This window comes from Aegilops tauschii, chromosome 6, assembly GCF_002575655.3.
Source record: "Aegilops tauschii subsp. strangulata cultivar AL8/78 chromosome 6, Aet v6.0, whole genome shotgun sequence".
NCBI lineage: Eukaryota > Viridiplantae > Streptophyta > Magnoliopsida > Poales > Poaceae > Aegilops > Aegilops tauschii.
The window spans coordinates 494,513,649-494,585,737 of record NC_053040.3 but is presented as its reverse complement, the minus strand read 5'-3'; the positions used below and the strand labels follow the sequence as shown (position 1 = coordinate 494,585,737).

Below are 72,089 nucleotides of genomic sequence, written 5' to 3'. Positions count from 1 at the left end.
CTTCGACATGTGATCAGACTTATCATCCATGGATCCCTCGTCATCATTTGCTTATTACATAAAAATTACTCACTCCGACCCATAATTTAAAACATTTTTTAACACTACACTAGTGTCAAAAAGCGTCTTACATTATGGGACGGAGGGAGTAATATACAACTGTATTGGTGTATCACTACCAACTGTTTTTTTTTGAAACATTAAGACTTTATTCCTCAAATGATAGACAGATCGTTTACAATAGCATGAGAAATAAAGTCCGGGATAGTAGATTCCCAAAACGAGGAAACTCTATTGCTAAAAGAGTTGCTAGCTAAGATATGAGCAACCTCATTTGCTTCACGAAGGCAGTGTGAATATGTTGTATCTGCAAAATCGAGAGCAAGTTGACTGCACTCTGAAATTGTTGCTACATTTGGTCCCGTATATGAATCTGGGAACTGCAAGGATTGCACCACAAAGCTGTTATCAGACTCCACTTGTACTTTATTGCATCCGATCCTGCCAGCCAAATATAGACCATTGCGTATCGCCAAGGTTTCAGCTGTGTCAACACTAGTGATTTGAGGAAGGTATCATGTGGCTGCTGCTATGAAGTTCCCTCGGCTGTCCCGAGCAATAGCTCCTGTTGCCCCTGAAAGAGTGTCAGGAAGGAAAGCTGCGTCCACATTCATTTTTATTACATCACTTGTTGGCCGTTTCCACATATGGTCATGCTTCCTCTCCACAAGTTTGCTTGAGTACGCATGGAGGAAATTGGTAGCTAGGGCTCTGATCGATATGGCTGTTTTATCTGCTGCTTGGATCTCTTCTCCTCTCACATATTGGCGCCTCTGCCACCAGAGATACCAGGATGCCACGAGAATTAATTCGGCCATGGGCAGTTCCTCACAAACGCCCTGTACCCGAGTGAGAATCTGTATAGTAACTGATCCTGATCGGTCCTGCCCGATTGCCTCCAAAATGGTGTTATGAACCCCTGTCCAAACTTCTTGCACTCCGCTGCATGTAAACAGGCAGTGCTGGATGTCTTCCAGCCCCACTGAGCAGAACGGGCACCGTGGGATTAGCGGGATATGTCTGTTGGCCAGGATTCCATAACAGGGTAGCGATCCATTTAGTGCCTTCCAAGCAAAATGTTTAATCTTTCCAAGGAGTTAAAGATTCCACACTTCTTGCCATATTGTATCCTCCTGAGTATTCCCTTGCCCATCTGATCTTACAAGGCGATGCCCATACAGGTGTTCAAACTCTCTGTGATAAGCTGACCGGGCCGAAAAGGTCCCTAATCTCGTGTAATTCCATGCTATAAAGTCCTCCATGACCTGAACATTAAGAGGTATTTGTAGGATCCTATATGCATCAACGGGAGAGAATACATCTCTGATCAAGGCTTCGTCCCATTGCCCGTTATGTGGATCTATCAGTTCCTCCACGTTTCTTAGCATGATCGTTCCTCTGGGAGTAACACTAGTAGAAAAAGGGTCATCTGTCCCGGTTGGTAAGGACCTTTTGTCCCGGTTTTTGAACCGGGACTAAAGGGTCGTTACTAATGCCCTAACCCTTTAGTCCCGGTTCTTACACGAACCGGGACAGATGGGCCTCCACGTGGCCAGTGCGGCGAGCCCAGGCAGGAGGGCCTTTGGTCCCGGTTGGTGGCACTAACCGGGACCAATAGGCATCCACGCATCAGCATTTCAGGGGCTGGGGTTTTTGTTTTTTTTAAAGGTGGGGGGGGGTTGGGGGTTTTGGGGGGTTAATTGAGGTGTTTCATATATTGTGTTAGTTAGCTAATTAATAGAGAGAAGTGTCCTCTCTTATCTCCGTGCTTGGTCGACGCTACGTACTATATACGTATAGAGAGGACTAGACACGCTAACTAGTAAGCAAATGAAGGAAACAGAAGATCGTCATGAACATATGCATACAGAGAGAAGTGATATCGACCACCTCTCCTTCTCCGAGAGATTGGTCGAACAACAAGTTCTCGTATATCTATCCGACACTACCGGCTACATATATACAATAATTATCTCTTACAATATAATCTCCTAATTAAATTGTAAGAACACGGGGTCCACATAGTATTCTCCGTTTTCAGCGATCACGTGGTCAAGGAGGAATGCCGCCAATTCCTCTTGAATTGCTCGCATACGATCTGGTGCTAGGAGTTCATCCCGCATCCGAAAGATCTAATTTGAAGAAGGGGGTCAATACATATATATATGAATAAATGAAACTCAACACAAATGATGGTAATAAAATAAAATTGTGAATATTATTGCTTACGCACTTCATATTGTTCGTCAGAGTAGCCCCGCTCATAGGTTGTGTCGCGGATGGACTCGCAAACGTAGTATCCACAGAAATCATTCCCTTGTTCCTGCCACAACCACTTTATAAGAAATAGAGGTCAATCAAACTAATAAGCAAGCATGCTAAATGGTATTGATGAAACTAGCGCTTGAATCACTAGGAGATGCGCGGAACATGCTAGTATAGTACATACTTTCGGGTGTCTAAATTGCAGCTTCTTCGGCAGTCCCGGAGCTTTTTTGGTGAATTTTCTCCAAACCCTGTCAGACAAAGAAAACAATTACTTGATATCAGGAAATGAACAAAGTTGCTGATATGGTGGATAATGATCGATTTAACTTACTTCTCGAGCATTTGAGTCATGTCCGCATAGTCCTGGGGATCTTTTCGTCTCGAGTCTAAGACGGTTACTACTCCCTGCTCAAGCTTAATCTCTAGGAGAATATAGTGGAAGCTGCGCACGCATGCATAAGTCATCAATTACATTACTATAACCTGGACTAATAAGGGAAACCGAATATGCACAAGACAGTAACACTCACTTGAAGTTGTAAGGAAAGAGTATTATATCTTTGTTTTCATTTATTACCAACGATCGTAGCAAGTTGGCCTCGGTATTTTCGGCATGATATTTAAGCTCAGTTGCATCTATGAGATTTGTGTTAATGCACCCAATATCACCGATTTGTCTTTTCTTCAATTCGGCGATCTTCAATCTGCATAGTATAGTGAGGATAATTATAAATACATGCAATGAAAGAGCTGACCTATATAGAGAGACTTAATTACAGAAGTAGTACTACTTACAGACAGTAGCAAGTGACCGTTGATTTATCGAGGGCGTTTTGATTGAAAAACTGGAAGAACTCCTCAAATGGAACATTCAACAGTTCAATTCCAACGAGGTCATGCTCCTCTTTAACTCTCAGCGTCAAAGTATTCCTCCCCCAGACTCTCTGCAGGTTTTCATGTACCAATCATGTAATCTTCGCATCATCGTTGTTAGAGATCTTTCATCTTTGACGAGAGGCTTCCCGTAATGGTATTTGTGTTCGTCCACCTCCAAGAAATCATAATGTACATCGTCGGGCAGGTAATCTCCAAGATTGCTATAACCGGGCATGATCCTCGGATCATTAGCGACGATGTCGGTAGATACCTTGAGCGGGGGGCACGATTGGTTCGCTTGTTCACCGAGCTGGGCAATTTTTTTCCTAGCTCGTCGTTCTTTTAACCTTTGATCACTGACAGTACTTCCCGACCGCTCCGCTTCGACAAATGTCTTTGCAATGCGCTCATAGTTGCCTCTCGGCGGAGACTTTGGTGGTTTTGTCAGGGCAGCCAGAGTGCGCTTCGCTTTCACCGGATCTACCTTCTCCTCCAGAGGTGGATGTTTCTTTGCTTTCACCCCTTCAAAGAAGTTCGTCACTTCGGCTCACATGATCTTCATGGTTTCCTCCTCGGTCCTCTCGTATGGTAACTTCTCTGGAGTCTTCAGAGAAGGACCGAATCTGTATTGCCTCCCGCCTCTGGCTGTACTGCTAGACGCCAGCAGAGCAGACGGAGCGGCTGCGGCTGTCTTCTTTCCTTGCTTACGAGGCGGAGGAGAAGGACTACGACGCGCCGGAGCAGCCGGAGCGGCGGAGGGTCTCTTCCGCCCTTGCTGACGAGGCGGAGAAGGAGGAGGCTGGCTGCTCGGGCGCGCCGGCGCAGGCGGAGAAGGAGGCGGAGTGCCGCCACGCACCGGAGAAGGAGGCTGGGTGCCCTGATCACTCGCCGGAGGAGGAGGCGGAGTGCCGCCACGCGCCAGAGAAGGAGGCTGAGTGCCCTGATCACTCGCCGGAGGAGAAGGCGGAGGAGGAGGCGTCCAGTTCGGAAGGTTGATGAGCTCCTTCCACCATAGGCATGGAGTCTTCAGAGCAGAACCCAGCCGAGTCTCCCCTTCACCGGTAGGGTGGTCAAGCTCGAGGTCCTCAAATCCGTCCGTTATTTCATCCACCTTCACCCTAGCATATCCTTCTGGAATCGGCCGGCAGCGGCAGGTTGCGCCAGGTTCAGTAGGTAAAACAGAGCCAACAGCCGCCTTGACTTTGAATTTCATCCATTGCGTCATAAGGTGGCAATGTTGAGACTCCATGATAGCATCCACGGGGTAGCTAGCAGGAGCCGTCAAGACATGCTCCGGCTGAAGCAGCTCGGTGGAAGCCACGCTGCTTCTCCGCTGAGATGGTGGGGTAGCTTCGGGGGTAGTTTCGGCATGTCGATTGCTGTCTCGTTCCTCTAGCGCTTGAACCCTTGCATGCAGCTTCTGAATTTGGGTCTGCTCCACTTTTTTCCTCCTCTCCTGGCTTTTGTAACCGCCTGCGTCTGGAAAACCAGCCTTCCATGGAACGGAGCCTGGCGTGCCTCGTGTCCGTCCAGGGTGCTCAGGATTCCCGAGGGTCATTGTGAGCTCGTCGTTCTCTCTGTCTGGAACGAACGTCCCTTGCTGCGCTGCATCAATATAGTGCTGAAGCCTCTTGACTGGTATTCTCAAAAGCTCATCCATCCAAACGCACCTCCCTGATACAGGGTCCAATTTTCCGCCAGCCCCGAAGAACCAAGTCCGGCAACGGTCTGGCCAGTTCATTCTCTCTGGTTCGATCCCTTTATCAAGCAGATCATTCTCAGCCTTGGCCCACTTAGGCCGGGCTTTGAGGTAGCCACCTGACCCCGTGCGATGGTGAAGCTTCTTCTTCGCAGCATTCTTCTTGTTTGTCGCTGACATCTTCTTACTCTTTTTCGATGTCTTGTGGGCCAAAAATGCGGGCCAGTGATCTTTGATCTTCTCATACCGGCCGATGAATTCTGGTGTCTCTTCTTTGTCGACAAACGTTTTCAGCTCATTATTCCACCTCCTGAATAGGTCTGCCATCTTCTTAAGAGCATGAGACTTGATTAATTGCTCTTTAACTGGCTTCTCCGGATCCTCCTCTGGCGGTAGGGTGAAATTTGCCTTCAGCTCAGTCCAAAGATCATCTTTCTGCATATCATTGACATAAGACACCTCAGGGTCTTCCTTCTTAGGCTTATACCATTGGTGGATGCTGATCGGGATCTTGTCCCTAACAAGAACCCCGCACTGAGCAGCAAATGCTTCCTTTGTCCGGATGGGTTCAATCAGTTGGCCGTCGCGCGCGATTGCTGTGATCTCAAACCTTTAATCCGAGCGCAACTTTCTCTTCGGGCCTCGTCTCTTTACCAAAGTTGTGCTTGATCCGGAGGGCTAGAAAAAACAAGAAAGACGAGAGTTAATTAATATGTGTACATACCAAAACAATGAATGCATCAATTAGCTAGTCAGCACGGGCTTAACTAATATATTTACCTGGCCGGACTCTGTTCGGTCACCGGAGCCGTCACCACGGGCTCCTTCTTGCACCAACATTGGGTCACCGGAGCCATCATAATCATGTCTTTCCTCCTCCACTCTTCGATCACCGTAGCCTGCTTCTTCACCCTGTTCTTCCAGACCATCACTGTCGTTAAGATACGACAAGACATCACCTCCGGCTAAGATTATGTCCCCCAACACCTCTTCTGCTTCCTCGTCTCGTCCGTGCTCCATTGTTTCTGCAAATATTACAACATGGCAATTATTACACAAACATGACAGCAGGTGGATATATTAGTGCAAACGTAGACCTAGCTTATTCCGGGTTTGGGGTGGCCTCGGCAACGCTTCAAGGGTAGGGGCGCGGTGGGAGGGGGTAGGAGACCGACATCGTTTTTTCCTAGGGTTTGGGTGTCCTCGAGAGTTTTGGTCGAGCGAGAGGGCCAGGGGGTGCTCCCGTGGTATAAGTTATCACGGTCGAGAGGGGGTGCTCACTTTTCTAAAAATCTAACTTTTGCATATATGAACATATATACACAGAGAACATACATACATATATACACTTTCCTAAACATGAAGCAGGTGGATATATTAGTGGCAAACGTAGACCTAGCTTCTCCCGGGTTTGGGGTGGCCTCGGCAACGCTTCACGTTTGTCTAGCTAGTGTCAAAGGATTCAACAAAACCCCTCGGCGTTCCTCGACCCTCGACCCCTCGACGACCCTCGGACCTCGAACCCTCGACGACCCTCGACCCCTCGGTGACCCTCGACCCTCCGCCGTAGTTCCCGACCCTCGACCGCTCGGCGATCCTCGACACCCTCATTCCCGATAAAAAAGAAGAAGAAGAAAAAAAGAGGAGAAGAAGAAGGGATAGAGGAGTGGAAGATTTCTTTTTTTCTTCTTCTTCCTCTTCTTATTTTTTCCGATGTCCCCCCTCATGTCATGTCCGACGCCCCCCCCCCCCCTCATGTAATGTCCGACGTCCCCCCTCACTTTAACAAAGAACTACCTTAAAAAAGACTTGCTTCGCCGCGGGTGCTCGATCGGTGCGACGTGGACTCGGTGGAAACACTTTATGAAAATGCGGTGGTGGCCGGGCCGGGCGGTTTTCTTTTCCTTCTTCATTTTTCCTTTGTTTTTTCTTATATGTTTGTTTTCGTTTTCACTCTACATTTTCGTACATATGAAAAAAAAATAAAGTTTCTATACAAAAGTGCACAATTTTTATGAACAAATTACAACATCTAAATTAACTACACATCTAAATAAATATTACTACACATCTGAAATTTTCCTAATCTTAAAACTAAACTAAACATAAACTAAAATAATCTAAAAAACATGTAAAAACATCTAAGAATAGCATCTAAAAACATCTAAAAAAACATCTAAAAACATCAATAAAAACATCTACAAAACATCCGCCCCGTGCACCGCGCAGGGGCGGAGGGGTCGGCGCCGGCGCCGGCGGGGCGGGGCGCAGGGGCGCGGGACAGGGGAGGGGCGTGGGAGCAGGCTGGTTCTCACAGGGGGCGGCGGGGCACGGTGGAGCAGGGGCGACAGCGACGGCGACTCGGAGGAGCAGGAGCAGAGGGCAAAAGCGGCGGCGGCGGCGACGTTGAGCAGCCTGACGGCGTCGGTGGCGGCGGCAACAGCGACGTCGAGCAGCCTGACGGCGTCGGTGGCGGCGGCGACGGCAACGTGAAGCAGGGGCGTCGGGCGGCGACGGCGAGGAGGAGCAGGGGCGTCGGGGGTGAAGAAGTGATGGATTTGGTCGAAACTGCTAAGTGTTTACTTATATATCCAGGGCATTGGTACCGGTTCGTGGCACCAACCGGGACCAATGACCCCTTTAGTCCCGGTTTGTGCCACCAACCGGGACCAAAGGTCTCTTTTCAGCAGCCCAAAGGGCGGGAAGCGGCGGCCTTTGGTCCCGGTTGGTGGCACCAACCGGGACTAAAGGGAGGGCATTGGTCCCGGTTGGTGCCACCAACCGGGACCAAAGGCCCCCTTTAGTCCCGGTTGGTGTCACCAACCGGTACGGAAAGCCTTGCACAGCGGCGTGGTGGTGGGAGTTTAGTCACACCTCGCTAGCTGAGAGAGAGTCGCACCTGTTTATAAGGTGTGGTGCGCCTGAGCTGTCGAGCTCCTCTCTAAAGCAGGCTTACGGGCCTAACCTCTCTGTACATGGCTGTGGGCCTACTGGGCCTTCTGTGGACCTGAATCCTGGCCCATGGATGGGTTTCTAGTCGTATTAAGGCCGTGGTGGCCCAGTAGGTGGCATAATTTTTATTTTTTGCCTTTTTTTTATTTTCTTTTTTGCTTTATTTATTTTGTTTTGTTTCTACTTACAACAAAAAACTTATTTATTTTATTTTATCTTGTTTCTAATTACTTATTTATTTTACTTTATGATAATTCTTTTTGCTATTAAAGTTTCTAACAAAAAAAGTTCTTTATGAAAATTCTTTTTGCTTTCAATGATTTTGAATAGAAAATACTTCAATAAATTTAGTTGCATCAATTTTATATAATTTTAGTTTCAATAATACTAGAGGTTGCTTATAATGTTTTGAACAGAAAATACTTCGATAATTTTAGTTTCGTAAATTTTATTTATGTTATTAAAGTTTATTTTATTTTGTTTCTACTTATATATTTTATTAAAGTTTATATTATTTCGTTTCTAATTACTTATTTATTTTATTTGTTATTTTTCATGCACCATTTTTCATGCATTTACTAATTATTTTGAGCTATAAGACCCTAAAATTGAAAAGCATTTCAAATGAACTCTGAAAAGGTTGAAAGTTGGCATGGTATCATCATTTCATCCACATAGCATGTGCAAGAAAGTTGAGAGGGTTACGGCAAAAACTGGATGCATTTCGTGTACAAAACGGACAATCTCTTTTGAAGTATCAGGATTTCATACGGAAACTCGTTTGTTACAAAGGGATTCCATTTTTTAAAACTTATTTGAACTCCTGACTTTTTGTGTGTTCAAAATGCACCATTCAAAGCCACATCATCAATTTTCAACACTTTCTGACTTCATTTGTTATTATTCATGCATTTATTGATTATTTTGAGCTATAAGACCCTGAAATTGAAAAACATTTCAAATGAACTCTGAAAAGGTTGAAAGTTGGCATGGTATCATCATTTCATCCACATAGCATGTGCAAGAAAGTTGAGAGGGTTACGGCAAAAACTGGATGCACTTCGTGTACAAAACGGACAATGGTTGATGGTTACAAACAGCAACGCGTGCAGGTTAAATTCCTCCTGTTTGTGCTTATCCCACGTACGTACACCGTTTCCATTCCACGGCTGTAAATGTTCTTCAACTAATGGCCTTAGGTACACATCAATGTCGTTGCCGGGTTGCTTAGGGCCTTGGATGAAAACTGGCATCATAATGAACTTCCGCTTCATGCACATCCAACGAGGAAGGTTATACATACATAGAGTCACGGGCCAGGTGCTGTGATTGCTGCTCTGCTCCCCGAAAGGATTAATATCATCCGCGCTTAAACCAAACCATACGTTCCTTGGGTCAGCTGCAAACTCAGCCCAGTACTTTCTCTCGATTTTTCTCCACTGCGACCCGTCAGCGGGTGCTCTCAACTTCCCGTCTTTCTTACGGTCCTCACTGTGCCATCGCATCGACTTGGCATGCTCTTCGTTTCTGAACAGGCTTTTCAACCGTGGTATTATAGGAGCATACCACATCACCTTCGCAGGAACCCTCTTCCTGGGGGGCTCGCCGTCAACATCACCAGGGTCATCTCGTCTGATCTTATACCGCAATGCACCGCATACCGGGCATGCGTTCAGATCCTTGTACGCACCGCGGTAGAGGATGCAGTCATTAGGGCATGCATGTATCTTCTGCACCTCCAATCCTAGAGGGCATACGACCTTCTTTGCTGCGTATGTACTGTCGGGCAATTCGTTATCCTTTGGAAGCTTCTTCTTCAATATTTTCAATAGCTTCTCAAATCCTTTGTCAGGCACAGCATTCTCTGCCTTCCACTGCAGCAATTCCAGTACGGTACCGAGCTTTGTGTTGCCATCTTCGCAATTTGGGGTACAACCCTTTTTTGTGATCCTCTAACATGCGAACGAACTCCAGCTTCTCCTTTTGACTTTCGCATTGCGTCCTTGCATCGACAATGACCCGGCGGAGATCATCATCATTGGGCACTGGTTCCTCATGATCTTCAGCAGCTTCCCCCGTTGCAGCATCATTGGGCACATCGTCTGGTTCCTCTTGATCTTCAGCAGCTTCCCCCGTTGCAGTATCACCGTATTCAGGGGGCACATAGTTGTCATCGTCCTCTTCTTCTTCGCCGTCTTCCATCATAACCCCTATTTCTCCGGGCCTCGTCCAAACATTATAGTGTGGCATGAAACCCTTGTAAAGAAGGTGGGTTTGAAGGATTTTCCGGTCAGAGTAAGACTTCGTATTCCCACATTTAGGGCATGGACAACACATAAAACCATTCTGCTTGTTTGCCTCAGCCACTTCGAGAAAATCATGCACGCCCTTAATGTACTCGGAGGTGTGTCTGTCACCGTACATCCATTGCCGGCTCATCTGCGTGCATTATATATAATTAAGTGTGTCAAAAACCATTACAGAACATCATGAATAGATAATTAAGTGACCAAATTAATAGAAGTTCATCATCACATTAAAACCAAAGTACATACATAGTTCTCATCTAACAACATATAGCTCTCCAGAGCATCTAATTAATTAAACCATACATTGAAACTATGTAAAACATTTCAATGCGAAAACAAATGCGATCATAATCGCAACCAAGGTAACAATTGATCCAACGGCATAATGATACCAAGCCTCGGTATGAATGGCATATTTTCTAATCTTTCTAATCTTCAAGCGCATTGCATCCATCTTGATCTTGTGATCATCGACGACATCCGCAACATGCAACTCCAATATCATCTTCTCCTCCTCAATTTTTTTATTTTTTCCTTCAAGGAATTGTTTTCTTCTTCAACTAAATTTAACCTCTCGACAATAGGGTCGGTTGGAATTTCTGGTTCACATACCTCCTAGATAAATAAAATCTATGTCACGTTGGTCGGCATAATTTTCATAAACAATAAATGAACCAATATATACCACATCTGAATCATAGACAGGACGAGGGCCGACGGGGGCGGATACCAAAACCATCGCACTATATAATAACAAGCAATACAATAGTAAGAAAATTAGACAAGTATCTATCTAAAGTAAGAATTTTTTTCTTTCAGAAATAAGATAAGAAGAAGAGGCTCACCACGGTGGTGCCGGCGACGAGATCGGCGCGGGCGATCGACGGCGGCGAAGACAGGAATGGGACGTGACGGGCCGCTAAACCTAGACAAATCTCGAGGAAAATGGAGCTTTGAGGTCGAGCTTCGAGAGGAGAAAGCTTAACTAGTGTGGCTCGGGCATTTCATCGAACACTTCATGTGCATAGGAGGTGAGCTAGAGCACCACAAAGCCCGCCCCTCGCCGGCCAGAGAAAAACATAGCACCTCATTGGTCCCGGTTCGTGGCATGAACCGGGACTAAAGGGCAGCCTGTGGTCCCGGTTCAAGCCACCAACCGGGACCAATGGTGGTGGGCCAGGAGCGAGGCCCATTGGTCCTGGTTCGTCCCACCAACCGGGACCAAAGGGGCCAGACGAACCGGGACCAATGCCTCCATGAGGCCCAGCAGGCCCCTGGCCTCACGAACCGGGACCAGTGCCCCCATGGGTCCTGGTTCTGGACTGAACCGGGACTAATGGGCTGACCCGGCCTGAACCAAAGCCCTCTTTTCTACTAGTGTAATCACTTTCCTCGAGGGGCTCGATGGAATCCATGGATCCTGCCATATATCTATATGCGCTCCTGTGCCCACACGCCATATGCATCCCCTTTTGAAGGTTTGAATCCCAGCAACAATACTCTGCCAGGTGCACGACGAGCCTTTCTTTGGGCCTGCCTTCAAAATATTTCCCTCTAGATAATACTTTGCGCTTAGTACTCATGCACAGAGAGAGTCCGGGTTCTGGATTAGTCGCCAACACTGTTTTGCTAGTAAAGCAAGGTTAAAACTATGAAGGTCTCTAAATCCTAAGCCCCCTTTCTTCTTCGGTACACACATCGTCCACCACGCAAACCAATGCATTTTCTTCTTCTCTTCTCCATCTCCCCACCAAAAGCCAGCAATCTCATCAGTTATAGTTTTGCAAATTCCTTTAGGAAGTTTAAACACTGACATAGCATACGATGGAACTGCCTGGGCCACTGATTTCAATAAGATAGCCTTACCCTGTATAGATAGAAATTTCTCCTTCCACCCTTTTAGCCTCTGGAAAATTCTATCTATTATATGTTGAAAGCAGTCGCTCCTATCCACGCCCACCAAAGTGGGCAGCCCCAAATATTTATCTGAGAGAGCTTCAGTGACTATATTCATCTCTTCACATATTTCTTCTCTTACTCCAACAGGTGTATTCGGGCTGAAAAAAACACTCGATTTCGCATTACTCACCATTTGTCCTGAGTTTTCACAATAAGTATCAAGGACTCCTTTCAGAGTGTTTGCACTTTGAAGGTTAGCTTTCAAAAGAATTAGGGAATCATCCGCGAACATGAGGTGAGAGATCATATGGGCGTTCCTACTCACCTTTATCCCTTCCAAGTTCCCAATCTCTTCCTCATGGGCCAGCAAATTCGAGAGTCCCTGTGAACATAGCAAAAATAAGTATGGAGAGAGGGGGTACCCTTGCCGCAACCCCCTCGTTGGAATAATCTCTTCTGTTTCTGTGTCATTGAACCGTATCTTGTATCTGACAGAAGACACACACTCCATTATCATTTGCACCCATTGTTCCTGGAACCCCATTTTCAGCATCATTCCCTTCACAAAAAAACCATTCAACTCTATCATAAGCTTTGTTCATATCTAATTTTACAGCATAGAAACCAGAATTACCATGTGTCTTCTTCTTTATCGTGTGAAAGCATTCATAAGCTACCAGAACATTGTCTGTAATCTGCCTCCCGGGCACAAAGGCACTCTGCGTAGGGGAAATGATTTCTGGTAGTCTGCTCTTCAACCGATTAGCTATCATCTTCGAGATGATTTTATAAACAACATTTCATAGGCTAATTGGCCTATATTGAGCAATTACCTCTGGACAATCTACTTTTGGAATCAGTACCACATTCGTATCATTCCACCCAGGCGGAATATGCCTGTTATTTATTGCTTCCAAAACTTCCTTTGTCAACTCATCCCCCATGATATGTCAAAACCTCTTAAAAAAATATTGCATGCAGCCCGTCTGGCCCGGGCGCCTTCATATCACCAATCTGAAAGAGAGCATTGCGCACATCATCACTGGTATACGGGGCAATCAAAAATTCATTCATATTTTGTGTTACACGGTGTTTTACAGAAGATAATAGATCATTGCTAATCTCTCCACTTGCTGAGGTAAAAAGATTACTAAAGTATTCTCGGACCAGAGGCCTCAAATTATCGTTACCTTCAACCCAGTTCTGACTTTCATTCTTCCGTTTTTTTATTAGGTTCCGTCTCCTTCTAGCCGAGGCACATTGCTGGAAATATGAGGAGTTTCGGTCACCTTTCTTAAGCCATCGGACCCGCCCTCTCTGAGCCTAGTATATTTCATCCTGTTCTAACGGATTTTCATGAACACCGACAACTCTTTATGTTTCATTCTTGCTTCGTCTGAGTAGGGGCCCCTCATTATCCTCTCAAGCTCCCGGCGAGCTGCCTTCAGTCTAGCCTGCGGTTTTCTCAAAACCCTACGATCCCAATAATGCAAATCAAAGTGTACAGCCGTGAGTTTGTCGGTGATCGTAGGACACAAACCACGGTGTACGGCAATCTGCCATGCTGTGTTGACAATATCATTTACTGATTCTTCTGCCAAACACCTCATTTCAAACTTCTTCTCACTTATAGGGTTGCTGTCTGCCACTCCTGTCAGATACTCGGTATCCATAAGAATTGGCCGGTGATCTGATTTGCCCATGTCCAAATTACTAAGACCGGCGGACGGGTGCAGCAGAAGCCAAGCGGCATTAGAGACCGCTCGGTCAAGTCTCTCGCGTAAGCCCCCACGAAACCATGTGAATTTATCTCCATTATATCCAACATCCTCTAATAAGTAGTCAGCTAAGGCGTCTTGGAACGTCTGCAAATGGGACTGTTGACGAGGGGGCCCCCGTCCTTCTCTGACGAGTATAATATTTCATTGAAGTCCCCTATAACCATCCATGGCAAACTTTATTGGGCATGCAGATCCCTCAAGTTCTGGAAAGTCCTCTCCTTGTGATCCCATCTAGGGTCACCATATATTCCTGTCATCCTCCACATTCGTCCATCCGGTCCTCAACCGACACATCAATGAACTCAAGAGTTGTAGTCCGGGAGTAGATCCTCACCTCCTTCTTCCAGACCATCAAGAGTCCACCTTTTCTTGCATCCATGCTAGGTGCCACCAACACATGATCAAGTTTTAGTTTCCTCCTCAAAATCTCTGCCTTATCATTATCCAAATGTGTTTCAGACAGAAAGAACACATCCGGGTTAAAGTGCCTCTGGAAATCCAGAAGCGAACGAACTGTCGGGGCTCCGAGAAGGCCCCGACAGTTCCATCTAAAGATTTTCATTGCCCCCGGCGAGCCTCCGAATCGGAGGTTGCCGATATCATGTTGGTATCATTGCTTCACTTGGTTTGATTTGCCTGATCTGTATCATTTTTTCTCTCCCTCTTTGGGTCCTGCACCTTTTGAGGGGTGCTCATCGTCCCTTTGTCAATAGGCACAACCGGGCCACCTTCAATAATCATCACTTTTTCTGCCACCCCACCCGCGAGAGATGATGGTGTCGCAGTTTCCTTCAGAAACATTCCATCTGGGCCAACCAGTCTCTTGAGAGCCGAAGGCCCTACCTGATGACCAGCTGCACCAGAAGCACCCAGGTCCATATTTTGATTTTCCTCTTCATTTGCATCTCCAAGATTGCCTCTCCCTCGGCCATTAAATCCACCACGACCTGGCCCATTGCCACCTCTACCACCGCCTCTTCCCCCTCCTCTGCCCCCCTGACCAAAGGAGTTTGGGGCATCAAAGTTTACCGGGAGCCATTCTCCCCACTCGCAGTCTTCTGCCTTATGCAAGCCATCTCCGCATTCAGTGACAAGGTGACCAACAAGCCCACAAAAGTAACAGAAGTCCGGCAATGTTTCATACTCCACTGGATACTTAATACTCTCCTTTAAGGTTATTGGAACGAACCTGACAAGCGGCGTGTCTAGATCCAGAAACACACGAGCCCGCAGGTATTTCGTTTGAACAATTCTCCCATCTTCCACTGATACACGTACCGGTGGTTTTCCAACCTTCCTTGCTATGTTCTCTGCTATCTCCTTCTTTTTCATCAGACCATCCGGCACACCTATGATCCTTGCCCATACAGGTATACGATCTAGTTTGTAGTCCTTAACATTGGTAAAACCATCATATTCTTCCATAACAACAGCAAATCCTCGAAACTGCCACGGACCACCACCCATGACTCTATTCCAGTCTCCAACACACATGAATTGAGCGAGGAACAAGTTTTCCCCTACAGCCTTGAAGGTCACCCCCTGAGCTGACACCCAGGCATTACGCATAGATTTGTATAGAGCCACATAACTGAAAGGTTTGGTCGTATGGACCCTGAATATGGCCAGCCAACGAACCTCCTGAATCAATCCATCGATCTCACCTGAAAGATCGAGATCTTCCTCTTCTTCGCCATGCAGGTTCAGTCCCACAAACTTGTTCTCCAAGTTCGGCCTTGGATCGTCGCTCCCATCAGCATTGCTAGATCCGCTTGCCGCCGGCGGCGGCATCGCTCCTTTCCCTGCCATGCAACCAATCCCAGTGATCGCACCCCTAGCAGAACGCAGCCCGAATCGCAGCCACGGATTGATCGACGTCGAGGTTGAACGGGAACCCTAGGGTAGATGGGGAACTCTCGCGGTCGCCGCGGGAGGAAGTTGGAACCCTAGGCAACCCTAGGGGAAAGGTATGGTCGAGCTAGGTATCACTACCAACTGTTGCCATTGTTTTACTTACTATGATAAACTATATTCTAAGATCTTGCTTGTAAATGGTTTTCTTGCTTGCATCCGCGATAAACACAAGAAAAAATATATAGTAGGTGCAGGGAGGGACTGTCGCAGCAGGCTCTGGCGCTCACCCTCCTTTGCATCAGCTCCACCTGTAGGTATCCCAATAAATCCGTTGTATCTTGAATGCAGCATCACTAAGATGCGAGCAAATAAAGAAAGGGGCCACCAGGCATGGGTCATGCATATGATGGCTGCATTACGTAGGTGCATGCGTTTACACTCCCGGAAAACACAAAAAACTGAGGTTTGTGGTAGTAAGGGCATCTCCAACGCTGACCAGCAAAATGGACACCGCATCCGTCTGCGGATCGCTAGGGGGTGGGAGAAGTCCGCGGACACGGATGCAGGAGCATGTCATCCAATGCTATCCGCAGACATTTCAGACCGTATTCAATAGATTGGACAAAGTTCAGATAGAAAATAGCACAAATCATCCATACATAGCATGCAAATAAGTCTAATACAACAATAGTTCAAATTCAATGAGATTAACCGGATCTTCAACAAGTTTTTCATGAATGGATCATGTTGTCCCACACATACTACCCCTTGAACTTCATCCAACAATGTATGAGCTTGAATGGCTTGCTCTTTTCCCTGTGATACATGACGACAGCACGTGCAGACTACACAACGTTTAGAGCAACATTGAGTGAATGAACCAATCAATCAGACAGTTGAGCAAGAAGAAGCATAACTTATGATCTCAATGCTTGGCACGTGCAATGGCCACATTACCTCCTGCCGACAAACCGCTCTACAAAACTTGAGGACGGTGTTCAGGAAGGTGTACCATCGATACGCTACCGACTTCATATTGTGTTCATGGATAATGTGCATGTTGTAGGGCGCAATGTGATTCCGTGCATGAAACGTACCACACACGTAGGGCTGGAGGAAAAGCTCGAAGCCCGCGAGCATAATGAGCGCTCAATAGTTCTGCTCGTTTCAGCTCGTGCTCGTTAGTTAATGAACCAAGCCAAATAGTGTTTTTTGCTCGTTAAGATTAATGAGCTTAACGAGCGAGCAAATGAGTTTCACGAGCTAACCCATTTAGCTCGCTAATTTTCAAAAGTTTGACATGAGACCCCTATTTCAAATTAGCCTAGAAACAAAAGAGTTGCTAGTTAGACCAGCCTAGGGGCCTATCACCCAAGCCCACTTCGACACTTTTCCTGAACCTAGGAGCTAGCCATCAGGAGACCCTAGATTCAACTAGGAGCCAGCCGCCAAGAACCAAATATCCTTATTTAATTTATGCTGTTGTGAATTTTTCATGGGATCATGGGATCCTACTGTGTTGTTTATTACCTTAACGTCATTGTTTAATTTATTCTATTGTAAAAAAAGTTATGGGATCATGAGATTTTTCTGTGTTGTTTGTTACCTTAATGAACACTCGTGAACACTCGCGAGCATAACGAGCCCATAACGAACCGAGCTGAACAGAGGTTCTGGATCATTAATATTAACGAGCTTAATGATAACAAGCTTAACGATAATGAGTTTAATGATAACGAGCCGAATAGCTCGTTAATCCAGCCCTACACGCACGCGATGCCAAAAAGGCCCCGCCCCTTGCGCTCCGGCCTACGAAGTCCGCAGATACGACCAAACACGCATCGCACAACAACTCACCCTCCATGCTCGAGTATGCCGCCATCCTTTGAACTCTAAAAAATGACATGAACGTCAATGGCATTTGAGTGAACACCAGCTGGGCGTGATATCCACCATGGATGTTGTCAATTGGGGGTAGAGGGTACCTGGCTCCGAATGGATCCTGGGTGGATGCCGCCGTCGTGCAAGGCGAGCGGGTGCGTGGGTGATGGATCTAGACGTCTTACAATGCCTGGAAGGCGGTCGCAGAGGTACAACAACGACGTAAGACCAGGAGGGGTGTGAGTGGGCCGAGGGTGTCAGAGTCCTATGAGGTGACGGTCCGAACTCTCACAAAGTCCTTTGTTGAATAATTAATAAAGATGTTTGTGCGCATCGATTGATGGTAAGGCCCGGAGTTTTAACCTCCTTTTCCAAAAAAAAACCGTCGTGGTTTTCCCCTGGATTAGCCGGCCAGTTCATATTATATGCGAACATTTTTGCCGTGGTTATGGCCACGTCCTGGCATGCCGAGATTTCACACCTACAGACATACATGCATCCAAGCTAGCAGCATGATGATGATGTGCCATGCCAGCATATATATGTCGGTACAAAAAGGCTGGCTCAGAATCCAAACCGAACCGCAAAAAGTGTCCCAATTCAAAAGCCCAAGGGTACAACTAACTAATGTGTCATGCCTGAAGCCACATTTTTTCACGCATTCTAGTAATTCGTAGGCCTTGCACATCTAGATCGTGTCACTTGGATCTGCAATAACTAGGACACATCTAGATGTGTCAGAAACAGACTCTATTGGCATTTTAGAAATTTTCTACTCCCTCTGTTTCAAAATATAAGGTGCATTAGCTTTTTAAAAAATAATCATTTTTTAGCTTGAACAAATTTATAAAAAATATATCAATATCTATAATATCATATCATTATATTCATCATGAAATGTATTTAAATATATTTTTATTTACTATAGTGGATGTCAATATTTTTGGCTCTAAACTTGGTCAAAATTAAATAAATTTGACTTTTCAGAAAACAAATATACCTTCTATTCTGGAACTGGGGGAGTATTTTGTTTGACGAGTAAGCGAGATGATGGAGTGTGTTTTTCATTTTATTTTATAATACGATGTTTTGGTGGACCTTTCGTGGTATGATTATGTGTTATCTGTTAACAACCCATACTTATGTGGAGAAATTTTCTCCGCCGGTGTATGCATATACTATTTTGGTGCTACAATATCACAAGTTGACGCTTCTTTTTTCTAGGTCGTGAAAAAAGGTACGCAGGATTGATATGTTTCTATAGCTCGGTTGCTCCCGGTTGATTTATAAAATTGTTGACCTGGTCAAAATTAAGAACCAAAATTAAAATTGAATACCTCAGTCGAACGGAAAAGCTCCAAAATTGAATGTATAGTGAATGAAAGCAATTTAATATGTGAGCTTTTTGAGAAATTGTTGACCCGATTAAAATTGGATGACCCAATTCAAAATTGGCGACCTCAATTGATTGCCCACTGGGCATACGCATTGGAAGGGTCTTGCCGGGCTGTTTTGTTCATGCCAGTTGGCTATCGGGTTGTGCCGACAAAATAATTTATCACAAAAAGAGTCTCATGTCATCAGAAGAAAATCGCCAAAGAAAGCTATGGGCAATTATCATTGTCAAGGCAAATAAAAATGCAATATGAACATAATTGTTTAAAGATGGATGAGGAAAAAATCCTTCAAATAGTTCGCTTATCTTCTGGCACAATGCTAATGGCTTTTGGCGATTATTTATAGAACGAACATTTGTTAGACGTGCTGCCCGTAGGGTTGCTTAACTTCTTGGCTAAAAAACTTAGTCGGAGGACAACCAAGACGGCGATGGTGGTCAAATCCTGCTCAGTGGCAAACAATCGAGATGGCGGTGGTGCCTTAATGAAGGGACGAGAGGTGTTCTATATGAGCATACGGCGGTGGAGGGATCTAACGGGAGCCTTCGAGAGGGCACGATCAAAGGCGTCAAGGCGGTCACCGCATTCGGAAGTTAGAGCCGGAGAGAAAAGCGGTGGTGTAGGGTGAGCTACGGAGATTGAGACGTGCGCGGATTCTTCAAGAGAATCGGCCAAACAAACACACAGTCAACAGCAGGGCTAAGGCAGACCCATCAAAAATCGATAAACACACCCAGCCGCCTACCTCTCCATATCCCCAAGTAATTGCATGTGTCAACCATTGATTGACTGATTTAAGGATGCAAAATAATCCAAAAAACCACAAAAATCTAACGGGTTTAGAAATAAGAAATCTAGTATTAATACCGTTTGTGGAAAATCTTTTGGGTTCTTAATTTTGTTTCCAAAAGCAAAGAGTGTCAGGTTTTCTGTAATTTCTATCTAGTTAAATATCTTCTTTTTGCGTTGATATCTACTCCCTCTGTTCCTATATATAAGTTGTTGAAGGAGTTTAAATTGAACTCTCCCAATGGCTTATATTTAGGAACAGATGGGGTAGTTAAATATCTGATGCAAGGATGATCACGTTCAGACATGTCAAGATTCCAGCCACACGTCGGCCAATTCCAACCTTTAAGCCAAAGAAAAGAAAGAACAGATAATATTGACTCGCTGCTAAGGTCATGTACAATGGAATGTTCACCCGCAAAAAAAAATGTACAATGGAATGTATTTAGAAGGATGTTCATAAAAATAAATTGTTTCTTACTTAAGTACTAGTGCTTGTTGGTAGAATACGGGTGTTTTCAATATTTGTCAGTCCTGAGCTCTGATCCCAAGATTGTCTTGTACATATTTATGGCATTGCCCTTCTCGAGATTCCAATCTCCCGAATTGCGCATCACCTCATTTCATTGGCGCGAGGCCCTCCTCAAATAGTCCTAACCTAGGCGTATTGTAGTCGCGAAAGCTGCCGGCAACCACCTCGTTCTCGTCGGAGCTGAATAGGATCTCCGGTGCATCACCATTAGGTATGTCGAGAGCAAACAACTTGCAAGTACCCGTATCGAACACGATCCTCCTCTATCCGCTGTCTCCATCGTACATGACAAGTGGAGCTATCCAGGAGGACCGTAGCTGCTTCCGATCAGATTCTTGCCAAGCCATCGGATCAATGCGACAAAGCTGCTCCCACCGTCGTTGTTGTTTCGCGTAATCCCTTAGCACCCATATATGGTATGGGCCATGACGGTGACCAATATTTTCGTGGTAGACGCATAAGCACCCGTCTAGCTCAGTCATTCTGACCGAAGCATGCCATGTATTAGGTGGTGGCTCCACTACGCCGAAGGTCTCGCTTCTAACATCGAAAGAGATGATGCGACCACCACGGCAAAGGAAGTGCACACACTCGTCGAGGAAGATGCCCGGGTTCTCATCCAAGATGCACGCGGGAGGCCTTCCAGCAATAGGCCTCCAGTATGGTGCACCACCGAGGTCGAAGACCTCACAGAAGGTCAGGTTGTTGCCTTTGTAGGTGCTGCTGAATAGGCGCACCACCTTGTACTCGTCGGTAGTCGAATAGTAACCGAGACCGTATGCCACGCGCCGGTGGTAGAAGGGTAGACGGTTGTTCATCTTCGCTGGCAGGGCGGTGTCGGGGAGATCGAGGGTTTCACCGGTAGAAGGGTTGCAGACATGATAGCCGGTGCTAGGGCAGCAGATGAGGACGAGGCCATGGAGGGGCCTGGTAAGAGGAGCCGGCCGGTGGAACTTGTGTGGCATGCGCTTCGTGGGCGGTGAGCCGCCGGGCTGCCAGACGTAGAAGTACGATGATCCATCTTCCTCTAATATCATGTCGTTAGGGGTGTAGAAGACCTTGATTCTGGCCTGGCCTGTTGGCTCCGCGGCGGTGGAGGACTCGAAAGGAGGGTGACGAGAGCGCGGCGCACCATGAATGCGACAGGCTGCGGAGGCAGCCGATCGACTTGGTCGGCAGGTAGGAGAACACCTCCGTGAGGATTTCATCGGGCAAAGCCGCCGTTGCCGTCTCTCGCCGAGTTACGGACTTGGCGATGTCCATGATCGAGTCCGCAACGTGTTGTCCAGGTCCAGTTCCGACGCCAAGTACTTTTCGGCGACGATAACCATCGACGACGATGGATGAAGGAAGAAGCTGCATTGGTTGTGCTCCTTGCCGCAGCAATCCCGTCGAGGTACTTTACGCTGGGATGCACCGCGTCACACGTAGCTAGCATCGCCGTTGTACTGCATCACAAATCCACGGTATGTACACTAATTTACTAGCCAGGGTACAAGCACGCATATATATAGCACAAGTTGCTAGCTACCTACAGCAATACTACTCGATCGGTTGCTAGTTCTAATTCTCTATAGTACGGTAGGATATATACCAACCTGGGCACCACGTACGTACCGGCATCGGGAGGTTATGTCTTAGACGTGTTTAACTCCAACACACCCACCACACCCTCGCCAAACAGAATCAAGTAGGTTTCTGGTGTACCACGTGACATATGTGATAAGCAATCCAAATTATTCTAAAGGTAGGTTTCTCCTTATTTGGTGTACTAGATCTTGTAGTTACCAATGCAAGTTGTAACGTACGGTGCATATATGGCTACTATTATAGTGATCTGAATGCTCTTATATTTCCTTACAGATTAAGTAATAAATAACATATAATAAAACATTCTAGATATTCTGTGAGTCGTACATGGACGTGACATAACCTATCATGTTGCAATTTTGCAAGCCCAAATTGAAACCACAGATCGACAAACATCGTAAAATTCGACCAAGCCTACAAAGAAAATACCTACATCTACAATGTTACATAGAAAAATTTCACTGGTTTTATATACCTATATATATCTGCATGAATAATTTACCTGGTTTTCTGTTGATCTATTACTTGAATTTTCCCTGGTTTTATTTATCCTTTTCCCCCTCCTTTTGAGACATCGACTGTTAACCAAGATACGTGCACATCTTTCAAGAACTGCGATGTTGTTGCAGAATCCGGCCAACCGTGCGAGAGAGAGGGAGGGGGCAAGATGGGATCGAGAGGAGGAGGACGAACAAGTCTGACAGAGTCTTTTGCGCTGCTTAACTGACCACAGCTTTTCAGGTCTTTCTGTTATTTGTGCAGAGCTCAAACAAGTTGCCGAATACAAAGGAGACCACACCCACGCACATCTACCCTACTGATCGTGCCATCCCACGATGCTAAGCTTGCGCGAGCCACTACGCCGCCGTCAAACCCGCTGAGGTTCCACGCCATCCCATGGAAGCGGTCTTGCCGGCGTATCTACAGCTACCTGCTAAACTAAACTAACTGAAGAAAAAAGACTGAACCGGACGTGAACATGCACACGCTGCCGGCCAATTATTCAGCTAAGGTAACTTAGAGTAAAACTGAACCTAGCAACGAGGATTATATTTCAAATCACCCCCTAATCCTGTTGCTCTCACTTGACCTGAATGATCCCAAGTCTGCACCGGAGTTCTGTGAACTTTGCACGCCCAAGTGACTTTGTCAGTATATCAGCCAACCGATCTTCAGTTCGGACGTGCTCAACCTCCACTTTTCCTTCTTCAACACACTCTCTGATGTAGTGATACCTCAAATCAATGTGTTTGCTCCTCTCATGGTGCACTGGATTTTCGCTTAGCTCAATTGCTGACTTGTTGTCGATCTTGAGCTGCACTTTCTGCTTCTCTGTTCCAAGCATTTCTGAAACGAGTCCTCTGAGCCAAACAGCCTGTGTTGCTGCCGTTGCTGCTGCTATATACTCAGCCTCACAGGAAGACATAGCCACGATCTTTTGTTTTTGAGAGCACCAAGTGATGACACTAGGCCCCATGAAGAACACCAGACCTGTCGTGCTCTTTCTGTCTGTCAGATCGCCGGCATGGTCGCTATCGCTGAACCCTGTCAGAACAGTCCCCTCTCCTGCCTTGTAAGTGCACCCGTAGTTCAGTGTGCCTCGAACATACCTCAAGATCTGTCTGATGATCGCCCAGTGCTGCTTCCCGGGTGCTTCCATGAACCTGCTGGCCACACCTACAGCATATGCAATATCCGGGCGCGTATTCACTAAATACCTCAGAATCCCAATGATGCTACGGTACCTGGTTGCATCGACCGCTTCTCCAGTGTTCTTGACAACCTTCAGGCGATGCTCCATGGGTGTCAGGATCGGGTTGCAGTCGCTCATCCCAGCATCTTCCAAGATCTTGGCTGCGTATCCGGACTGACAAACAGTGTTCATGCCACGCTCTTGCTTCACTTCGATGCCAAGATAGTAACTGAGCAGCCCAAATCTGTCATCTGGAAAAGTTCTTGCATCTGGGTCTTGAACCCCTCAATGGCGTCAGCAGTGGTGCCCGTGATGATCAGGTCGTCGACGTACACCCCCACCAGCAGGAAATTTGAGTCGTCCCCGCGCCTATACAGAGCATGATCCAACTGACACCTCGCGAACCCAAGTGACTGCAGTGTGAGGTCCAACTTGGCGTTCCATGCCCGTGGTGCCTGCCGAAGCCCGTACAACGCTTTCCGCAGCTTGAGTACCTTCTGAGCATCATCGTTCACGACGCGCTCCACGACATGCACCCCCGACCCCTCCTCGGTGGCGAGACGGGCCAGGGACTTTCCAAGCGCCGACGCCTCCGCCGTGGCCTCTTCTTCCTCTTTCTTCTTCTTCGCCTTCTCGTCGTCGCTGCCGGCCATCTCTCCGACGGATCAAACACCGCTGGCACCCAGGATGGATCGAACACCACCGAGGCTCTGATACCACTTGTTGTTGCAGAATCCGGCCAACCGTGCGAGAGAGAGGGAGGGAGCAAGATGGGATCGAGAGGAGGAGGACGAACAAGTCTGACAGAGTCTTTTGCGTTGCTTAACTGACCACAGCTTTTCAGGTCTTTCTGTTATTTATGCAGAGCTCAAACGAGTTGTCGGATACAAAGGAGATCACACCCACGCACACCTAGCCTACTGATCGTGCCATCCCACGATGCTAAGCTTGCGCGAGCCACTATGCCGCCGTCAAACCCGCTGAGGTTCCACGCCATCCCATGGAAGCGGTCTTGCCGGCGTTTCTACAGCTACCTGCTAAACTGAACTAACTGAAGAAAAAAGACTGACCGGGCGTGAATATGCACACGCTGCCGGCCAATTATTCAGCTAAGGTAACTTAGAGTAAAACTGAACCTAGCAACGAGGATTATACTTCATGCGATACTGGAAGATGTTGTAGGTCGGTGCACTTTAGCTATATGTCAGTCAACTGAGTTTTATAATTTGGGTCAGTCAATTTCTTGACCATTGATTTTTCTCTGAGATTAGTGTTGTGTTTTTTTGTGTGTGTTTTGTGTCTTCTTTTGTAATGGGAATAATTGACTGACCACTAATTTGGGACAGTCAATTCCTTAATGGGCTGAGATCCATTACATGGGCGATCCGCTCCTTCTCTCTCTACCTTTGTTATTTCTTTTTTTTGCGGGGACCTTTGTTATTTCTTTGTTTCTCTATTTTTATGTGTTTTTCATTTTCTTTATTAGTCGGTTTTTTTCTTTCGTGAGTATTTTTGGATGTTGTGTGAGTATGCATGTATTCACACAATACTATACAATATGTGCGAAATTCCATGATTATAAGATTATTCCTTGCTTAGCACAAAAAAGTGCAAAGTTGTGTGCATATTCTCAAAAAAATTATTTCATTTGTTTTCTTCTTAAGAGTCAATACAAATGCAACTACTTCAATATTCCTCATAAAACATCATTATTTTCATTTATTTTAGCTATTATTTCACTTTCTTTCTTCTTTAATAGTAATACCAATGCCATTATTATATGCTTATTCACAAATATTTAAAAGAAGCACAATTTATTGTCTACTATGTGCAAATTTTGTCATTGTTTACAAATATTTTTTTCTTAAATAGAAATATCAATGTCGCTAATTAATTCTTCCTTCAAGAACTCCATTATTTTGATTTTCTTTTAGTTTTAATTTATTTTATTTTTTCTTAAAGGGTAATACCAAAGCCACTAAATCATTTTTTTCTTAGATTCATTATTTTGATTCAGTTTTATCTTCAGTTTTATTTATTTCATCTTAAAGAGTAATACAAATGCCACTAATTCATTCTTTCTTTGGAAATTCCTTTTTTCTGCAAAAAACTCACTATTATATGTTTATTCCTCTATATTATAAAAAAGTGTGATTTTAGTGTAAACTATGGGCAATTTTTGACATCGTTTATTTTAGATTAGTATTTATTTCTCTTCCTTCGTAAAGGTTAATACAAATGCCACTAATTCATTCTTTGTTAGAAGACTTCATATTTTGATTTTGTTTGAGTCTATATTTCATTTTTTGTTCTTCTTTCATTTCTTTCTTCGTAATAGGTAATACAAATTCCAGTAATTCATTATTCCTTACAAAATATTTTACTTTTGATTTTCTTTTAATTTATATTTCATTTTTTGTTCTTCTTTCATTTCTTTCTTCCTAAACGGTAATACAAATGACAGTAAGTCATACTTCCTTAGAAAGTATTCTTATTTTGATTTTATTTTAGTTTATATTTCATTTTACTTCTTTTTTCAGGATAATACCAATTCCACTAATTCACCCCTTCTTCGGAAACTTCTTTTTGTGTAAATTCCACTATTATTTGCTTATTCTTGCATATTATAAAAATGCGCAATTTTTGTGTAAATTGTGTGCAAATTTATACATTGTTTGTTTTAGATTATTATTTTTCTTCATAAAGGGTAATATAAATGCCACTAATTCAGTCTTCGTCGGAAAACATATATTTTGATTTAGTTTTGATGTTTATTTCTTTTTTTTCTTAAAAGGTAGTACCATTGTCACTTATTCATTCTTCTTTGTATTATTTTGATTTGTTTTAGTTTTTTCATTTTCTTTCTTCTTTAATGTTAATACTGCCACTAATTCCATACTGATGCTTATGCTTTTTTTAATTAAATGTTGATGCTTACGGCTTCTTGTCATTGCACACTACGACCGGCGTTAAAATAATAGTTGTAAAAAAATTGGTGAGTAGTTGGCTAATATTTGCACTGCGTGTGATGTGCTATTTTCTCACTTTTATATGAGCTATATCTATGGGGATGTGTTGCATTTTCCTTAGATATTTTTATTTTGATTTTGTTTTAATTCATCTTTCAATTTTTGTTTTTCTTTCATTTCTTTCTTCGTAAAGGGTAATACAAATGCCAGTAATTCATTCTTCCTTAGAAAAAATCTTATTTTGATTTTGTTTTAGTTTATATCTCATTTTCTTTCGCTTTCAAGGATAATACCAATTTCACTAATTCACCCCTTCTTTGGAAACTTTTTTGTGTGTAAATTCCACTATTATATGCTTATTCTTGCATATTAAAAAATGTGCAATTTTTGTGTCAATTGTGTGCAAATTTATATGTTTGTTTTAGATTATTATTTTCTGTGTGCAAATCTATTTTTGTGTGCAAATTTATTATTTTCTGTGTGCAAATTTATTTTCTGTGTGCAAATTGTGTCAATTGTGTGCAAATTTATTTTTGTGTCAAACGCGGTGGCCAACACGCAATCCCCCCGTTGGCACGTGGAGCAGCAGGACACACCATGGGCGTCGTCTGGTGCAAACATGGTACGGCGCGCCGGACGTGCGAGGCAGCGGGCGCGGGAGGCGGTAGCAGCCCTCGCGGCGGGGGACATCGGTGAGGCAGCGGGCGTGGAGGCGGCGGTGGACGTCGGCGAGGCCGAGTCGCACTCCGGCGCCCCTTATGGTGCACCAGTCCAGTTTCCGCAACCGCGTCATGGTGGATGTCGCCTGCCAATCTCAGAACGGATCCACCATCGATCTGACGTTCCCCAGTATTGTCTGAATTTCAGGCTTTGACATGAAAAAGTAGGGCATGGAAGACGGTGACGCCTTGAGTCTTGTACGCTCGGCGACGGTGAGTTCTGCATCGCCTGGACCATCGGGATCAGCGAGAACAACTCGAGCATACGGCAGCGGGCCATCTTCCTGATGGGCGTCAAGTTCGGCAGGACCTCCCCGTCGGCTCCCCTCCGCCTACTCCACCACAAGGCCTGTGTCTACAAGTTGCCACACCGTGCTCTCATGGCCTATGCTCTTCATGCTGATTGATTTACATGAAGATATTTTTGATACCAACAAATTTTCTATCATTTCCTCTTCACCGTGATTTGTAAAGTAGCCAACTGTGTGTACGTGAAGATACTTAATGAAGCAACTCTAGAATATTCCCAAAATATCACCTTAATTTTCAATATATTAATCTTCAATCATGGCGGTACAAAACAAAAAAGATAATAAAAATTACAACCATGTCTGTGGACCACCCAGCGACGACTACTAGCACTGGAGTGAGCCGAAGGCACGCCGCGCGCCGTCATCGCCCCTCCCTCACTGGAGCCGGGCAAACCTCGTTGCAGTAGACAGTCGAGAAGTCGTAATAAGGCCCCATAGAACAAGCACACCAGAGTAGGAACCATCACCGATGAAGAAAGTCATAAATCAGAGGGATCAAACCTGTAACCACTCAAACGAGGATGAACGAAGACCGGACCCAAATAGATCCACTCAAGACTAGCACTGACCGAATCCCGCGAGATCCGATGGAGACAAACCTCCATACACCCTCCGACGATGCTAGACGCACCATCCGGGCAGGGATAGAATGTGGGAGAAATTATTCCTACTAAGGGACATCGCCGTCACCACACAGCCTCAACCAAGACGCTGAATCTAACAAGAAAGAGAACGGGGTCCCTCCCGCCGGCGGGGGTGCTAGATCCTCCGCACCTGCATGCCCTAGAGGCCCTATTTTCTGGACTCTTTTTAAAGATCCAGTTGGTGATGATGGTTTTTCTATATCCGTCATTTCTTACCATCTGATCTACATCTAATCCATGCGAGGTAAGCTGGCATATTTTTGCAAAATGACCACCACTCTGATCTACATGTGCAGAAAATCTCTTAGTCTCTCCAGACAATGCCCATCTCTCCCCATCTGATCCAATCCAAACATATATGGGGCATAAATTTTGGGAAAACCCAACATAATTTTAGTGATATATTTACCAAAAATGAAGGGAAGCATTGGTGCAGCGGTAAAGCCGTTGTCTGTGACCGTGACGTCACTGGTTCGAGTGCTGGAAACAGTCTCTTGCAGAAATGTAAGAAAAGGCTGTGTACATAAGATCAAAAATGGTTGCACTCTTCCTCAAACCATGTGCAAGTGGGAACTATGTGCATCAGGCCGCCCTTTTTTTCATATACCAAAAAGTAGAGTGATCCTGTATTAGTCTATTTTGTATGGGTTGCAATGCACGGGCACTTTGCTAGCCTGTAGAAAAAATGTCACTTCAAATATTTTGGAGATCTGTGTCGCCCTGACGGCAATCGCCGCCCGCCGGTGACACGAATCACTGTCGGAATAGAGCAGCGGGCCGCCCCACGGCTGCCCGAAGGAGCCCGAGCAGCTCCACCACGCAAAGCCCGTGACGCCAGCACGAGCCTAGCCACCTTAGCAACCCCCACACGGAGTCGGCCGAACCGGAGCACTCCATTGATGGCCACCGGTCAGCAAGGACCATGGTTTTCACTTTCGGATTTCGAGTAATTAAGGAAGACATTGACGTATGAGCCACTTGTGTGGTGTGCGAGTGCGTATGCCCCAATGTCAGCCAATGATGACGGAGGGGGCGACAAACTTTTGCAGAAAACCCCTCCTTTGCGCAAAAAGCCCTCCCTTTAGCGCATATGTGGCTGGGGAAAATATAGGAACTAAAAAATGGTACCATCACGCGCAGATTAGCTCACACACTAACCAGTCGACCACGAAATAACTTTTGTTTCGTTAACAGACAAAAGGCTCTTTAACACGATGTTCAACATCAGCCAAACCAAGGAATAAACAGAATTTAAACATATTCACCAGCCGTCCAGCACCGACAGTATAATCTCAGCAATAAAAACGCTTAAATATCCACGTGTTACAAGTATTGTACTTACAAACAAAATAAATTACTTTAAAAAACTCATGTATAATTTAAAAATATTCATCTATTTAAAAAAAATATGAAGTATAAAAAATTGTATAATTTAAATAACAAAATATATTAAAAATTAAATTCATTAGTATTATTTTAATTATAAAAGCATTTCAATAATTACACGCACATTTATATCTCCCAATGTTTATATAATTTAAAATATTCATATTTTAAATTTAAACAGTGGAACATACAAACAACTAACTTACTTTGGAAAAATTTCATGTATTATTTTACAAATATTTCATGTAATTAAAATGGTATTTATGAATTAAAAAATGTATGTAAAATTTAAATACTACAAATATTTCCAAAACTATAATTCAAAAATATTATTTTATTGATAAAGGCATTTCGGTAATTTAATTACACGCACATTTGTATAGCTCAAGCTTCAAATTTAAATGTTTTTCATTTATTAACCATCGTCTGTATGTGTAATGTTTTTTACACACAAAACTTTGAACACAAATTTATTGCTTACATTTTATAAATATCTTAAATCTTTTTGTTACCTACAATGTACTAAAACATTACATAATAAATATGTTTATATTTTTTATTTACTAATCATCGCATGTATGGATAACATTATTACCACATAAATAAATTACTTTTTTAAATCATGTATTATTTTAGAAATATTCATCTATTTAAAATATTTTCTATTAAATATTAAAAATTGTATAATTTAAAGAATAAAAATATTTTAAAAACTAAAATTCAGTAGTATTATTTTAATTATAAAAGCATTTCAATAATTACACGCACATTTGTATAGCCCGATGTTTATATAATTGAAAATATTCTTATTTTAAATTTAAACAGTCGAACATACAAACAAATAACTCTTTTGAAATTGTTCATGTATTATTTTACAAATATTTCATGTAATTGAAATGATATTTATGAATTGAAAAATATATGTATAATTTAAATACAAAAAATATTTTCAAATGTTCAATTCAAAAATATTATTTAATTTATAAAATCATTTTGGTAATTTAATTACACTCACATTTGTATAGCTCAAGCTTTAAATTTGAATGTTTTTCATTGACTAACCATCGTCTGTATGTGTAATATTTTTTAAAACAAAACTTGAACACAAATTTATTACTTACATTTTACATAAATCTTAAATCTTTTTTTACCTACAATTTACTAAAAATTTACATAATAAATAGGTTTATATTTTTTACTTACTAATCATCGCATGTATGGATAACATTATTACCACATAAATAATTGAACTTTATTACTTACGTTTTAAAACAAATTAAAAATAGTGTGTGCACCATGGGCTGCAGTATCTGGAGCCCATTTAAGCTCCACATGCGTCTTCGTTAAATACATACATATAGATGATTTGTTATCCACCTAAAAAAATTGATTTCTTAAAGGCCCTTCGCCCTTTGGAAGGCTGTGGGCGAGGAGGGCCATTGTTGTTGCAGTGGCTAGGCTTATTTGTCTGGTCATAGTAGGTCGAGGGACAGAGATCACATCCATCTCTATCTAGCAAGGATTTGATCAATAACTGGGTTTGTAGGTCGCTAGCTTTGAGCTGCACTATCATCACGCCCCACACGCATTATCTTTAGCTTTATCCTACTCCTACCCCATCCATCAGTCATTTCTTGCTAGTGGAGCCGGCGGGTGACTGACGGGCGGTGTGGGGCGAAGTGGCAGAGCAGGAGGAGGCATGGAGTCGGTACGTCCATGCGTGTGCTTGGACCGGAGGGGTAGGATGGCGCCGCGCGACCAGTACTTCTTAGCTTTCCTTGGCTCAACCTGGATTTAGGGTGCAGCCGACAAGGAAACACTGGACTGGACTAATGGACTAGTAGTACAGTAGAAACCACTCTTTTGCTGCTGCAGATGATCGCTAGGCAAGCCAACGGTATAGGATAAGTTGCTTAAGAGTAATGATGGTTCAGACACTTGAACCATAGGGTAGAGAAGAATAATGAGGTATACAAGCAAGAAAGTCAGCAGCAGCAGATGCCATCAATCACATTTTTTTAAGGAGCATGATATTCAGTCTCCATTAATTAATTAAATCAACGCCGCTTTATATTATAAAGCAACCGCACCAACATCCATCCATAAGAGAGGTCTCAGGTTCAAAGTTCAACAACAAAGAAGGAAAGAAAAACAACAGGATCCAAATAAGTCTTGCTGGGGGCACAGCACAACATCCCCTGAATAAATCAACGCCGCACACTAGATGCAAGAAGCTTATTCATCCGGAGGATTACATCGCACAAGTAACCAAAACGGTTGTCTCCGGTCAAACTATGTAAACCAACAACAGCACTGGCCAGGGCGGGTGCAAAACGTGAAATGCTGCTGTCCCCGCGCCATCCTGCTGCACATGTCGTTGCAAGCGGAATAACTGCATGCTTGACCTCCTATCAAAAAGGAGCAATATCGGGTACCACCTGGAGGAGATGCAGCAAGATTATACTTATGCGCCGCATGGCAGGACGGTAAGGTACAAGCAGACACCATTACAAGGACCAGGACAGCAATAGCCGTGGTCCTCATCTTGTTGTTCGGGTTGACGAGGGCCATGAGGAGAAGAGGCGCGTGAAGATGGTGTTTGTTCTTCTTCCTTGCGTGCTCCTTCCCTGCCAAGAGTTCCTTTGGTTTATCGGTGTTTATATAGAGTTCTCATATGCTTTCTTGCATTAATTTAATAAATTAGTGTTGATATGATATCACCATATCTTGATACGTCAAAATCAATGTAACACATATCTTTATATTTTGTATTTGTTAAGTGAATATTTCTCAAACAATTTGAAATAATTGTTTCTCGATGGATCCGCAATCATATCTTCCATTGATCCTGCATATCTTTTTTTGCTAAATAGAACATTAATATTGATATATCTTGCATATCTTTCTCTTTACACTGTATACTCTTATTAATACCAGGATATATTTTTACATCAAGATAATTACGAGACATATCTGTATTTTGTATTTACTCAGGGGCCATTTCTTAGACTTTTTCCTCAATCATATCTTGGATAAATGTTGCTCAATTATATTTTTTCTTGCATTTTAGGTATCTCTTAAATTAATGTTAGCATAGCATCTTGCTACATACTCTTCGCCTATATTCATCTCTTCCTGATGACTCTCCTGCCGCAGTGTCTCCAATTAGAATACCTGGTTTGTGCTGCCGCTCAACGGGGTCGTCACCATCTACAACCCACCCAATAGCACCATCTCCTTCGACATGTGATCAGATTTATCATCCATGGATCCCTCGTCATCATATGCTAATTACATAGAATGTACCACTGTACTCGTGTATCACCGCCAATGTACTGACCGACTAATCTCCTTATTTATTTATTATTTATTAAGTGAATATAATTCAATCAATTTGAAATAAGTGTTTCCCAAGCGATTCGCAATCATATCTTCCATATTGATGGTGCTCATATAGTTTCCTGCATATCTTTTACTGAATACAACATTAATGTTGATATATCATGAATTTCTTTCTCTTTACACTATCTTCTCTTCACGGATATAAATGTCGCTCAATTTTATTGTTTCTTGCATTTTACGTATCTCTTAACTTAATGTTGGCATATCCCTTAACTTAATTTTGGCATAATCATGATAAAATTTTTATCATATTCGTTCATTTTCACGCATCTTCAAAATGAACAAACTTGACCATTTTCTGAAACTTTAACACAAAATGAACCTAATCCAGAAAATTTTCATAAAATGGCCAATTTGCATGACGCCCGAGGTTAGGGTGTCATGCTAGGTAGCACAGCCCCCCGGGCGAGGGTGCGCCCCGGCCGAGGCGCCATGCTAGATGTCACTAGGGATAGGGCGTCATGCAAAAGTGGGTCATTTTGTGAAATGTTTTCAGATTGGTTCATTTTGTGTCAAAGTTTTGAAAAAGGGCCATAATCGTTCATTTTCACGCATCTTGCTATATACTCTTTGGCTCCGTCCATCTTTTCCCGACAACTCTGCTGTCGCGGCGCCTCCAATCAGAACGCCTGATTTGTGCAGTCGTTCAACGGGGCCGTCACCTTCTACAACCCACCTAATAGCACCATCTCCTTTGACATGTGACCAGATTTATCGTCCATGGATCCCTCGTCATCATACGCTTATTACATACCCCCTCCGTCCAGAATTACTTGTCACTCAAACAGGTATATTTACAAGTAGGATGTAGAAATTAATGTACTGTTGTATTCGTGTATCACCGCCAATGTACTGACCAACTAATCTCCTTCTTTTGCTTTCTCCCCATGTTATCATTGCTTTACTTACTATGATGAACTATTGTAAGATCTTGGTTGTAACTGGTTTTATTTTCTTGCTCGCATCTACGAGAAACACAAGAATAAATATATATGTATCTTTTTTTTGCGTAAATAAATCCTTTCCTTTGTAGTATCTTGAATGCAACGTCATCAGGATGCAAGCGAACCACTCAAGACAGGGGCCACCATGCATCGGTCATCCAGAAATAAGACGCGCAGGATAACTGAGGCTTCTCAGAGCTCAGCGACTCACGGCCGTCCGATCATTTTCCTGATGCGATTTGGACCGTCCGATCTTGCTCTAGATTGATATCAGCCGCCGGATCAAGCCGAGGCACTGTAGCAATGAATAGTTTCACTCCCGGCGTGCCACCGCGCGTAATTCTAGCGCTCCCCGGGGGTATTTTCGCCATCCGACCTTTGGGTATAAAATCCAGCCCGTGCAACCCATGGTAGAACCCTAGCCGCATTGCCATCCGAGCAGACACGCCGCTCGCGCTCGAGGTCGCCACCCCCGCCGGAGCTGCGGCCAGAGCTTCACATGGCGGCTGGAGGCAGAAGGCTCACAGGCGGCGAGAAATGTGAGGCAGGGAGTAGGGAATTGCGGCGAAACACGGAGTCGGGGGGATAGGGTTTCGACCCGTATCTGCCCCTCAAACCCGTAGATATACGGCTTCGGGGGGCGGTTTGCGGGCTGCGGTAAAAAAAAAATCGGGTGGAATGAGTATACGGGCTCTGTTTTGGCCAGAAAATTGGGCCGAGCCCGTATACTCGCCGGAATTATGCGGGTTCGCGAGATATACGGGGTCTGCTAGAGATGCTCTTACCTTTCCTTGGCCCGGCCCGGCCCGGATTTAGGGTGCAGCCATGTAGAAAAACACTGGACTAGATTAACTGGCTAGTGGTACAGTAGAAATCACTGCTCTGCTGTCGCAGATCGAAAAGCAAGCCAGCGCTAGGATTAGTTCACTTACTATAGGATTAATCCACGCATTTTGGAACCGTCACCATGAGTTACTTAAGACTGATGTGGGCATGAAACAAATGAAGTCCGCAGCAGATGCCACTAATCACATTCTGGAGGAACATCTTATTATGTTTGCGACTCATAGTCCGGCGCATTACATGCAAGGAGCTTATTCATCCGGACTACATCGCACAAGTAACCGAAACGCCTATGTCCGGTCATACGGTAGAGTCAGTGTAGCAACATCACTGGCCAACGTCGTTGCAAAACACGGCCTGCAAATGTCGCTCTATCCTGTTGCATTCGTCCAAGCAATCAGCGATAGAGCATCTTCGGGGCATATCCACACAATACGGAACAACAACTGCGAATGTAATAATATTGTACTTAGCATCAACAGTTCAATCAGACAAGATCTCAAGTAGGTTTGCTATTTTGGATATTGGTTGATGCATATATGTGCTTACCACGTGCATGACAAGATGGCAGTGTAAAACCAGAAAGCATTATAAGGACCAAGAAAGCGATAGCCATGGTGCTCCTTGTGTTGTTCTGGTTGATAGAGACCATGAAGAGAAGAGGCGCGTGACTTGTGTTTTGCCTTTTCCTTGCGTGGTTCTTGTGTGCTCCTTCGTTGCCAAGAGCTCCTTTAATTTGTCGGTGTGTATATAGAGGCATAATCATGTTCTGATGTTTCTCATCATATGTTTTCTTCCATTACTTTACTAAAGTAGTGTTGATATATCTTGCACTATATATATATTGGTATTGATATCATGGTATCTTGTTACATCAAAATCAATGTCACGCGTATCTTTATATTTTTTATATATGAAGTGAATATTTCTCAGTCGATTTGAAATAATTGCATCTCAAACGATCTGCGGTCGTATCTTCCATGTGTATTCTCCCTACACTATACCTACATATATGTTGGTATTGATATCATGGTATCTTATTATGTCAAACATATCTTTATTTTTTTTTATTTATTAACTGAATATTTCTCAATGAATTTGAAATAATTGTTTCTCAATCGATTGGCAATCATATCTTCGATTGATGGTGCTCATGTAGTTTCCAGCATATATTTTCTACTAAATACTACTTCCTCCGTCTCATAATATAAGAGCGTTTTTGACAATAGTATAGTACAAAAGACGCTCTTATATTATGGGACAGAGGGAATACAATAATGTTGATATATCTTGATTTTTCTTTTCTTTACACTATATACTGGTATTAATACCATGATATGTTTTTACATCAAAATCAATGCGAGACATATCTGATGGACCGTTTCTCAGTCTTTATTACTCAATTGAGGCATATCATATCTTGGGTAAATGTTGGTCAATTATATTGGTTCTTGCATTTAACGTATCTCCTAAATCAATATTGACATAGCATCTCGCTATATACTCTTCGGCTCCGTTCGTCTCTTCACGATGACTCTCCTGTCGTAGCGTCTCCAATCGGAACGCCTGGTTGGTGCAGCCGCTCGACGGAGCTGTCACCTTCTACAACTCACCCAATAGCACCATCTCCTTCGACAAGTGATAAATATTTATCATCCATGAATCCCTGTATTCGTGTATTTCCACCAACTACTGACCAACTAATCTCCTTTTTGCTTTCTCTCCATGTTGTCTTTGTTTTACTCCCTCCTTCCTAAAGTATAAGGCGTCGGTTGACGTTTCTGGTCTTCGTTTGCACAACCTTAACTATGATTTTTACATATTGTATGTCTATAAAATTAGTATATAGACATATAAAATAAAAAAAATTGCAAGACAAATATGACGATGCCATTTATACATGTTCAATCCATGTACTTTGATATATATTAAATCTCTCCGAAGACGTTTCGACCCGCCGCCACTGTGCCGTGTCAAGTTGTCCGACTCAGTTAACTGTTTCCTAAGGCAGGGCGCACGGCGTTGCCCGTCATGCCGCCGCGGCCGCATGGCTGGAGGGCCTCCTTCTTGTGTGCTGCTCCTCTGTTGCCACCGTGCAGTTCCGGGTCTGTCACTGTTGCCCCTGCCGCGACAGTATCTCGAGGCCATCCGGTGAAACGCTATTCGGCGCACGACGCACGACACAACGTTGTCGTCCGGCATGGCTGCCCGTGCTCGCACAGGAGAACACGGCCACGATGCCCTCTAGCGGCACGACTTCCATGGCCTTTGCCCGGCAGCGGCTCGCCCCTCGCTGTGTCCAGCACGGCGTGGTGTCCTTCTCAAAGTGACAGCGGGGGCAAAACTCAAGAAAACAACGGCGAGGTGCTGATGCACCAGGGAAAGGAGGGCCCTCGTGGAGTGTTATTGGGGTACAGGAGGAAGCAGATCATGGATCCTTTTTATAGGTCTGTACAACAATGGAGTTTTCTAGGGAGGATCGAGAAAGATCGAACTGAACCGACATGGCAGAAAATCCATAAAATACGCGCAAAGCGTCCAAAATTAACACACAAGACACACGTGTCAATCTCATGAAGGAGCATGCAGGGGGGGGTGGGGGGGTGCATCTTTTCTATTCCCTGGTGTTTCTGACCCAGAGGTTGCCGAGGTCTTGGCATGCCGGAAAGCAGTGCAAATGGCAATCCAAACGGGAGCGATAAAGATTCAGGTGCAAGTGGATAACAAGGGAGTTGCTGCTCAGCTGAACGACAAGGCAAAGAATCTCTCTGCTACGGGGCCGATCATAGAGGATATCAAGGTGTTGGCGCAATCACTACAAGGTTTTAAAGCGACCTGGATTAGGAGACAAGGGAATAAGGCAGCTCATTCTCTAGCTAGGTTGGGTGTTAGTAGCGAACTCTGTACTTTTTGGCCTTCTGTGTAGTTGCCGGAAGACGCCGAGAAGACGACCGGGAGAGAGAGAAGCGAAAACGAACGAGAGACAGTAGTTTGCGTCGCCTGAACCTACACGACTCTTTCTGTTATTCCTCTGAATGAGTAGCTCGATTACAATGGATCTTAGCTAACTAACCTCCGGTTAGACTGCCCCACGCAGCCGTGCCATCCCACGACTGCATTTCGTGTGCCTTGCTAACCGGAGGACTAAACCAGGAAATGAGAAAATAAACAACCTGGACGTGCCATAGCACTCCCGGCCGGTATACTAGCTACGTGCATGTGCATGCAGTGTCACATCACCCATGCACCACATTATTTTAAACAAGGAAACAGCGATGAGTTTATCCAACATTCTGTGCCACCAGACTGTATTCTTCATGTAATCTTGGACGAGATCCCAGTTATAGGGTCGGTAATAAAGGTGGTTGATTCTAAAAAAAAAACTCCTAAACGCAAAATCTATAAAAATAAGTGTGGACATGGGAAAACGCATGCTAAGGCCATCTCCAAAGCGGACCCTCGGACATCCACTTTATATCTGGATCACAGTGTCCGGGCCACTTTTGTCATCCAATAGGAACTGTATGTGTCAGTTTAGCAGTCCAGACATATGGATTCCGGTATCCCAGACAGTCTTGATCCCAGAGACAAACGTGGGGGGATTTGCCAAAGTCCGGACTTGCACTTGACCAAAATCGCATGCATTGTCCCCCTCTTCTCTCTGTCCTCCCAACCACACATGCATGGTCCCTCTCTCCTCTCTCCTCTCTCCTCTCAACGGGACATCAAATCACAGATATCCCAGTACATGCATGGTCTACATCTACTTTTTCTTCTTCCAGTAAATAAAGTGCAAGCACAAAACGCTGCTAACATCCATGGAATCGGCATAGGAAATGTATGCCCTGATGGAAAATTGGGTCACCAAATCCCCACTCTTAGCGAGTTCCTTTTTCGTCGGATTTCGAGCCATATATGTTTAAAAACACTTAATTCAAAGGTTTGGACTTACAAAATATCATGTATTAAAAAAAACATATGCATGCATACTGAAAGAAGTAAAAAAGGAACCCTATGATGATTCTACTGATCCTGGAAAGAAAAAAGAATCATGTGCTTTGAGGAGAACAAGCGAGTTGTGGCATCACAGACGGGGGCGAAGAAGCGGGTTGATACGGGTCAGAGGTGCGGGGGTCGCCGCCGTTGCTAAAATTCCGCGGTAGGGAGAGGGGTTTAGGGGAGGGGTAGGGGCGGCGAAGCGGTCCCGGGAGCTCCACCGACCGTCGGGGTGGAGGCTGGTGATTAGGGATGGGTTGGACGGCAGCGCTGGGAGGAAGAAGACAGTGCACAGTGCAGTTGGTTGTCGTTGGATATTGATCTGACGGTCTAGATTTTCCACTGGTGGCAAAAAACAAATTCAAGTACATGATGAATAGGCGTTCTCAAAGTTTCTCTGTCCAAATTTGACTGGATAGTAATAGAATGTAGATTCAAAAATTCCAGGATTTTTATAAAGTATTAAAAGTAGGCGATGTTGCAAGTGTGACGTGAGAAGATAACTTTGGTCATGTTTTTATTAGGGCATTTCTAAGAATAAAAAGTGCCATGTTTTTGTTCTTCTTCATTTCATTCATCGCGATTGCCTCATATTTCGCACTATGGGAATAATTTCCAGCAGGGGAAATCAAGTCGAGTCGGTCTCGATTAGTTGGCTAGTTCATATTATTTTTCTGATAAAAGACATTTTTATTAACTCAAAATGTAGCATCAAGCGAATACAAAGCATAATGAGCAACACCCGGCCTCTGCATAACTAAGATGCACACAACCAAATACGAGAAGTTTGACAAAAAATAGAACAAGAAACTGAAATATCGACAATAGTGGGTCATATAGGACCGACACTATGCTTATGTCGAAGGAGGTGGTGGACCGATCTAGAGATTATGCTGCCACTCATGTTGGGTAAAAACCTCTCTGGCCACATTCTGCAACCGCATACAACACCACCTTGAACGGCGATTGGTGCTCCGTTTGGTGTAGCATACACCATGTACGAAGCGAGTTCATACATCGGGAAATAACCTGCATAGGAGAAGATTTTTTGTCATTAAAAATCAAATCATTTCTACACAGCCAGGCGACCATAATAAGGCATACGCTCCCACCCTTATTCGTGTTTTAAACCTATTTGGAATATCGTCCAACTAGTGACCAAAAATATTGACAACACTTGTGGGAGGATACAAGCTGGACACTATTTGGATGGCTGACAACGTAGAACGCGCAAACATGCATTGGAAAAAGAGGTGCTTGATTGTCTCATCGTGAGTACAAAAGCCACACTTCTTACTTCCTTGCCAACTGCGACCGGCGAGGTTGTGTTCGGTAAATACAAACCCCCCCCCCCCAGATACCATATAAATATTTCGACTTTCAGTGGAATCTTAGACTTTCAAATTTTCTTGTTATTTTTCACTGGGACCTCTGAATGCATGAGCGCATGGTACATAGAGTCGCCTGTGAAGGGCCCAGATGTAGTGAGGTTCCAGCGAAACACATCTCATCTTTGTGTCAGGTTAATTGAATCTAAAACGGGATAGAAGATTTTTCCATGACATAAGACGGGAGCTAATTAAATATCACCTCAAAGAAATATCCCGCGCGAATGAACTGAGCACCTATGCAAGAGTATCATTCTTATTGCGAACAACGTGGTACAACGCGGGATATTGTTCTTGGAGGCTGGCATTACCTAGCCAGATGTCCTCCCAGAAACGAATTTCCAACCCGTCTTTAATAGCAAAAGATCCAAAGCAGAAAAGATGTTCTTCGCCGCCATTAGACCAGACCATAATTGTGATTCACTGGGTTTCCAATAGGCCCGAGACACAGTCTTTTTACCTAGATACTTCTTGTGCAGGAGGGTTTGCCAAATGCCATCCTCACTATGTAGTTTGAACAACAATTTACTAAGTAAGGCATCATTCTTGACATGCAGGTCATAAACGCCAATGCCACCTTGGTCTTTTTGCCTACAAACCACACTCCATTTGACCAGTTTGTACCTTTTCTTTTCACTATCTCCTTGCCAAAAGAATCTGGATCTGAAATAATCTAGCCTTTGCAAGACCCCTTTTGGGAGTTGGAAAAAAGGAAGCATATAGAGAACCATATTTGTGAGGACAGAATTGATCAAGACCAACTGTCGTCCAACAGAAAGCAACTTTCCTTTACAGCTGCTCAATCGTTCCTCTAAGTACTCCTCAACATGTTTCCACTCTGCAATAGTGAGACGCCGATAATGTATCAGAATTCCCAAATATTTAATCAGGAATTGGCCTTGTGCACAACCAAACAGGTCAGCATAATCAGTTGTTGTCTCATTGGCTTCTCCCAAGCCGAACAATTCACTTTTATGGAAGTTAATTTTAAGGCCCAACATTTGCTCAAACATTGAAAGCAAAAGCTTCAAGTTTCGAGCCTTATCCAGGTCATGTTTCATAAAAGGAATCATATCATTAGCATATTGCACAATAGAGAGTCCACCATCCACAAGGTATGGCACTACACCTACAATTTGCAACCTGGCTGTCCTACTTGGCGTGATCAATTAGGATAGCCACCAAGTTAGCAACAATGTTAAATAACATTGGAGACATGGGGTCGCCCTGACATAGACCTTTTTTTGTCTGAAACTAATGGCCTACGTCAGAAGTTTTGGATCCACCGACGCCATTTATCAGAGAACCCTTTCATTCTCAGAGCCTATTGAAGGAAAGACGAGTTGACCTTGTCATTGGCCTTTTCAAAGTCAATCTTAAAAATTACCCCACTCATGTTTTCCCGGTGCATCTCGTGAACAGTCTCATGTAGGATTACTACTCCGTCGAGTATATTTCTGCCTTGCACGAAAGCCGTTTGAGATGGTCGGACGACATGGTCAGCAACCGTGTTGAACCTATTAGTAGCCACTTTGGTGAAAATCTTGAGGCTGACATTAAGGAGGCATATGGATCTATACTAGGGGTTGGGGCGCCACCCGGTGGCACCTCCCGAGAAGAAGTTTGTGCGGTGCCAGATTGACAAGCGACCCTTCCACCTCTTTTTCTCTAATTGCTGACGATAATGCACATATAAGCAAGGAACTTGCAATAGAATTTACAACTAATATCAAAACAAACAATCTTTGAATAAACAAAAATTTGTAATTCTTCTTTCTTGATCCAGAATGTTTCATGGTGTCACCTAATTTATTGTACAGATTGGGTCCTCAAATAATGTAGCATCTGTAGACAAGAACTGAAGATCCTGATGTCTTTTCTCTTATCTCCTAAAGTATGACTACCACCAGCTCAGACCTAACATAATCAGATGAACTGTCCAAGCATGTGAGGTATTGAACAGGCGATTACCTTGAAGTAACTGTTATCTAACTTCATCCATTCGGATGTCCATACTGTCCACCAGGTGCACCAGGACCATTTTTCTGCCCAAGCAAATAATGAAAAAACATAGCTCACACAGGCAATGCACTTGAACATCTACATGAAGCAGTACACACGACATCAATGTTTTGAAGTGGGTATTATACATACTGTGTAGGCAAAAAATCATATTCCAACTGACACCATCAGATGTGAACAAAGGCTAATAAACAATTATACTCCAGCAAAATACACGACTGCTATTGAACCAGATTACATAGGTATATGTGACCTTTTCAGCTAGTAATAAAACCTCGCTTGAATATTGAATTATTTAGGATCCCAAAAATCATTTGAATCCCTGCAAGGAGGAATATGGGCATCTGAATAGTGGAACCTGGTCCATGTGGGATAGTATGGAACAAAAACAATCTCACTACATTTGAATGCAAGGAACTCCAATACGACAACTGGTCCATTTCTAATTCAAGTTCCCGCAAACTATAATAAAACACTCAAGTTAATGTGTTAGGCAAACATATTATGAAAGTAAAGCACATATTCTCAACGTAAACAAAAATTTCCATCGAAGATGAACCATCTGTATTAATTGAAAGTAACATGAAACAAACCCGTATATGATACAAACCTATTAATCTTCCTGAGCTCGTCCTCCACGCCCTTCATCCAATTATGCGTCCCTAGAGCAGCAACTTAGTTGCTTCCACAAATCAAAGTGATTGAATAATTCAGTGCTAGCACGAAAAGTACACCAAGGAGTTATCAGATAACCAATTAAAACCTACAAAAAGGATTACAAAGTAGGAACATGGGTGTTGGTGGCTCACCTGCTTGATGCCGATGAAGGACGGGTTGGACAAGGTAAAGGACAGTTAGCGTCAACACCCATGGGACAGTTGCCTTCACCTGCAAGAGAGAATATAGTGGCATGGCGACCAGCAAAGCATGAGAAAGCCATCCCGATCCTTTAATTTTGCGGAGTAAATAAGTAAATGTTGCCTAATTCCTTCACAAAAGATGGTGTCGAGCTTACATAGTCTACAAAAACTGATATAGCAATTTTCGCTTCATAGTAATTTGGTTTACCGGACAACCACATCTAAGCCATTTATTCATCAGCATCAAAGAGTAATCAATTAGCACACAAGTCGCAATTTCTCAAGGCCTGCTTTCACAGAAGGGGTAGAAAGTTCATGTCCAACAAGATTGTCTTGTGATTCATTCCAATACAAACTATCCAATCCAGCACCACTTTGCTAAAGACCAAAATATTGCTGATTTTACATTAAAAAAACTGCAATAATAAGCATACATATATACATGAGGAGCAATAGAAGAGCAAATAAAAATAGTAGCAACAGCAACACACATCTTGGGCTCACATATCTAGTAAAAATAACGGCACGAACAGCACATCGGTCAAAATAGCAACAACACATGTTTCATGATGTATGCTAACTAAGCTCCTCGGCGGCAGGGTTTCCAAGCACGGAGGGACATCTATTTTTTCTATCTGAATCTGATATCATGGAGGAAAAGCATAGGTTTGTTTGTGCTGAAACCCAAAACAGAAAATCTTCATTAGTGTCCAGGATCTAACCCCCCAAAAATTGTAGTGCACCAGCTCCTCTAAAAAAAGTTCATGCATCATAAACAACATTTGACTATTTCTTTATCAAGCAACGTTGACTAACCAACAAAAAGATATGTCTTGAAGATACAATGTTCACAACATGATGCAACTTCCCTCCGATAGCTGCTGCCAATAAAAACAAAATTAGTTTATATTCAAAGCTTGTTAATGCTCCATTAAACTCGAATTTTGCATCAGGGTGAGACATGTTAGACCTTCTATCTTCAACAAAGCCAAAAGCTTCTTCCTTGTTGTACATAATCACACCAAACATCAGTTTTCAAAAATCACACCACAACCCTTAATTTTGCTTCTTGAGTTAAAGGAGCAGTCAACATTTTCCTATAAAATAGCTTATAATCCATATAAGCTAGTTAATCATCTATATTGTGGGGGAAACAACTCATATATATATGTGCTATTTTAGTATTTTACCGGTGTTAAAATTACATTCAAAAGTGAACACAACCCCAAATGAGAAAGAAAGGCTGCAATTGGCACACCCAAAGAGTGGTTTGTGTTTCACCAGAAACTTGTTGAAAACAAACATGATTTGCACAGTTTGTGCCCCATGGCACAAACAAGTTAGTTACAAATAAATAGTCTAAATCAAGGAGATGCACATGCATTGCTACACGCGACAAGGTATATGAAATAAATAGATAATTCAAACAAAAATTTCACATCGTGGATCTTTTATTTAACACAATAAGGTTTTAGCAATTTCATGGTTGAACTAATGCTCTGAGCTCACAATCAATTCTAAACAAGAACTAACACATGTTGCTCTTGAATATGCAGAATCTTGGTTGCATCTACCAAGCCTTTGCTGGTCCCGTGCACTACTACCGCCAGAAAACATTTCCAACTCTGATCATGATTTTGTTCCCACCTCTGTCACAATGTAACTACTTGGCACAAATGCCAACAAATGGCTTCCTTCAATTGAAAAATCTTACTTCTACACTTTAACTACGGATGTTTAGACCGAAAACCAAATACACTTGATAAGTAAAAACCATACATTTGTTGTGGCCTTGCCAAATCAAGGGTATTTTCTACTTGTCGGCTTTGTAGACATCGCAAATTTCAGATTTATTAACTGTATTTTTTAAAGTGATAGCAATAAATTGAAATAGAAACAATATTTACATCAAATCATGCAGTGCATACCTTATGGATCTGCACAGTTCGGTCTTACTATTAACAGACCTACAGGTTAACCAAAAATTAGTTGTTTTCTCTCTTCACAGAGCTGCGGGTTAACAATAAATTAGTCGAAAACCTGTATGTTCACAAAAATTAGTTAATTTCACTCTTCCCAAACCTGTAGGTCAACAAAAAATTAGTTAATACATGATGGCCAAAAATATAATGGACAAAGCAACTTCTTTTTCAAAGGATCTCAAGCAAGGTAGTATATGTTGTTAGCTGAGACTTTTGGGTTCCACAAGGGTGGTCATTAATGGTATTGATGATAAAAAGGTGATTAATGGTGGTTCTTTAGTGGGACAACACTGCAATTTTCGGCAACTCTTTTACGGTGTGAAGATTGATTATGAGCATGTATTCTGTGAGGCATACAAAGATTGATTAGGAAGCTTGCTAAGGTGCTGCTCCCAGCACTTGGCTATATGATCCCGCTCCTGTATTGTACCTCCTCTTCCAAATCTACCGAAAAATAAACATTACTCTCAAACGTTGTAGCTCTCCTAGGTATGACATGCTACAGAGCATGGTATTCTTCTAGCACGTACTCGTACGAGGTGTGGAAGTTGTCGAAAGTACCTTGTGCTGCTGTCCAAGCTGGCCGCGGCCTTCCGGCCGTCGACTCAGTTGCCTAGAACTGTCTGCGACATGGTTACTGTGGCTTGTGTGTCGGTGGATGCCGATCCAATCGATCAATGTGAGGGTCATGATGGACATGCGTTGACGGCAAGATCAAACAAGTATGACAGGATTTGCACAGTTTCACAGAGCTCTTTTTCCTTACATTTGGATAATATATGTCTTTTTTTGCGAGATTGGATAATATATGTCAGTTGTAAGGAAACCAATCCTATGTCATATCCCATACCTGCACACTTAGAATAAAATATTAAAAGTCAGTACCAAAAATAGAACTTCTAGCCATCTTTTATGATGAGACGGATTGAACTAATACTGAGAGGAACCGCAGAAGTTTTCATATAAAGTAGTGACTACGGTTCAAATAGTAAAGAACCGCATATATACTCACTTCTAAAATTTTAAAGGCATTTCCTCAAACATATTGTGAGCCGCTTACATCCATCCTTAGGGCCAGAATGAGCAAACATCTTGAAATTAATGGCAGAATGATATCCAACCTCAATCTTCGGAGCAAGAACACACATAGAGGAATAGGTTTGGGGAGAGAAATTGATTTGTTACCTTTACCAAGGATTTATGGCTGACTGCCTCGATCCAGTGCACAAACTCTCTAGTAGATCCGCCATCACTTCATAGTTGTCCCCTTTTATCTGCCCCCATCACACAAATAGTTGGAGAGACAACCCCTCTCTTCTTCACGTAGCCGTCCCAACATCGTGGCTCGACCCGCCACCCATCGCCTCCTCTCACATGTACCTACGACTTCTCTACATCTCGCCGCCCTGGCCCAGAGCCTCCATCCGCACCTCGGCGCCCCGTGAAGGACAGGACAACAACGCGCGTGGGGGGAGGGGGGGCACGGCAGCGGCGGCCGGTGACGAGGGCGAGATTCACGAATGGCGGCAGGATCCGGCCCTGCTGGTCGATCTAGGGCGAGGAAGAGGGGAGGATCTCGTCGGTGGTGGGGAGAGAAGGGGTGGGGGCGCCAGCTACGGAGGGAGGACGCGGGTGGTCGCGGCGGCTGCAGACGAGGGAGAGGGAGAGGAATCGGGGGCTGAGGCTGAGCGAACCCTTCCGCTCGTTTTGTCCCTTCGACGGTTTTTTTGTCGCCTAGCTAGTCCGACGTGGATGCAGCGAGCTAGCGCCCATGTCGCGTACCTTAATGTGTTGGATTGTTAGATCCGCTCAGCCTCCTTAATTTTCGGCAACCAAATGATCTCGCCAAAGTTAAGCCCGAATACGTCAAGTTAGCCAGCATGAAGACAATTGAACAATTCCAAAAGGTCAGTCTTGATGACCTCCTAGAAATTCTGATAGAATTCTTTGGGGAAGCCATTCGGGCCTAGAGTTTTGTTATGTTTAATTTGGAACACCGCAACTCTCACCTCCTCTTCAGAGAAAGGTGTGGTGAGGATATTGTTCTCTTATTTCATGACTTGTGAAATGTCATCTATTCGGCCTTTGTCAAGTGTGAAATTACTTCATCTGATGCCCTGAACAGAGATTTGTAGTATTTGGTGATATAACTTGTGAGCTTTGCCTAACCTTCGATCTGCCCTTCATCTTGTTGAAGACTAAAAATACACTTCTTCCGATGCCGACCATTGGTGACGAGTTGGAAGTAACGTGTATTAATGTCTCCCTTCAAGATAAGTCGGCTTTAGATCTTTGGTAATATTTGATTTCCTCTTCTCGCAAAAGACATGCAACTTTCTCATTGGATTGATTTTTCAATTCAATCTCTTATTGCGAAAAGATGCGAGTCTCTGCGATTTTGTCGAGGACGTCAATAATAGCGGATAGGCTTTGCTTTTTTTGTACATCCCATTGGTGTGTTTCGCCCATTCAGAGAGGTGTTGCCTTATGGCCCTTATTTTAAAGTTATATCTCTGAATAGGTGTACGATCAATGGTGGGCCTCTTCAGAGAAAGGTGTCATGAGGATATTGTTCTACTCTATGAGCCCATACATTCTTGATTATGTCCTCAAAGCCTTCCTGGTGCAACCATCCCAATTCAAAATTGAAAGGGCCGGCAGTAGATGGACCCGTAGAGTTAGAATCAAGAATGATAGGCGCATGATCCGATAATTCCTTGATACACTCTAGGGTCGGTACGGTTACCATATGAAATTTTAGCTCCCAGTCGGTATCTATGGGTACCCTATCAAGCTTCTCGTATGTCGGCACGACACGGTTATTAGCCCAAGTGAATTTGTGGCCCGACATACTAGCTTCCTGAAAAATCAAACTGTCAATGACTACATTGAATAGGAAAGGCCAGTGTGTATCAAAGCGGTCATTATTTTTCTCTTCCTGGTACCTAAGGATATTAAAGTCCCCTCCAATAACCATTGGATATGGGTTATCACTAGCCAGATTTATTAATTCCCTAAGGAAAGCAGATTTATGCTCATCTTGGGCAACACCATACAGTATTACCAGGCTCCATATAAAATTATCAGCTTTGTTTCAGAGGTGGAATTTGATGTGAAATTCACCAGTCAAAAAAGAAGTCCATGGTTATGATCTGTATCCCAAGTCACATTTACCAGACTCGGAAATTGCCACAGAATCGAGCTCATGATCTCGCACATAATCACCGACGTGTTTATGTTTGCCAAGTCTGAAAGATCTCTGCTATTCCAAAACATGCCTCTCACGTAGAAACTCAGATCGGGGAGGACATCTTTGCCTTCTTGGGTAGTTTCTCTTTTTTTTTGGAGGAATGAGATTTGGACTTACGCAAGGACGTCTTCGCCCTCTTTTTTTTATCTCTTCATGAGTGGTATCACCATTGAGGGGGGGGGGGGGGGGGGGGGGGGGACCCTATGAATCGCCTGTCAGTTTTAGGAATCGCCTAACCACAGGGCTTAAGCCTCTCCTGGTTCATATTATATGCGAACATTTCTTCTGTGGTTATGATGAGAACGTTCTGGCACGCCAAGATCTCAGACAGACATGCATCCAAGCTAGTACCATGATGATGGTGTGCCATGCCAGCATATAGATGCCACCCCACAAAGGCTGGCTCACAATCCGAATTGAATCGTACAAAAGTGTCCAATTTAAAAGCCCAAGGGAACAACCAACCAACCAACTTTTTTTGCACGTATGCTAGTAATTCGCAGGCCTTGCACCAACTGAACAAGCAACTACTACAATGTAGTACGTAGTACCAGTAGGCTAGTGGCAGCACATTGCAGATTTAGAGCACTGACGGACGGTGAAGACAAATGTTCCACGCATGATGTGATGTCGTCGTCGGCGCCATGGATGATGCAGAGAAGTTGGATGGAGGTCGAGTCAGTCGTCTCCGATGTGGAAGCTCAGCCGCGAGTGGCTCCGCTTTATCCACGGAACTAGCCGCACCATCTGGATCATACTTCTGCATCCATCCATCCATCCGTCGGGACGAGCACAACACGTTAATTGAGCATGAGCATCGGAGCATGTATGTATGTACACTAGTAGTATATGGTGTATGTATGAATGTGTGTATGCAGCAGAGGAGAGCAGCAGGACGTACAGTGGAGACCTCGATGAGCTTCTGCATGTTGTGGTGGCTGCCTCTGAACTGCCCGATCTTGGCCTTGCGCTCCACCACCAGCGTCCCCAGCCTCTGCTCATCCCGCGCGTGAACTGCAATATGAAGAATTTGACGCTCCCTGTTGCCTTCCGAAACCCCTTCCGGTGATTCGATAATTATCTGGTGTATTCTGGAACCCTTCGGGAGACCGAATACTATCATCCTATATATTAATATTTATCTCCGGACCATTCCGGAGCTGCTCGTCATGTCCGTGATCTCATTCGGGACTCCGAACAATATTCGGTCACCAACATACATAACTCATATAGTACTATATCATCAACGAATGTTAAGCGTGCGGACCCTACGGGTTCGAGAATGATGTAGACATGACCGAGACGTTTCTCCGTTCAATAACCAATAGCGGGACCTGGATGCCCTTATTGGTTCCTACATATTCTATGAAGATCTTTATCGGTTGAACCTTTATGACAATATACGTAGTTCTCTTTGTCTGTCGGTATGTTACTTGTCCGAGATTCGATCATCGGTATCTCCATACCTAGTTCAATCTTGTTATCGGCAAGTCTCTTTACTCGTTCCGTAATACAATATCTTGTAACTAACTCATTAGTCACTTTGCTTGCAAGCTTCCTATGATGCTGTATTACCGAGAGGGCCTAGAGATACCTTTCCGTCATACGGAATAATAAATCTCAATCTCGATCCATGCCAACTCAACAGACACCTTCGGAGATACCTATAGAGCACATTTATGACCACCCAGTTACGAAGTGACGTTTGATACAGACAATGCATTCCTCCGGAGTCCGGGAGTTGCATGATTTCATGGTTGAAGGAACATGCATTTGACATTAAGAAAGGAGTAGCAATAAACTGAACGATCGTATGTTATGCTAACGGATGGGTCTTGCTCATCACATCATTCTCCTAATGACGTGATCCCGTTATCAAACGACAAGGAAACCTTAACCATCTTTTGATCAACGAGCTAGTCTAGTAGAGGCTTACGAGAGACTTGGTATTTGGTTATGTATTCCGGCATGGTGGTTGATGGTTTTTGGTGGATCAGATCGGGGGGTGTAATTCGTCGATGCTGGAGGCGTGTCAGAGAGCGAGGAGGAGAACAGATCAGGGCAGGTGCTTGTTTCTTGAGACGGAGGTAAGAAAGAAGGGTTTGGGTAGTAAGTCACCTGCGAGGTAAGTTGGGCCAGGGGAGTTGTCTTGGTCTTGAGCCTCACGCGCTGCACGCGCTCGGCCTCGCGAAGCGAGGCTAGGTTATCGTGGGTGGGCCTCGCGGCAAGTGTTAGCGGGTCGCGAGAGGGAGGTAGGGATCGATCGTTTGGACCTGTTGCTAACGACCGACTGATCGGACGTTAGTCGCGTCCTTTTAGTATTGGAACATCATCACAAACCAAAGTTCCCGTGCAATTAAAGAATTCTTGGATAACGCTTTTTTCCTATGATATTTCCATTTCCCATAACAAAAAAATTAGAATCTAAATTGGTGGGAATTTCAACTTTAGGAATTTTCCCATCCTCACTTTTTTCAATAACAAACTCAGACATGGTAACAACTTCAAGCAAGAAAATTAGCAAACGAACAAAAGGGCAAACAGAAAAATATTTTTGTGTTTTCGTAAAAACGTTATAGAAGTGGGGAAGATGAAAATGAGAGGCAAATGGTAAATAATGTAAATGCAAGTAGATGAGATTTTGCGTATACGTCCTTGATAGATATTGGTGATGTCACCCTCGCTCGGAAGCTTCAAGACCAAGCCGGAGCGCCTTCGCGTTTTTGCGTTGCTGGTGCCTAGCGTCGGACTCCGCCATGGTCAGCAAACGCCACATGACCTCGCGGAGCAGCGCCTCGTCCAGGTCCATGGGGACAGAGCGTGCGCGTTGGCGGGAAGAGCCAGCCTCCGATGCGGCTGCGGCCCACTGCCGCTCACGCTGGGCCACCTTCACCCGCGACTCCAACATGCGCATCCCCATGGGAGACACGGACACGAGCACCCAGCGCTGCTCGGGCGGTGCCGGTGCCGGAGCGGAAGGGGAGACGATCGCCCTGCTCCGGATCTGGAGCAAAGCGGGATGGGCGAGCGCGAGACGGGCGACCGTGGCCCACATAGCGGGAGTGGGGCCTAGAGGAGCTGGTGGCGGACGCGACGGAGCTTGAGCTCCCGCCGGTGTCCAGCCGCATGTGCGGGATGGCAATGCGGAGCGCGAGGTCCTTGTCGTCTGGCGCGTCGCTGTCGTAGCCGGTGTCTTCCTCCATCACTAGGGCGTCCCATTGCATGGGATCGGTCTCGCTGTCGAAGTCATGGATGGACTTAGCCATGGCGGACGAGACAGAGAGATTGGAACATAAAGTGGAGAAGATGGGAGTGGAGCGGAGAGGACGAGAGGACTAAGATTGACTAGGGTTCGCCCGAGCGGGTGGGGTTTTTAAGGGGACAGTGATGGGGCAGCGTGGGCCAGAGCGGGCCTGTTGAGCGCATCCGGGCCTCCTCATATCTGCCCCAGATATGGGCCGGATATGGAGACTGCGGTGAGTCCGGGCGTTTGAGCTGGATATGGGGTGTCCGGTTGGGTAGCATTTTTTTCGTCCGGACAGTCACCGGGCAGCCCGTCCGGGCGTTTGGGGCGCATATGGGGGTCAGGTTGTAGATGCTCTTAGCTAGGGAAGTAGAAAGGTATGAATCATCTACAAATATCACCAGGCGCTCTCCTGCATTATCTTTAGCTTGATCCTACCGTATCTGTTATCCCTTTCTTGCTTGTGGTGCCGGGAGCGTCTGCAGGCAGCGGCCGGCGTGGCGAGGTGGTAGAGCAGAAGGCATGGCGAGATGGTTCGCAGGGGCTTCATGGTTTTGCTGCAATGTGGACTCAGTACATTTGTGCATGTGCGTGGACCGAAGTGGTAGGCCGGCAACGGGGAGTGGAGGAAGATGACTTCTTTGCTTTCCTTGGCTCAGATTTAGGGTGCAGCCATGAAGAAAACATTGGATTAGATTAATGGGCTTGTGGTACAGTAGAAACCACTGCTCTGCTGCCGCAGATCGAAAGCCAATCCAGTGCTAGGATTAGTTCACTTACTATGGGGTTAATGAGCAAATTGATAATATGACACACTTTTCCTGGCACTTTGATCTGATGACACACTTTTCTTTGAGTTTGATTAGATGACCCAGATTTGATTGATAGCTGGATTAAATGACACAAATTGAGTTTTTCTCTCCTTTTCTAGGTATGGCCCCCACGTCATATTTTATAGGACGATTTTGCCCCTGGTCGTTTCACCTGCCTGGCTCGATCCCTTGTTCGATCGATCGTTCCTAGAAGTGCGAACAAAACGAGGCACAGAAGGGAGCCGCTGCGCCGCCGCTCCCGCTTCCTCCTGCCCGCGCCGCCAGTGCCCAGCACCGCCCCGCCGCTCCTGCTTCCTCCCACCGCGCCGCCAGTGCCCAGCACCGCCTCGCCGTGCCTCTTCCCCGAGTGCTGCCAGTTCCCCGCCGCCTCCTGTCCGTTTTTCTCATCCGGCAACGCTCTAGCCGTTCCGCCCTGTCGACGCCTCGTCCATCGACTCACAGGTGGAATCGCATCTCTCTCTCCCTCCCTCCCTCTCTCTCCCTCCTTCTCCCTTTCCCTCTCTCTCTAACCGTCTCACTTGTGCAGCCAGGAAGTTGAGGCGTACAGGAACCCTAGACATGGAGATTATGGTGAAGGAGAGATAGTGGGAAGGCTTCACGACGAGTAGAACTGTTGGAAATATGAGCAAATTACTACGAGATTTAATCCGAATAAAGAGAAGATAAATCATGATTACAGTAGCAGAGATTAAACTAATCATGCGAACTAGCATAGCAGATGAACAGATCACATCTAGGGCACATACTAGAAACATGAATTCTACCACGATCTCGAACAGGAAGGATAGAATCACATACGGTGCAGCGGGAGCAGCACCGCCGGCGTTGACGTTGTTGCCCATGTCGTCAAGGATGAGGTTGCCGAGGTCGGGGAAGAAGTCGTCGTTCGCGAAGTCGTAGCTGCCAGCAGTTGCGCGAGTGCGCTCCCTAAAAACCTGATCGCCCCTCTCCCGTACAGGATCACGAGAGGCGTGGTTCCGGAGGCCTGCTGTCCCTTCTTCCGGTGCACGCGGAAAGGAGGGATGGAGAAGACTTGCTTGGCGGCGCAATGATCTGGAACGGTGATGAGAAACCATACGAAGCGGCGGCGGCTAGGGTAGAGTCGTCACGATCCAAAAGAATCGGAAACGGTTCAGTAATTAACGCGTTCGTTAATTATTAATTAATGACTCAATAATTTTTCCCGAGCAGCAAAAATATAGACAACGTGCATAGCTCTGTCCTCGACTCGGCTCAATCCCGCAACCCGCGTCGCGTCGCGTCGCGCCGAGGCGTGGCGAGGCGAGCGAGGAGGAGGAGTGCGCGTGTAGGTCTCCTCTTCTCATGCTCATACAAGTGGTAGAAGAGCTCACCTTATAAAGAGGCGCAACTCTCTCTCAACTTATGAGGTGGGACTAAACTTTAGCCTCACTCACTCCACTCACATGTGTGCATGAATGGGCCAAGAGAATTTCAGAATTTTAGTTGGGCTTTGGGCCAAAGGCCTACTAGCAAAATTCCAACAAGAACGCACTGATTGTGGTGATGGAAACAGATGTCGCAGCTCCGGATGGGTTAGTAGCTTCTGAATTGGAGCATTGTCTGATTTTTTTTATCGGAAGTTTATGAAAAGTTAGGCCTAACCATTGATTTTGTTTGAAAAATTATGTAATTTTTTAGGGAAGAAGGTGCAGGGCTGCGCGTTGTCATTTATAAACTAATTGTTAGAGTTCTTCGATTTGTCGCAAAGCTTGATGATGGCAGCGAGCGCCAAGTTGCCGAACATGATGTGGAGTTTGAGGTTAACATGAAACATTTTACGGTTGAAGAATTGATAGAACTCACTAGATCAAAAATTATATGGGGGGTTGGCCAAGAGGTCCATATTTTGTGTCAAGATAAGCACTTTGAATCAGTTGAGAGGATTGATAGCTATTGGAAGTTGTTGACAGCATTTCTTGAGAGATGGGAAGAGAAAGAATTGCTTGTGCTTGCTCAAGTTGTGGACAATGCAAAGGGGGTTACAACATCATCTTGTTCTGGAAATATGTGTGCGGTTCTTGGAATTGAGGATGAGGCCGAGGATGCTCAAGAATGAAATGAGCCAGCTCCAGTTGTTGTGTGCCATGTTAGTGAGGAATTAATGGCTGAGGGAGCCATACCAGTAGATGACCAAGTTCCTGAAGACATAGAAATTTTATATGACAAAGATCATCCAAAAGTTGAGAAAGGTTTGATCTTTCCAACAATGATAGATTGTAGGGGGCTTGTGAGACAGTGGGCAATTAATGAAGAATTCAACCTTGGAACTTATAAAGCTAACAAGAGTAGGTGGATGGCACATTGTATGGCTGAGGATTGTCCATGGAAAATAACATGTTGTTTGATCGCTGATAAGACAAAGACCAGGGTACTAACATAGCTTAAATAATATTCATTTTTTCTGTTATGTTCTATTATGGTAGCATCCTATTATTGTAGCTACTAACAACTTTGTCATGTATGTAGGTTAACCAAATAGGGCCATCGCACACATGTGTTTCAAGTAGCAGGCTAACTTCGGCAATGGCCTCACAGGATTGGGTTCAAGAAAGGTCTAAGAAAATATTGAGGAAAACTCCAAATATAGGTTATGCATAATCTCCATGACGCGGGTTGCGGGATTGAGCCGAGTCGAGGACAGAGCTATGCACGTTGTCTATATTTTTGCTGCTCGGGAAAAATTATTGAGTCATTAATTAATAATTAACGAACGCGTTAATTACTGAACCGTTTCCGATTCTTTTGGATCGTGACGACTCTACCCTAGCCGCCGCCGCTTCGTATGGTTTCTCATCACCGTTCCAGATCATTGCGCCGCCAAGCAAGTCTTCTCCATCCCTCCTTTCCGCGTGCACCGGAAGAAGGGACAGCAGGCCTCCGGAACCACGCCTCTCGTGATCCTGTACGGGAGAGGGGCGATCAGGTTTTTAGGGAGCGCACTCGCGCAACTGCTGGCAGCTACGACTTCGCGAACGACGACTTCTTCCCCGACCTCGGCAACCTCATCCTTGACGACATGGGCAACAACGTCAACGCCGGCGGTGCTGCTCCCGCTGCACCGTATGTGATTCTATCCTTCCTGTTCGAGATCGTGGTAGAATTCATGTTTCTAGTATGTGCCCTAGATGTGATCTGTTCATCTGCTATGCTAGTTCGCATGATTAGTTTAATCTCTGCTACTGTAATCATGATTTATCTTCTCTTTATTCGGATTAAATCTCGTAGTAATTTGCTCATATTTCCAACAGTTCTACTCGTCGTGAAGCCTTCCCACTATCTCTCCTTCACCATAATCTCCATGTCTAGGGTTCCTGTACGCCTCAACTTCCTGGCTGCACAAGTGAGACGGTTAGAGAGAGAGGGAAAGGGAGAAGGAGGGAGAGAGAGGGAGGGAGGGAGAGAGAGATGCGATTCCACCTGTGAGTCGATGGACGAGGCGTCGACAGGGCGGAACGGCTAGAGCGTTGCCGGATGAGAAAAACGGACAGGAGGCGGCGGGGAACTGGCAGCACTCGGGGAAGAGGCACGGCGAGGCGGTGCTGGGCACTGGCGGCGCGGTGGGAGGAAGCAGGAGCGGCGGGGCGGTGCTGGGCACTGGCGGCGCGGGCAGGAGGAAGCGGGAGCGGCGGCGCAGCGGCTCCCTTCTGTGCCTCGTTTTGTTCGCACTTCTAGGAACGATCGATCGAACAAGGGATCGAGCCAGGCAGGTGAAACGACCAGGGGCAAAATCGTCCTATAAAATATGACGTGGGGGCCATACCTAGAAAAGGAGAGAAAAACTCAATTTGTGTCATTTAATCCAGCTATCAATCAAATCTGGGTCATCTAATCAAACTCAAAGAAAAGTGTGTCATCAGATCAAAGTGCCAGGAAAAGTGTGTCATATTATCAATTTGCTCATTAACCCCATAGTAAGTGAACTAATCCTAGCACTGGATTGGCTTTCGATCTGCGGCAGCAGAGCAGTGGTTTCTACTGTACCATAAGCCCATTAATCTAATCCAATGTTTTCTTCATGGCTGCACCCTAAATCTGAGCCAAGGAAAGCAAAGAAGTCATCTTCCTCCACTCCCCGTTGCCGGCCTACCACTTCGGTCCACGCACATGCACAAATGTACTGAGTCCACATTGCAGCAAAACCATGAAGCCCCTGCGAACCATCTCGCCATGCCTTCTGCTCTACCACCTCGCCACGCCGGCCGCTGCCTGCAGACGCTCCCGGCACCACAAGCAAGAAAGGGATAACAGATACGGTAGGATCAAGCTAAAGATAATGCAGGAGAGCGCCTGGTGATATTTGTAGATGATTCATACCTTTCTACTTCCCTAGCTAAGAGCATCTACAACCTGACCCCCATATGCGCCCCAAACGCCCGGACGGGCTGCCCGGTGACTGTCCGGACGAAAAAAATGCTACCCAACCGGACACCCCATATCCAGCTCAAACGCCCGGACTCACCGCAGTCTCCATATCCGGCCCATATCTGGGGCAGATATGAGGAGGCCCGGATGCGCTCAACAGGCCCGCTCTGGCCCACGCTGCCCCATCACTGTCCCCTCAAAAACCCCACCCGCTCGGGCGAACCCTAGTCAATCTTAGTCCTCTCGTCCTCTCCGCTCCACTCCCATCTTCTCCACTTTATGTTCCAATCTCTCTGTCTCGTCCGCCATGGCTAAGTCCATCCATGACTTCGACAGCGAGACCGATCCCATGCAATGGGACGCCCTAGTGATGGAGGAAGACACCGGCTACGACAGCGACGCGCCAGACGACAAGGACCTCGCGCTCCGCATTGCCATCCCGCACATGCGGCTGGACACCGGCGGGAGCTCAAGCTCCGTCGCGTCCGCCACCAGCTCCTCTAGGCCCCACTCCCGCTATGTGGGCCACGGTCGCCCGTCTCGCGCTCGCCCATCCCGCTTTGCTCCAGATCCGGAGCAGGGCGATCGTCTCCCCTTCCGCTCCGGCACCGGCACCGCCCGAGCAGCGCTGGGTGCTCGTGTCCGTGTCTCCCATGGGGATGCGCATGTTGGAGTCGCGGGTGAAGGTGGCCCAGCGTGAGCGGCAGTGGGCCGCAGCCGCATCGGAGGCTGGCTCTTCCCGCCAACGCGCACGCTCTGTCCCCATGGACCTGGACGAGGCGCTGCTCCGCGAGGTCATGTGGCGTTTGCTAACCATGGCGGAGTCCGACGCTAGGCACCAGCAACGCAAAAACGCGAAGGCGCTCCGGCTAGAGCGTTGCCGGATGAGAAAAACGGACAGGAGGCGGCGGGGAACTGGCAGCACTCGGGGAAGAGGCATGGCGAGGCGGTGCTGGGCACTGGCGGCGCGGTGGGAGGAAGCAGGAGCGGCGGGGCGGTGCTGGGCACTGGCGGCGCGGGCAGGAGGAAGCGGGAGCGGCGGCGCAGCGGCTCCCTTCTGTGCCTCGTTTTGTTCGCACTTCTAGGAACGATCGATCGAACAAGGGATCGAGCCAGGCAGGTGAAACGACCAAGGGCAAAATCGTCCTACAAAAATTTGGCGTGGGGGCCCATACCTAGAAAAGGAGAGAAAAACTCAATTTGTGTCATTTAATCCAGCTATCAATCAAATTTGGATCATCTAATCAAACTCAAAGAAAGGTGTGTCATCAGATGAAAGTGCCAGGAAAAGTGTGTCATATTATCAATTTGCTCGGGGTTATCCATGCATTCTGGAACCGTCACCGTGAGTTAGTTATGACTAATGGTGGTTCTTCAGTCTCTAAACCCATATGGTAGGAACAAAAATTTTGAGCATGAAACAAATGAAGTCGGCAGCACATGCCACTAATCACATTATGAAGGAACATCTTATTATGTTTGCGACTCATTGCCCAGCGCACTACATGCAATGAGCTTATTCATCTGGATTACATCGCACGAGTAACCAAGACCGCTATGTCCGGCCATACTATAGAGTGTAGCAACAGCACTGGCCAATGTTGTTGCAAAACCAGGAATGCGGACGTCGCTCTATCCTGTTGCATTCGTCCATGCAATAAGGGATAGAGCATCCTCGAGGCATTTCCACGCAATAGGGATGATAAACTGCGAATGTAATAACATTGTAATTAGCATCAACAGTTCAATCAGACAAGATCTAAGTAGGTTTGCTATTTTGGTTATTGGTTGATGCATATATCTGCTTACCAACTGCATGGCAGGATGGCAGTGTACAACCAGACAACATTATAAGGACCAGGAAAGCAAGAGCCATGGTCCTCGTGTTGCTCTGGTTGATAGATGCCATGAAGAGAAGAGGCGCGTGACTTGTGTTTTGCCTTTTCCTCGTGTGGTTCTTGTGTGATCCTTCGTTGCCAAGAGCTCCTCTAGTTTATCGGTGTTTATATAGAGGCATAATCATATTTTGATGTTTCTCGTCATATGTTTTCTTGCATTAATTTATTGAATTAATGTTGATATATCTTGCATGTGTGTTCTCCTTGCACTTTATATATTGGTACTGATATCATGATATCTTGTTACGTCAAAATCAATGCCACGCGTATCTTTAAATTTTTGTATTTATTAAGTGAATATTTCTCAGTTGATTTGAAATAGTTGCTTCTCAACAATCCGCAATCATATCTTCCGTGTTTATTCTCCCTACACTATACCTACATATATGTTGGTATTGATATTATGATATCTTATTATGTCAAAATCAATGTCAAAGATATCTTTATACTTATCATTTATTAACTAAATATTTCTTAAGCAATTTGAAATATTTTTTCTCAAAGGATTCGCAATCATATCTACGATTGATGGTGCTCATGTAGCTTCCAGCATATATTCTCTACTAAATAATACATTAATGTTGATATATATCTTGAACTTTTTTTCTTTAAACTATATACTGGTATTAATACCATGTTATATTTTTACATCAAAATCAATGCGAGACATATCTGTATTTTGTATTCATTGAGGGACCATTTCTTAGTCTTTATTACTCAATCGAGGCATAATCACATTCCGGGTAAATGTTGGTCAATTATATTGGTTCCTGCACTTTATGGATCTCCTAAATTAATATTGACATAGCATCTTGCTATATACTCTTCGGCTCCCTTCGTCTCTTCCCGATGACTCTACTGTCGTAGCGTCTCCAATCGGAATGCCTGGTTCGTGCAGCCGCTCAATGGAGTTGTCACCTTCTACAACTCACCCAATAGCACCATCTCCTTCGACATGTGAATAATATTTATCATCCATGAATCCCTCGTCATTATACGCTAATTACATAAATATTAACGTACTACTGTATTCGTGTATCGCCACCAACTATTGACTAACTAATCTCCTTTTTGCTTTCTCTCCATGTTGTCTTTGTCTTACTCCCTCCCTAAAATATAAGGCGTAAATTCCAAAAAAAATATAAGGCGTCAGTTGACTTTTCTGATCTTTATTTGCATAACTTTAACTATGATTTTCACGTATTGTATGTCTATAAAATTAGTATATAGACATATGAAATAAAATTGTTTTGCAAGACAAATGTGAGGTCCATGACAAGGAAAAACCATTTGACCTTGTCATGAGACTGTTCATGAGATGCACGGCGTCATTTATCAGAGATTCCTTTCATTCTCAGAGCATGTTAAAGGAAAGACTAGTTGACCGTGTCATGAGACTGTTAACGAGATGCACCGGAAAAACACAGCCACGATGCCCTCTAGCGGCACGACTTCCATGGCCTTTGCCCGGCAGCGGCTCGCCCCTCCCTGTGTCCAGCACGGCGTAGCGTCCTTCTCAAAGTGACAGCGGGGGCAAATCAAGCAAACAACGGCGAGTTTCTGATGCACCGGGGAGAGTTAATTACAGATACAGTACATCAACTTGCACTGCGCGTACAGTTTCATACAAGAACTTACAAAATGACTCACACTGGCCAATAAACTTGTTTTGCGGGAACAGTTTCATACAAACTAGTCCGAAACGCCTGCGTGTCGTGCGACGTCGGACGCCACGTCGGCAGGGATGCACTTTCACGTTGCAGGACCATTTACAGAAGTCCCCATTGTATGTTAAAATTATGTGACACAGCTGTCCTCAATCTCTCTAAAATCCCCATCTCTCTTGACGCTCAGTGGCTGTATACGTAAATGTTAGGTCTGACTCCCATCACTCCCTTATTTTATTTATTATTTTTTGCTCTATTCGATAGCATGTCCTTCTACAAAAACTGAACATCAATCGATAGCATGTACTTCAGCAGATAATATGCAGCAGGAAGAAAGACTAAACCTGAATGTTGCTCTAGGTAAAATTCAGTTTGGGTATGGTCAGACTGCAATACATGTTCTGTCCTGACATTCTTAACAATAATAAACTACATACAAGTGTGACCTTTCTAAACAAAATTCAGAGCTAAAAAAGCTATGTTCCTGATGGTAGAATAATCTGCAATACATGCTCATTTCCTGACATTCTTAGCAATAATAAACTGCTCTTAGCAATAATAAACTGCTTACAAATGTGACCTTTCTAAACAAAATTCAGAGATACAAATGCTCTGTCCCTGATGGTAGAATAATCTGAAATGCATGCTCTTTTCCTGACATTCTCAACAGAGACAAAACTGCAATACATAGCATGTTTCCTAGCATTCAAAATAGCGATAAAACAGCAACCAAAACAGGTGTAAAAATCCAGAAACCACTCCGAGGTTTAGACATTCAGAAATTCGGAATATTTAGAACATTTCAAAATGAAGGGCTGAGAAGGATCCCATCAAGACATGCATAACAGTAATGGTTTTAGAGCATAACAAAATGAAAGGGCTTAGCAAGTTCAGTCTTCAACTTTGCTAACATACTACTCCCTCCGTTCCAAAATAGATGACCCAACTTTGTACTAACTTTTAGTACAAAGTTGGGTCATCTATTTTGGAACGGAGGGAGTACTAAACATGACCAGTTGGCGCATTTTGGGTCACATTGATCTCTTCTGGAGCATTAAGGTCAAGGATTACTTCTGCATTTAGATCTGGAATGGTTCTATCTCTCATGTCTCCATCTTCTCCAAACAAAAGGTGGAGCCATCCCCTTCCACCAACTGTTCCACCATTACTTGCTCCCCCTCTTGCAACATTGCTTCCCACCCCATTTCCTCCACCTCTTGCAGCATTTCTTCCCCCTCTTCCACCACGTATTGCAAGATTGTTTCCCCCTCTTCCACCACTTCTTGCAGCATTGTTTCCCCCCACTAGTAAAAAACAGGGCTTTGGTTTTTGCCAGATCAGAGCAACAGTCCCAGTCATGTTACGAACCGGGACTAATGGGTGCATAAGTCCCGGTTCGAGCGGCCAGGGCGCTGGCCGGGCCTCGGCAGGCACCAGTCCCGGTTCCAGCCACGAACCAGGACTAAAGGGCCTGCTCCTGGCGCAACCCCTTTAGTCTCGGTTGGTGGCTGGAACTGGGACTAGAGGTCAGTCTTCAGTCCCGGTTCTAGACACCAACCGGGACTAAAGAGATGCCTATATATATGCTCGCCCCTGCCCGCTCACTCCTCTGTTTTTTGGCCGGCCGGCGTGTGGGAGGTGTGTGATGCTCTGTTCTCATCTCCAATGCACATCAGGTGTTCAATGGAATGCCCGAGCCACACTTAAGCTTTCTCCTCTCCAAGCTCGACCTCCAAGCTACATTTTCCCCAAGATTTGTCTAGGTTTGGCGGTGCACCAACTACACAAGTGTTCTAAAAGGTTAGCAACTTCATCCTTTCATCTCTCACTGCTAGTTTAGCTCATTTCAAATGCTCTAGTAGTAGGTGGTTTGTGGGTTTTAGTGGAGTGTATGTGGGAGTTCATTTGATTTAGATGCACAATTTCATCTCAAATTAACTTCTTAGAGTTTGCACATGTGTAGGGTGTCGTCCCGTCCCCGTCCCCCTCCTAACCGCCGTCGATCGCCCGAGCCGATCTCGTCGCCGACACTACCTTGGTGACCCTCTTGTTCTTATCTTCTTTTTAAAAGGAAAAAAAATCTTACTTGTACGATTTAGATAGCTACTTGTATAATTTTCTTACTTCTATTATTGTTTGTAATTATATAGTGCCATGGTTTTGGTATCCGCCCCCGTCGGCTCTCGTCCGGTCTATGATTCGGATGTGATATATTATCTTTTATAACTATTTGTTTCATTTAGTGTTTATGACAATTATGCCGACCAACGTGACATAGATAATTTTATCTAGGAGGTATGTGAACCCGAAATTCCAACCGACCCTCTTGCCGAGAGGTTAAATTTGGTTGAAAAAGAAAACAATTATTTGAAAGAAAAATTTAAAAGAATTGAAGAGGAGAATATGAAATTGGAGTTGCATGTTGCCGATGTCGTCAATGATCACAAGATCCAGATGGATGCAATGCGCTTGAAGATTAGAAAGATTAGAAAATATGTCATTGATAATGAGGCTTGGTATCATTATGCTGTTGGATCAATTGTTACCTTAGTTGCGATTTTGATCGCATTTGTTGTTGCATTTAAATGTTTTACATGGTTGTATGTTAGTTTCAATGTATGTTTTAGTTAGATGCTCTAGAGAGCTGTATGTTGTTCTATGAGAACTATGTATGAACTTTATGTATTTATTTTTTGAGTAATAACCTTTGATCACTACTATAATTTGGTTTTAATGTGATGATGAACTTGTATTAATTTGGTCATTTATCTATTCATGATGTTCTGTTATGTTTTTTGATACACTTAATTATATAATGCACGTAGATGAACCGGCAATGGATGTACGGTGATCGACGCACCTCCGACTACATTACGGGCCTGCAGATTTTTCTCGATGTGGCTGAGGTAAACAAGCAGAATGATTTTATGTATTGTCCATGTACTGTCTGTGGGGATACGAAAGATTACTCTGACTCGAAAACCCTTCACTTCCACCTGCTTGAGAAGGGTTTCATGCCACACCATAATATTTTGACCAAGCACGGAGAAAGAAGGGTTATGATGGAAGACAACGAAGAAGAAGAGGATGATGACAACTATCCTATGTTCCCTGAATACGGTGATACTGCTAAAGAAGAGGGGGAAGCTGAAGATCAAGAGGCACCAGATGATGTGCCCAATGATGATATTCGCCGGGTCATTGTTGATGCATAGAGAGAATGCGAAAGTGAAAGGGAGAAGTTGAAGTTCGATCGCATGTTAGAGGATCACAAAAAAGGGTTGTACCCAAATTGCGAAGATGGCAACACAAAGCTCGGTATCGCACCAGAATTGCTGCAATGAAAGGCAGAAATGGTGTATCTGACAAGGGATTTGGGAAGCTGCTGAAACTAATGAAGAAGAAGCTTCCAAAGGATAACGAATTGCCTGACAGTACGTATGAAGCAAAGAAGGTTCTATGCCCTCTAGGATTAGAGGTGCAGAAGATGCATGCATGCCCTAATGACTGCATCATCTACTGCGGTGAGGAGTACGAGAATTTGAATGCTTGCCCGGTATGCGGTGTGTTGCGGTATAAGATCAGACGAGATGACCCTGGTGATGTTGAGGGCGAGCGCCCCAGGAAGAGGGCTTCTTTCAATGTGATGTGGTCTACCCCTATAATACCACGGTTGAAACGTCTGTTCAGAAACAAAGAGGATGCCAAGTTATTGCGATGGCAGAAAGAAGACCGTAAGAAAGACGGGAAGTTGAGAGTACCCGCTGACGGGTCGCAGTGGAGAAAAATTGAGAGAAAGTTGTGGGACTTTGCAGATAACGCAAGGAACGTATGGTTTGGTTTAAGTGCAGATGGCATTAATCCTTTTGGGGAGCAGAGCAGCAATCATAGCACCTGACCCGTGACTCTATGTATCTATAACCCTTCCTCCTTGGTTGTGCATGAAGCGGAAGTTCATTGATACATCTCCAACGTATCTATAATTTTTGATTGTTCTATGCTATTATATTATCATTCCTGGATGTTCTACAATTATTTTATAGCAACTTTATATCATTTTTGGGGACTAACCTATTGACATAGTGCCCAAGGCCTGTTGCTGTTTTCGCTTGTTTTTTACTTCTCAGGAAATCAATACCAAATGGAGTCCAAACGCAGCGAAACTTTTTGGTGATTTTTTCTGGACCAGAAGACACCATATGGGCCAAAGAAGTACCAGAGGGGTGCCCCGAGGGGGGCACAACCCACCTGGGCGCGCCTGGGGGACAGGCACGCCCTGGTGGGTTATGGCCACCTCGGTGGCCTCCCGCACCGCCTCTTTGCTCTATAAATACCCCAATATTCCAGAAACCCTAGGGGAGTCGACGAAAATCAATTCCAGCTGCCGCAAGTTCCAGAAACCACAGATCCAATCTAGACACCATCACGGAGGGGCTCATCATCCTCATTGGTGCCTCTCTGATGATGCGTGAGTAGTTCATTGTAGACCTACGGGTCCGTAGTTAGTACCTAGATGGCTTCCTCTCTCTCTCTCTCTCTTGATTCTCAATACAATGGTCTCTTGGAGATCTATTTGATGTAACTCTTTTTGCGGTGTGTTTGTTGAGATTAGATGAACTTTGAGTTTATGATCAGATCTATGTTTTTATCCATGAAAGTTATCTGAGTCTTCTGACCTCTTATATGCATGATTACTTATAGCCTCGTATTTCTTCTTCGAATCTTTGGTTTAGTTAGGCCAACTAGATCGATTTTTCTTGCCATGGGAAGAGGTGCTTTGTGATGGGTTCGATCTTATAGTGCTTGATCCCAGTGACAAAAGGGGAACCGACACATATGTATCATTGCTATTAAGGATAACAAGATGGGATCTATTTCTACATATATAGATCTTGTCTACATCATGTCATTGTTCTTATTGCATTACTCCGTTTTTCCATGAACTTAATACACTAGATGCATGCTGGATAGCGGCCGATGTGTGGAGTAATAGTAGTAGATGCAGGCAGGAGTCAGTCTACTAATCTTGGACGTGATGCCTATATAATGATCATTGCCTAGATATCGTCATGATTATTTGAAGTTCTATCAATTGCCCAACAGTAATTTGTTTACGCACCGTATGCTATTTTTCTCGAGAGAAGCCACTAGTGAAATCTACGGCCCCCGAGTCTCTTCTTTATTATATTCGCCTTCGAGATCTATTTTTATTTGCGTTTATTTTTAGATCTATTAATCCAAAAACACAAAAATACCTTGCTGCAATTTTTATTTATTTATTTTATCTCCCGTTTCCGCGAGATCTATTTATCCAATCTACTACAGTTTTACTTATCTTTTTACCCATGAGGGATTGACAGCCCCTCTCTTATGTCGGGTTGCAAGTATTTGTTCTTTGTGTGCAGGAGCTGTTTACGTGGTGTTGCGTGGTTCTCCTACTGGTTTGATAACCTTGATCTCATCACTGAGGGAAATACCTACCGTAGTTGTGCTGCATCATCCCTTCCTCTTTGGGGAAATACCGACGTAGTTCAAGCCGCATCATTCATTATGATGCCAATGCTCATCCAAGGCCCTAAGCAACCCGGCATCGACATTGATGTGTACCTAAGGCCATTAGTTGAAGAACTTTTACAGCTGTGGGATAAAAAAGGTGTACGTGTGTGGCATGAGCACAAACAGCAGGAATTTGACCTACGAGCATTGATGTTTGTAACCATCAATGATTGACCTGCTCTTAGTAACCTTTCAGGATAGATAAACAAGGGATACACGCATGCATGCACTGTTTAGATGAGACTGAAAATATATATTTGGACAAATGCAAGAAGAATGTGTACCTGGGACATCGTCGATTTTTGCCGACCGAGCATGCTTTAAGAAAAAAAGGCAAGCATTTCAAAGGTGAGTATACTTGATATGGTCAAGGATTTACAAGTGATGATATACTTGATATGGTCAAGGATTTACAAGTAATCTTTGGAAAGGGTCCTGGCGGACAATCTGTTCCGAATGACGCTGACGGACATGCACCCATGTGGAAGAAGAAATCTATATTTTGGGACCTACCCTATTGGAAAGACCTAGAGGTCCACTCTGCAATCGACATGATGCACGTGATGAAGAATCTTTGCGTGAACCTGCTAGGCTTCTTGGGCGTGTATGGGAAGACAAAAGATACACTGGAGGCACGGGAGGACCAGCAACGTATGAACGAAAAAGACAACATGCATCCAAAGCAGTATCAAGGTCCTGCCAGCTATGCTCTTAGCAAAGTAGAGAAGGAAATCCTTTTTGAATGCCTGCTCAGTATTAAGGTCCCGTCTGACATCTCATCGAATAGAAAGAGAATAATAAATATGGTAGAGAAAAAGTTCCAAAACCTAAAGTCTCATGACTGCCACATGATTACGACGCAACTACTTCCGGTTGCATTGAGGGGGGCTTCTACCAGAAAATGTTCGATTAGCCATTGTGAAGCTATGTGCATTCCTCAATGCAATTTCTCATAAGGTAATCAATCCAGAAATCCTACCAAGGTTACACACTACAGGAATCAACTAGTTTGCCGTCTGGCGAGTACAGACGGCAAAGACCGAAATACAGACGGCAAAGAGTTTGCCGTCAGCTAGCTGACGGCAAACATAGACGACAAAGAGAAAGTCAGCAAAGGCTGCTTTGCAATCAGCTTTTCATCAGCCTGACGGCAAAGATTTTGCCGTGAGCCAAACTACCTTTGCTGTCATCCTCGTATATCACAGATGGCAAAGAAAAGCATCTTTGCCGTCAGCTAGAACTGTCTTTTGCCATTTGCCTCAAAAATCAGAGATGGCAAAGAATTTTTTATATTAAAAAGAAACAAACAGACCACGACCAAAACCACAATATCCATCAACACTTTTTGTTCCAAGACTCCATGAATGGATTTGATAATACAAAATTGTTTCATTTCACGGGATAAACAGATTACACACGAACGGATTACACAGTGTAGACACAAATGAATTACATAGAATACAAGAGGGATATATATCTCGCAAAAAAAACAAGAGGGATGGGGCTCAAGGCGTCCGCCACCGCGACGGAGCTTGTCACCCTCATCCGTGAGGTGGTGCGGCACTACAACATCGAGCTATGGGACTGGGGGCTGGCGGGGGCAACGGGGTAGGGGCCGGAGGCTAGCGGGGGCAACAGGGACGGGGCCGGCGGCTGACGGGGGCGATGAGGGAAGGGGCCGGCACCGATGGCCGACGGGTGCGACGAGGTAGGGTTGCTGAGGTCAGCCGTGGCGACGGGTGACTTGGCAGTTGGCGCGACGGGTGCCGGGGACGGCGGGCAAGGCGGTGGCCGGCGGCCGAGGTAGCGGCCGGCGAGGACGCGGGGCCGGCAGGCGAGGTGGGCTGGGCGCCGTTGTGTAGGGGAACGCGATAGAAAATAAAAAATTCCAGTATAGCGAGCACGCCCAGGACCACTATGGAGACTGCATACAAGGTTTGATCTGATCCGTACCGACTCGAAGCGCAGCGGAAGAAGAGTCGGCGGAGATCGTCGGTGTAGATCCCCACAGCTAGAATTTACAACATCCCAACCGTGAGGATGTACTCCCTCTCCTGACAGCCCTTCGGGAGGCGGTCGGACAGTCCCCCGGACGATGTCGCGGACAGCCCTTCAGGAGGACCCTCGAAACTCGGACGGTAACTCGGACAGCCCTTCGGGAGGATACTCGAACAGCCCCTCGGGGAAAAGATCAAAACTACAATCTCTCTACGGGGTTGCACACATACGGTGTCAGCTATCCGGCAGGGCTTCGCCGTCCAGAACTAGTTCCTGCCAGAACCCAGACAGCCTTTCGGCTCTACGAAACTATTTTGCTAGGAGGGAGAGTGAAGCCAGACAAGTCATGGCATGTGTATGAGAGCAAGGGATGATCTTTGGGCAGCCCCCTCACCTCCTATTTATAGGAAAACCAAGGGGTAGGGTGCCTCCACAAATTACCAAAAACTCCCATGCATTAGGTCTCATAAGAGGGTGTTATGGGAAAAATGGGAGGCCATGTGGAGCTCCATGGAGCACCACCATGTGTGGCTGACCAAACCCTTGGGGGCCCCCATGAGGGGCTTCCTTGGCCCCGAAACCCTTCTAGAAGCCTTTTCACGAAAGCCCTAAAAGGTGGCGTTCCAAAAAATATCCATAAAGCTGATTTTCACTATTCACGACGACATTTTTCAGCTTCCGTTCGAACTGAAAATATTTATGTGGGCTTAGAACATTTCGAGTACCCACTAAAATAATTTTCAACACGTTCCGAAACAATTACGGTTTAGTGATTTTCATCTGCGAAACGCATCTGAAGTGGCTCCGGCAGCTCCAGAACATTTCCTATTTTTATCCCAGAAAATTCCAAAAAGTTTCCAGAATGATTCTGGCACCCTCCAAGAATTATCAGGCATGTGTCGAAACCAATTTTACTTAATAGAATATCCCGAAACAACTTTTCGGTTTCACCGAAACTCATCCGATGACCTCTCTCTGCGGAACTTTTCCGCTGTCCGAAACTTTTACGGTGTCCGAAACTTTTTCGGTGATTTTCTCTCAGACTCCCTGTCTAGTATTCAACAGATAGATGACCCTTAAGCATGTGACCCTATAGGTTCGGTGAAGTATAGACATGACCCAGAACCACTTCCGATCAATGATCAACATCGGAGCCGTGGACACCCATATTGACCCCTATACCCACACGAATAAATATTTGAGTGAACCTCCAGTTGCAGTGAGCTATTCCTGTTGCTTCGCGATATGTCACAAACACCCGAGGTGAGATTTATTGCATCCCCGTGGATGAACAATTTGTCCACCATGCAAGTTACCTCGTTACCGGTTCTGTTCTCTTTTCTTGTTTCCGTTTTCCGGCATCCCAGTGATCAAATCACAAGGTGTCTGGCCAGACGATTATGGATACCGTAACACCGAGAGGGCCCGAGAATATCTCTCCATCGTCGGAGGAGCAAATCCCAATCTTGAGCTATCTCGTTACTTGCCATACTTTTCCGTGAACCCGTAAGCCGCCGTAATAGCCACCCAGTTACGCATGACGTTCAACAAACCCCAAAGTTCACGAAGCAAGTACGAAGGAACTCGATACTCTCATGGTCTAAGGAATTATGCAAACATTAACTATCTCTGTGTTATTAACCATTAACTTGTTACGAATGAATCTCATAGCATAACATCAATACGGGTCGATTCAACACAAGTGTTCTCCTCACATTGTGCCCTCAAAATTGCTAGCATAGACATGCCCATGATCAAGAAAACAGGATCATCATGCAATACTTGAGCCAGTCTTAGAGGCAAGACTAGGAATACATTTTACCGTTTAGTATACCACACGTGCACATGAGTTTCCCTCCGAGCCTCGTGGATATTGCAGACTCGAGAATCATTGCAGTTATAGCATGGAAGCTAAACATTCATTACAAACTCGGAGATACAAAATAACTGATGTTACTACCTCTAGGGCATATCTCCTACAGACTCCCACTTGCACTAGAGTCATAATCCAGTTACATGGCTTCCCTAACACCAATGGCTATCCGGTGCTGCTCATGCTTTGCTCGGGGCAGAGGCTTTGTCATCGGGTCTGACACATTCAGATCCGCGTGAACTTTGCGTACTTTCACTAAACCCTCTTCGACATGATGTCGAATGAGTTTATATTTGCGTTCAATATGTCTTGTCTTATGGTGCGAACTTGGGTCCCTTGCCTGAGCCACGGCGCCACTATTATCACAATACATCTCCACCAGGTCCTGGGCACTAGGAACCACACCAAGGTCTTCAAGAAATTGCTTGATCCATACCGCCTCCTTGGAGGCTTCTGAAGCAGTAACATATTCTGCCTCCGTCGTAGAATCCGCCACAGTCTTTTGTTTCGAACTTTTCCAATCTACTGCGCCACCATTCAATATGAAAACATAGTCTGATTGAGATTTGAAGTCATCTGGGTCAATCATGAAGCCTGCATCAATGTAACCACTTACAATGAGCTCTTCATCACCTCCGTACACAAGGAGTAAATCATTGGTCCTTCTGAGGTACTTAAGAATACCCTTGACCACGGCCCAGTGTTCCAATCCTGGATCACTTTGGTACCGGCTGCTAACACTTAGCGCATAGGAAACGTCCGGTCTTGTACATAACATGGCATACATAATAGAACCAACTGCCGAGGCATATGGAACATCATTGAATTGCACTCGCTCATCGAGAGTCTGAGGACACTGATTCTTGCAAAGCACTGTGCCAGGTGACATGGGTAGAAGGCCCTTCTTGGAGTTCTCCATGTTGAACCTTTTCAACACCTTGTCAATGTACGTGCTTTGGATAAGCTCTATTAGGCGTTTTGATCTATCTCTATAGATTCTGATGCCTAATACATATGCCGCTTCGCCTAAGTCTTTCATTGAAAAACTTTTCTTCAATGAGTCTTTTATCTCGCTAAGAAAATTCACGTCATTTCCAATCAATAATATGTCATCCACATACAAGATTATAAATGCTCTTGCGCTCCCACTAAACTTCTTGTAAACACAAGATTCTTCGTCATTTCTGATGAAGCCAAATTCTTTGATCACTTCATCAAAACGAATGTTCCAGCTCCTTGACGCTTGCTTCAGACCATAAATGGCTTTCTGAAGTTTGCATACCTTTCCAGCATCCTTGTGAACGACAAAACCTTCTGGCTGTATCATGTATACATCCTCTTTGAGGTTTCCATTTAGGAAAGCCGTTTTGACATCCATCTGCCATATTTCATAATCGAAATAAACAACAATTGCTAGTAATATCCGAATAGACCTAAGCATAGCTACGGGCGAGAAAGTCTCGCCGTAGTCCACTCTTGGAACTTGTGTGAACCCTTTCGTGACAAGTCTATCTTTGTGGATAGTAATGTTACCATCCGCGTTTTTCTTCCTTTTGAAAATCCATTAACAACCACTCGGCTTTACGCCTTCAGGAAGTTCTTCCAAGTTCCAAACTTGGTTTTCATACATGGATTCCATTTCGGATTTCATGGCCTTGTGTCATTCCTTTGAGCTGGGCCCCGCCATCGCTTCCTTGTAGTGCGCAGGTTCATCGTCTTCAAGAATGAAGATTTCATTATGAAACCACTCAGGTGGCTGGATAGCCCTACCTGATCTGCGCGGTTCAGTTACAACATTGTCTGAAGTCTCTGCATCATATGCGACAACTTCCGGCTCAGTTGTAGGGACAATTAGCGGAATTTCTTCTGGTTCCTTAGCCATATCAACAGTTGCCGAAGATTCACTAATCTCATCAAGTTGTACTGTCCTCCCATTTAATTCTTTGGCAAGAAACTCTTTCTCAAGAAATTGTCCATTTCTGGCAACAAACACTTTGTTATCGGACGGGTGGTAGAAGGAATACCCAATTGTTTCCTTGGGATAACCTACAAAGTAACATTTGTCTGATCTGGGATCTAGTTTGGTAGGTTGTAAATGTTTTACGTATACCTCACAACCCCAAATCCTGATATGCGACAAACCGGGTTTCTTCCCGTTCCATAACTCGTATGGTGTCGTCTCAACTGATTTAGACGGTGCTCTGTTAAGTGTGTGAGCAGCAGTTTCCAGTGCGTGACCCCAAAAAGATATCGGAAGATTTGTAAGAGACATCATCGACCTTACCATGTCCAACAAGGTTCGGTTACGTCGTTCCGATACTCCATTTTTCTATGGAGTTCC

The 72,089-nt window shown here is 44.7% G+C and overlaps 1 protein-coding gene and 1 long non-coding RNA gene across 2 annotated transcripts; both read right to left on the bottom strand.

The window, feature by feature from the left end:
- Positions 1–20,560: 20,560 nt before the first annotated feature.
- On the bottom strand, positions 20,561–21,334 carry LOC109787272 (F-box/LRR-repeat/kelch-repeat protein At1g09650-like). The gene has a single exon (XM_020345828.1). It carries the CDS (start codon positions 21,332–21,334, stop codon positions 20,561–20,563), a length of 774 nt encoding a protein of 257 aa, XP_020201417.1.
- A 36,847-nt stretch (positions 21,335–58,181) lies between these two features.
- LOC120966022 (uncharacterized) lies at positions 58,182–58,764 on the bottom strand. The gene is made up of 2 exons (XR_005758978.2): positions 58,566–58,764; positions 58,182–58,463 (listed from the first exon to the last, which is right to left on the bottom strand). It is a non-coding gene; the product is annotated as an uncharacterized lncRNA (long non-coding RNA).
- Positions 58,765–72,089: the final 13,325 nt, after the last annotated feature.

Bases quoted from the DNA above. Each gene is read 5' to 3' on its own strand.
- LOC109787272 (XM_020345828.1), bottom strand. From the start codon at position 21,334: ATGATATTAGAGGAAGATGGATCATCGTACTTCTACGTCTGGCAGCCC.